General features: G+C 39.4%; 1 protein-coding gene and 1 long non-coding RNA gene across 2 annotated transcripts; one reads left to right on the top strand and one right to left on the bottom strand.

Annotated features, from left to right (window-relative positions):
* Positions 1 to 20,511: 20,511 nt before the first annotated feature.
* On the bottom strand, positions 20,512 to 35,875 carry LOC136395351 (uncharacterized). Its single transcript, XR_010749317.1, has 3 exons — positions 35,738 to 35,875; positions 25,417 to 25,488; positions 20,512 to 20,696 (listed from the first exon to the last, which is right to left on the bottom strand). It is a non-coding gene; the product is annotated as an uncharacterized lncRNA (long non-coding RNA).
* Positions 35,876 to 35,990: 115 nt separating this feature from the next.
* ADAMTS1 (ADAM metallopeptidase with thrombospondin type 1 motif 1) lies at positions 35,991 to 44,786 on the top strand. The gene is made up of 9 exons (XM_066369942.1): positions 35,991 to 37,175; positions 38,886 to 39,232; positions 39,573 to 39,705; positions 40,088 to 40,255; positions 40,654 to 40,940; positions 41,159 to 41,345; positions 41,441 to 41,616; positions 42,538 to 42,713; positions 42,881 to 44,786. The coding sequence occupies exons 1-9, from the start codon at positions 36,503 to 36,505 to the stop codon at positions 43,578 to 43,580; spliced, it is 2,847 nt and encodes a 948-aa protein (XP_066226039.1). The 5' UTR covers positions 35,991 to 36,502; the 3' UTR covers positions 43,581 to 44,786.
* Positions 44,787 to 61,303: the final 16,517 nt, after the last annotated feature.

Here is a 61,303-nt window from a genome sequence, read left to right as displayed (position 1 = left end):
TTTAACAAAGTGAGCATAATATATTTTATCTGCCCAACAGCATCCAAGTAATTTAACCATCTTTGAACCATTAACAAGGACAATGCAGGACTGGTTCTCCAACTGAAATACAATGCAAGCCACATATGTAGTATTAAATATTTTGGTAGTCATATTCATAAAAATGTATAAAGCAATAAGTGAAATTATTATTAACAATATGCTTTATCCCAAAATATCCAAAAAATAGCCATTTTAACATGTGATCAATATAAAAATATTGAGATATTTTTGAGAGTCAGTTCTTTTTAATTTAAAGGAATTAACATTAACTTAAATTTAAAACTCTGTTCCTCTGTCTCATGAGCTACATTTCAGGTACTCAATGGTCACCTCTGACTAACAGCTACTATATTGGACAGTATAATGTTAGAACTAAAAGATAATGACAATGTGAGACCTTCTGAAAGACACTCGGACTTCATGAATATCTACGTCTAAGGCTTACATTCAATGAAGTTCTTACTTCTCTTTCCGAAGGACAAAACTTCAAACAGGACTCCAATCTTGTTTCCCACATTTACATAAACATCCTTCATGGTGATTTGACTCTGTAGCAGCTGGACTGTCTGCACACCAAATGAAACCATGGTTGGCACAAGTATCTCCCTAGCTCTGGAGTGAGATTAGAGATGGAAGGAGTATCAACATCCACTAAGACCGGTGGAAATAAATTTAAACTCTCCCTACCACCAAACAAACAACCACAGCTACATCTTAAAAACCACCATTGGGATGACTGATTCGGGCCCCATAGCCCTGAAGTGGCTTCTTACATATCTCAGTCCTGTAATTAGTGATGGGTGTTCCCTCCAGACATTCAAGAGTTAGAGATTTGGTTTAAATGTTGTTCTAAAGTTTATCTAAATAAGGCTGGATTTTTCTTCTGTGTGTGTTCCTCCTTTTTCTCACATGTTTTCTTCTCCCACCTCACCCCCAGAGTATTCAACTTTCTCCTGTAAAGTCTAATAATACTTCCTTCCAAGCCTAGAATTTCTTATTATGTCTCATTAGTTTAGCACTTGTGTTCTACTTTTTTAAATGCCTATTTTAGTTTCTAGATGCTACATAATAGATTAAATTTTTTTTGTCAGAGAGTAGCCAAAGTGAAGACCAAGTTCCTTTTGTCCAGAAAGTTAATTTCTCATGGTCACACTTCATAGAGCTTCATTTTTTGTTTCTAACCCATTTTTTTTCTAAAAAGTCAACAACAGAAGTAATAATCAGCTTGGACATTTGTAATACTAGGATAACTAGCATCCTTTTTTTTCTTCCTAAAGAACACCACAATTTCCAAATGTTTGAGGAATTACCCCCCTTCCCTACGTGTGGGACTCTAATTAGGACCTCAACCCTGCACTAGCTAGACAGTGGAGATGTTACTCAAGATGAACAATAATTTAGAGCTCCATGGAATCTGAATCTTGAACACAGGAAAAGAACTGATAGCTGTTGTGGTTTACCATTTCTGCAGTGGCTTCCTGACTGACTGCTTCGTGCTTCAGGACACTTCCTGTGGTTCTTGCCTGTTCTCTGAATCTGCTTGTCTTCCTGCCTATTTTCAAGCCTGTTTCTCCAGATTATATGTCATGCCTTAGAACTTTTATTAACATGCCACGATTCTTTTTGGTTCATGTTACTCAGTGTCAGGTTCTGTTGCATGCCATCAAAGAATTGCAATTGGTGTTCAGTTAAAACATGTCAGTTATCCTTAGATGACTGTATGCTGGATTCACTGAGTTGTTTACAATCGACTACAATTCAATGAAGATAACAAACCATGTTTTGTGTGATTAGTACTGTTCTTAGAGCTGGGAAAATAGTATAAGAAATAAGAAAGACACTGACTTACTCTCAGAGGGTTTACTATAGAGTTAAGATTAATCTGCCAGTAACAATTACTGTTCCCAGGCATACAATGAACTAAGAAGGAATGCATTCACCATTCAATGACTTTTCTTGTCACCCACCTAGTTTCCCAAGTCCAAACCTGTAATTCATCCTTGACTTCTTGTTCTTCCTTACCCCACACATCTAATTAGTCACAATTCATTCACTGAGAAAATATTTATTAGCAAACCATGTTGGTTGTGCTTCTTTTAGACCTCTTACTAATTCTCATTACCAAAGCCCCTCCTTTAATTCAGTTCCTCCTGATGTATTTATCAATCAATGAACTATCGCAATTTAGTAACTGGGCGTTTTGACTTTGCCTTTGCTCCTTAACCCTTTGAGGAGCATAAATGTTCCTGCACGTTCTCGTGCTTCCTGACCATCCACAGTATGATTGATTTATTTTAAAAATGTGTAAGACAACATTAAAAAAGGTAAATGTATGTTCTTCTGGTTTCCATAAATTGATTATCAAACAAACATGATTTTAAGTTAATAAAACTGTAACTAGAACTAATTTCATTTAAAAAAAACAAAAACTCACTCCTGAGGGGTCAGCAAGCATGAAAACAACTCACTATTCAAAGGGTTAAGATCCATTGTCCTCTAAGAAGACAGAATTTTCTTCCTAAAGAACAACTCAGATTATGTTGCTCTCCCCGCGAGGCTTGCCAACATCATAGAAGGGCTTCAAATGTCTTAGGATGGTATTCACAGCCCTTCAAGACACTTGAAAACTCTTCTGGAACAAAGTGAGTTGTAACTAAACAAATAAAAAGGCAAGGTCTGGGACGCTTTGGCTCCTATTTGTCTCTCGAGCTCCATCTCTCACCACTCTACACCACCAGCATATTGAACTACTTACAGGTCCTTCCAGCACTGTTATCTCATCTGCTGCCCAGGCACCAGCTGTTCCTTTGCCTGGAATGTCCTTCCTGCCCCCTGATCATGTTACCTGACAGAATTCTACTTTTCTAGCCTCTAGGCCCCAGAGAGCAGTCCCATCTTCAAACAGCACAGTCTGTGCACACCTCCTACACACAATATCTCTACTGCAATGCACACACCACTCTGTATTATGACTTTCTGTTCCCATGTGTGCCTGCCTTTTCAGAAGTCAGACTGCATTCTTTAAGTTTGGAAAGTCTGTCTGATTCTTCTTTTATTCCTCATGCTTTGGAGAGCACCTAGAACATAAAAACAGCCAATAAATGTTTATTGAGCTGAATCAGTACATTTAAAATAGTCTCATAAATAATGCATACAGTATCTTTTCTCTCTCTCTCTCTTTTTTTTTTTTTGTATTTTTCTGAAGCTGGAAACAGGGAGAGACAGTCAAACAGACTCCCGCATGCGCCCGACCGGGATCCACCCGGTCGGGCGCATGCTGCCCACCAGGGGACGATGCTCTACCCCTCCGGGGCGTCGCTCTTCCGTGACCAGAGCCACTCTAGTGCCTGGGGCAGAGGCCAAGGAGCCATACCCATCGCCCGGGCCATCTTTGCTCCAATGGAGCCTTGGCTGCGGGAGGGGAAGAGAGAGACAGAGAGGAAGGATGGGGGAGGGGGTGGAGAAGCAAATGGGCTCTTCTCCTATGTGCCCTGGCCGGGAATCGAACCGGGTCCCCTGCACGCCAGGCCGACGCTTTACCGCTGAGCCAACCGGCCAGGGCCTACAGTATCTTTTCTACTGAAGTGATTACACAGAGGACTTGGATAGAATACATTTTAAGCCTTTTATTTGTAAACATGGGAAACATCTTAAGACCTAGACATTGTGGCCTCAAGACCCTTTAGAGGTGCCAACCTTAAATTTAACAAATTTATTACAACAGACAAGTAAACTTTCTAGATTTATGTAGTTTCTATTGCAGGGGTCGGGAACCTTTTTGGCTGAGAGAGCCATGAACACCACATATTTTAAAACGTAATTCTGTGAGAGCCATACAATGACCCGTGTACATAACGCATTATCCGATAAAAATTTGGGGTTGTTCTGGAGGACAGCTGTGATTGGCTCCAGCCACCCGAAACCATGAACATGAGCTGTAAGAAATGAATGGATTGTAATACATGAGAATGTTTTATATTTTTAATGTTATTTTTTTTTTTATTAAAGATTTGTCTGAGAGCCAGATGTAGCCATCAAAAGAGCCACATCTGGCTCACGAGCCATAGGTTCCGGACACCTGTTCTATTGACTCAATCTATGCAGTCTCACAGAAACATTGGCAAAACTATAGGTGTCCATGAAACTCTGGATTGTGTGGGACAACATTTCACATATTTATGCATCAAGCGCATTTGAAGTAGCAGCCGGCCCAAAGAAATTGGTTTTATAGAAAAACTGGACAAATTAAGCCAGTTTGTTACAGCCAAAGAAGAAATATGCAACAGTTTTGGACAATATTTTCTGAGTAAATGAATTCAGACAAAGACAATGGAAAGCTGCACAAGAAACCAGAGGCTGATTGGGCTATTATGGAAGCCCAATCTCCTAGGGTAGAGTCAATTGGAATAAAAATTTACATGGTTTCATTGACATTTGTAATAAAAAGAGCCAACATGCATATGGTAAAGAGTGTGCTATGCTGGTCATAAAACACATGTGATGCTGTCCCTAAGAATTTGTTTCTTCTGCAATTAACAGATCTCAGTCATCAGCCTTTTGTCCATCTCTCTATATACACTGTCCCTCAGCAAAATGATTCTCTTGCTATAATTACAATCTTAAAATATTAATGACCACTTAGTGTTAATCCCAAATCCATAATTCACATCTGATTAAGTTTTAGTTTTTTATAAACAACTATCCACTTAGCTTGCCCTTAGCTCAAACAAAATGTCTTTAAGAGTAAATCAATCATTTTCAATCTAATATCAGTTCCTCTTATCATCATCTATTTCTGTAGATAGACTGATCTTCCAATATCATGTCATTCTGTTCCTTTTTTTTATTCTTTGCATGTAGTACCTGTATCTTTCTCTTTCTTTTTATCTCTCTCCTCATTCAATGCTCCAAAAAATCAGTTATAAACTATCCACTACATTCCAAATTTTTCTGATACTAGCTACCTAAATAGGATATCACTATCTAGATGGTGTGAGCTCATGGCCTACATCACCTTTTGGACCTATTGCCTACTTCTTCCATCTTTCCACTTCCATGTCCATTTGCCTCAATGACATTATATAGATTATCTGACAGTTTTCTCACTCTAGATTCATCACACCTATAAAAATTCATCTTGGGCCTGACCTGTGGTGGCGCAGTGGATAAAGCGTTGACCTGGGAATGCTGAGGTCGCTGGTTCAAAACCCTGGGCCTGCCTGGTCAAGGCACATATGGGAGTTGAAGCTTCCTGCTCCTCCCCCCCTTCTCTCTCTCTCTCTCTCTCTCAATCTCTCTCAATCTCTCTCTCTCTCCTCTAAAATGAATAAATAAATAAAAATAATTAAAAAAAAATTCATCTTGTAAAATTCTATAACTTAAACTTCCTATCCTATCCAAGCCAGTCTTACTATACAATAAACATTTCCCTTCCCACACCATTGCTCAGAGTCTTGTTTAAAATGCCTTCATAGCTTTCTCAACTTATCCCAAATTTTATCTGCCTTCTAAAAAACGCTGAATCTCACATCTGTGAAGATCTACACAATTCCACCATGAAATCCTCTTTGGTAATATAATAGTTCTTCAGGTAAAACATGCAAACTAACTTGGATTCTTTTATATACAAATTCTCTGGATATTTGTATTAGTCAAGATAAGCTAGTTAAGCTGTACTGACAAAAAAAATCCCTAATTTCAGTGACTTAACAAAAGTTTATTTCACATTCATACTGTAGGTCTCATGTGGGTCACCAGGTAGCTCTGCTGAACAATGATGCCAGTCTTCCAGCAAACAGAGGTTTTACTATTTGGTACTGTATTGGCCTCAGTGTCGAGAAAGAAAGAAGCTAGAAAACTGTGCATGGGATTTTCATTTCCTCTGATCAGAAGTGACATCATTTATTTCAGCTCATGGTCTCCCCTAACTAGAAGTTGGCCTAAATGTAGAGAAACAACAGAATACTTAAGTGAGCTGTCCTGTTTCTATCACAATAAACTTGTTTGTTCACCTCAGCCTAGCTGTGTAAAAAGAGAAAGTTGCAACTCAAGCACCGCAACGTTTCATGTTGGAACATTACTACCTCTAGGAAAAAAGTTGCTCTGACTGACTGTTTCAACAGATTTATTTCTGTCTCCTGCTGTCTGGGACCAGATGAAGAGCAGCATGGACAGAGCATGATCTTAGACTGTTAAGGCCATGGTTCCAGACATATTCAGAGCTCTCTACTCAGCATGGATGAAAGGCTGACATTTATTGATGCTGAGCTAAACTGACCAATGAAAATAAAGATATTTGATGTGATACAGAAAAAACATTGAAAGATATGGGTTAGCAGTTGTCTTTTTTTTTTTTTTTTTTTTGCTGTTTTACTGCTTCAAGGATCTGTGTGTTCTGCATAATCAGAAAGAATTCTATGACAATAGGTATTGCCTAAGATAAACTTTCCCTGTACTCCAGCACTCTATTTTCAGGAAACACTCGGGCTTTTTCAGAGGCGGCGAGAACCTCCTCATTAGAAAGCCACCGTGGATGGTTAGAATACACATCTTAATCCTGGACTTTCTTTCTATGTGAAGAATATTTCACTGTACCACTACCAGCTTGATGCCTCACTTTCTCACTCCTTCCCACACAGCTTATCTAACGAAGGAGTTTGGAAGGAAGGCCTGGGCCAGGGAAGTCAGCATCCTCCTTATCTTTTTTTTCTTAAGAAACAGCTGTACTTGTTTGTGGGTCTGTATTTGTTGCATTAGCCTGTCCAGACTGGCACTCTGGTGACAAGGTGAGTAAGGTGTTCTAAATCTAGGATTCAGCCCCTTGCTCTTGTTCCCAGATACAAAATATGTTCTCTGACTTGTATTTTAACTGTAATAAGGGTTATTATTTTTTTTTGTTCTCCATAGGCTGACAATAATAAGTAGGGTTTTTTCTACCCTTATTATACTACAGCTACTACTTTGGTCTTTAGTGATGCTAATATATTTCTGGTCAGTTATTAGAATGTGCAGCTACTACTAATTTTTTCATAGAAAATTTTATTACCAATTTGAAATAAATGTGTTAACATACATAATCTTAATCTACTTGTACAATGACTTCATATTTACACAGAAGCCAATAAAAAGCAAAAAGTAAATATTAGTATATTTTCTACTAGCATTGTCTATATATAGCCCATAGACATGCAGTAATGTATAAATTTGGATTCAGATAAGATAATTTATTCATTCAAGAATAATGGTACAAATTCATTCAATTTATGGTACAAGCTTGACTCAAAAGAAAAGCAAATTAGCCTAAAAATGCTAATGTCTGTTGATGACATAAAAAGGGCCAGTAGTCTTTTTTTTTCTTTTCATTTTTCCAAAGCTGGAAACGGGGAGGCAGTCAGACAGACTCCCACATGCGCCCGGCCGGGATCCACCCGGCATGCCCACCAGGGGTCGATGCTCTGCCCCTCTGGGGCATCGCTCTGTTGCGTCTAGAGCCATTCTAGCGCCTGAGGCAGAGGCCATAGAGCCATCCCCAACACCCGGGCCATCTTTTGCTCCAATGAAGCCTCGGCTGCGGAAGGGGAAGAGAGAGACAGAGAGGAAGAAGAGGGGGGGGTGGAGAAGCAGATGGGCACTTCTCCTGTGTGCCCTGGCCAGCAATCGAACCCAGGACTCCTGCACGCCAGGCCAACGCTCTACCGCTGAGCCAACCGGCCAGGGCCGGGCCAGTAGTCTTAAAAGCTAAAGTATATTGTAGAAACATACATGGCTGCAATACAAATCGATTCAAATGTGTTAGGTTGGACTGAAATAGAAGTAATTTTTCCATCTCTACTGCTTAATATTTACAAGCTGTCAAGATGACAACTTAGCATTTAAACATAAAAAAGATTAAAGTTTGTGTACCCTCTCTCTCTCTCTCTCTCTCTTGCTTCATTTAATTCATTTAATAATGACTATCTGTTTTTTAGTGCCACCTTTTGGGTGGTCTTGTTATTACATAACATCAAAATTTAAAAACCGAAAGTTAGCCCTGGCCAGTTGGCTCAGTGGTAGAGCGTCAGCCTGGTGTGTAGAAGGCACAGATTCCCGGTCAAGGCACACAGGAGAAACAATCATCTGCTTCTCCACCCCTCCCCCTTTCACTTCTTTCTCTCTTTTATCCTCCTCTTCTGCATCTATGGCTCGATTAGAGTGAGTTGGCCTCAGGTGCTGAGGATGACTCCCTGGCCTCTGCATAAGGCACTAAAAAATGGCTCCAGTTACAACGGAGCAAGAGCCTCAGAAGGGCAGAGCATCGTCCCCTGGCAGACTTGCCAGGTGGATCCCGGTTGGGACACATGCAGGAGTCTGTCTCTGCCTCCTCTCCTCTCACTAAAGAAATTAAAGAATTAAACAAACAAAAACAAAAATACCCTGCAAGTTAATGTGTGTATGGGCATGCACACACACATGTGGTAGACATATGTGTTAATTGAACTCTAGTATATTCCATGTAGGCCTTTAGTTTTTATAGTAACTGTACAGCTTATTAAATAAGAACTGTGTTCACTTATGTTCTATAATAAAGTAGGAGTTTTAAAGTTTGCTTATTAGAGTTTTTTGAATCATGAGATTGATTCCCTGTCTATCCTATCTGTTATGTCCTTACAACCCCAACACAAACCCTAGAACTCACATTTACATAAACTTTGATCTAAATTATGACTACTCTTTCTTCCCTTTTAGGAAACTTAAAATTCAGTGTTCAACTGTGGCCGCTTGGAGGAGCTGTGTCACTGGTCTAGCCAGAGGCCAGAGGCTTTTTTGATGCCTCAACATTTGTGAGTATGGAGTGAAAAATCAAACCTAGGTCTCAATGCTAAGTCCATGAGCTATATTTATTTATGCACTTCGAAGAAAGTACTGGCTCTAACAAATGTCCTCTGATACTTATAGCTTGATACAATGGTTTGAATTCCGGGTGAAATGAGAAATCTGCTGTCAAAATTTCATGACAAACTGATAAGACTTGCCCATTGACATCTGGTTTGTCAAAAATTACAGTTCTAGATTTGAGTTGGAAAGATCTGCTTTAAGTTAGAAATGGAAAACACTGACTGTGGCCCAGCACCTGCATCAACTCATAAAAGTCATTCATTAAAGAGTCTGTTTGGCATATCGCCCACCCATTTATCTTGATTTCCAAAGTCTTATTCCTATACCTAACCAGATCATTAAAAAGCAGAAACCTAAAAAGAATATCTTAACTTAGTTGACATAGAGCCTATCTCACAAATCTATGATATAATTTTCAGTCTTCGGCCCTGGCCAGTTGGCTCAGCGGTAGAGCGTCGGCCTGGTGTGTGGGGGACCCGGGTTCGAATCCCGGCCAGGGCACATAGGAGAAGCGCCCATTTACTTTTCCACCACCCCCCCTCCTTCCTCTCTGTCTCTCTCTTCCCCTCCCGCAGCCAAGGCTCCATTGGAGCAAAGATGGCCCAGGCGCTGGGGGTGGCTCCTTGGCCTCTGCCCCAGGCGCTAGAGTGGCTCTGGTCGCGGCAGAGCGATGCCCGGAGGGGCAGAGCATCGCCCCCTGGTGGGCAGGACATTGCCTCTGGTGGGCGTGCCGGGTGGATCCCGGTCGGGCGCATGCGGGAGTCTGTCTGACTGTCTCTCCCGGTTTCCAGCTTCAGAAAAATACAAAAAAAAAATAAATTTCAGTCTTCACTGAAGCTATTGATAATCACTGCCAGAGGAAAGGTAAAGCAAGAAAGTATGACAGCAAATGCAAGACAGTAGGGGAAGTAAATGCATCAACCATGCTGAGTGAGGTTCTAGGCAAGAAGGCTTACATTCAGGCATAACCAGAGCCAAAGATCGTTCAGAGAAAGTTTTAGGAAAAATCTAATACACTTATTTTTCAGGAGGTATTATAAAATTTATAAAAAAATTAAAAATATCTCTGACTTTAGTAACTTTGAGACCTCTAGTATAGATATTATTTTCATTTGGTTCTCAGTGTTTGTCAACATATACTTAGTTTATTATATAAGCATAAAGTTGTATGGAAATACTGTAATAATAATTTCATACATGCTCTGTAAAAGTGGATTTATATTCCATAGATTTATTATAGTATTGTCTGCACAGTTTATAGAAAAACATGTTGCCATGACTACAAATTTTCTGAGCAATAAAAAAAATCTACTTAAATAAAGACAGTACTATAAAATATCTATAAAAGTGCAGAGAAAAACTTCAACCACACAAGCCTTGGATATATATATCTGAGGAATTGCAGAATAGAGACTTATCTTATTAAGGAATTTTTGGAAATTGAATTTAGAGTCAATATATATGATTCTGCTAACTGATACCATAAAGCATATAGCATACAGGAATTAAGGGGCCTTCAACTCAGTATACTCAAGGATAGTAAACTCCACAGCATTGTACTAGACAAGGTTTCCAAGCCAAAAGATAAGAAAAACTCCAAGGAGACCAGAGAAACAAAGCAAATATGGTTAAATGATTAGAGAACATGATCTTTAAGACAGAATTATTTGCTGTAGAGAAGGAAAGCTAAGCTCAATCTTCAATTCTAAACTTGGCTACTACCCAGAAGATGCAATTGCTAGATATACTAAATGCAAAACAGATGGAATTCATTGTACGATGGAAAGATGTATCTGAAATAAAAATAGGAAATCTTCCTGATTGTGGAAGCTATTTAGCTGTCAGAGGTTCAACCGTGCTTTTGTTTTTAGCAAATAAAGAAAAATATTGTGCAGAACTGCATGTTTATCTTTTCTTTAGATTATCACCACATATGCTGGCATCTTTTAATAATATGTCCACATCTAGATATTTCTAAACTTCATATAAAATAGAATGATACTGCATATACTATATTCCACAATACTCTGGTACTACAAGATATTCTAAGCATATCATATTTTCCCTGCCCAATACAACACTTCACCAGGGCATGCCTGGTTCTGGGGGAGTGGAGGGGCACAAAGAAAACCAGTTAGAAGGTGACGGAAGACAATTGGACTTTGGGTGATGGGAATGCAGCATAATCAAATGTCAAAATAACCTAGAGATGTTTTCTCTGAACATATGTACCCTGATTTATCAATGTCACCCCATTAAAATTAATTTTAAAACAACAACAACAAAAACAACTGAGGACCAGAAGATAGAAAGGTCAAATGAACCTTCAAAAATCTCTTGCTTACTTAATAAAGTGTGTATCAACAACTTAAAAACCAGAATTGTCAAAGTCCAAATCTCTTTACTATTTAAATTTGTCACCATGTAAGATGAATCTCAATATAATTGTCATTTTGCCTAAGGTAATTACACTCATAAGTCATTCAATTCTCTTCATCTTTGTGACTTATTGGTAAACTTAGTAACATGTATAATTCAATATAAGTAATATAGTGTCTCTTGTGATATGTTTTTTTATTTCATCTATTATAAAATAAAAATAAAAGTAATTTTAAAAAAAGAAGCCTGGTTCGTTTTATTGTAGAGTGGTGTTTAGAAATCAAGAACTGGGCTCCAAGTGTGCCTATTGTTACTGGAGTATCATTGCAAAGCTCTCGGGAAAATCACCACCAATCCTTGTTTAACTAAGAATTATTTTTCCTTATCTGGAATATAGTTTTTATATTTAGAACTACCCATCCATATTTCTCTAATGTGTTTCAAACAACTTATTACTTTTAGTTTTATTTAGTTTTGTAATTGGTGTGATGAAGCAATGGTAAGCTTCTACCTTCAGTGTCCTATCAGAATTTCCCATATTAATTTTTGTTACCAGATTAAAGTTTTTAAAGAGGAGTGACTTGTGCCTTCTCTTCTCCCATATAAATTTTAGGATCAGTTTTCCAACACCACTACTAAGGTACTAAAGTGTTTCTTTTAGTTGCATTTCATTTACAGACTGGTTTAAGTATTAATTGCTTTCTTTAACTATGTCTTTCAATTCATGAATACACATATCTCTGCATTTATTCAGATCTACTGTAATGTCTTTTACTAAAGTTTATATCCATAAAAGACGTACATGTCTCTTTGAGATTTATTCCTTTGATTAGTTCAACTATGACTGTTTCCAATATTTCTCTATTGAGTACACTTTTTACTGCAGAATTTTTCTTTTATTTTTATTAATTTTAATTTATTGTGTTAACATGGATTCAAGTGTCCCACTCAGTATAACACTCTTACCCCTAACCACGTGCCCCATTACACCCTTTTTGTCCTCCTCCCACAAACTCCCTCCCCCCTTCCTTCTGGGATTTGCTGTCCTGTTATCTGTATCTATGTGTTATACATATATAATTTCACTAATCCCTTCACCTTCTCTGATCCCATCCCCTTTTCCCCCTTCCATCTGACAGCTGTCCCTCTGCTCCCTATGACCCTGCCTCTTCCTCTCTTCCGTTTCTCAGTTTACTTTGCTCATTAGATTCCACATATAAGTGAGATCATATGATATTTTTCTTTCTCTGCCTGGTTTATTTCACTTACCATAATAACTCCAATCAGTTCAAAATGTACCTTCTTCTATACTTAGTTTCCTAAAAATTTATTTACAATGAATAGATGCTGACCTATTCTATTTCTTTTGATACAACTGTCAAATTTTCTCCATTGATTGTCTTTAATAGGTTTTCTTTTATTAAGCCTGTGTTGCATTTCTAAGTTAAGCCACCTGGCCAAATGGTATTTATTTCTTTTTTATACATTGCTTAGATAAGTTTATTAATATTTGCCTAAACATTTTTGTATCAATGTTATGAGTAAGATGACCTGAAATCTTCTTCCTCATTTACTCTTTCTGGGGGCTTTTGATATCAAACTTACAAATTTCTCATATAATGCACTAGAATGCTCTTTCTTTTTATATAGTGTGGAGTTACATTATCACTGAAGTTATTGACTAGCTAGGAAAAAACCTTCCATTTGCAATGTCCTTCCTTCTGAAGTGCATATTACAGATTTTTCTGAGTGAGAGTCTTTTGTAGAAAAACTCAGGTTTTCTTTATCTTAAAAAGTCATTCTTTTGCTCTCATTCTTGTCATTTTTCTAGTATACAATTCTGCCCTCACAGTTATTTTGTTTCTGTACATTGAATACATCATCCCACTTTCTTCAAGCTTTGTTGTTGCTGTTAAAAAAATCATCCCTCATAATAATTACTGCTGGCTGGAGTTTTAAATCTTTCATTTATCTTTGGTCATCTGAAGTTTTACTGTCATGTTTAGGGCTGAGGACCCTAAGAAAGAAGATATCTACCTAGGACTCCTTGTGACTAACTGTGCACAAATTTTAAAGCAGAGCTTGCATTTAAATCTTTTATCATTTTGAGTGTATTCTTGTGTATTGTGCAAGTTGGTGGTATAGTGTTATCTTTATATATGTACCTGTCCAATTTTCCCAATACCATTTATTGAAGAAACTGTCTTTACTCCATTACATGCTCTTGCTTTCTTTGTCAAATATACTGCTCACAGTAATTAGGGGATATTTCAAAACAAATGTGAAGTGATAAAATATCTCCTAATTTTTGTATTAATCGACCGTAAAGGTGTGGGTTTACTTCTGGGTTCTCTGTTTTGTTCCACTGATCTATGTTTGTTCTTATGGCTGTACCATGCCATTTTAATTACAATAGCTTTGTAATTTGATTGATATCAGGTGTTACTGGTACAGAGTGCAGATATTTTATTGAGCTGTACACTTGAAACTTGGACTTCAATAAACTCAATAAATTAAAAATAAATAAATATAAAGAAATAAAAGCAGAGCCTCACCTTTTCTAAAGGGGTCATTCACACAAACAACACTTCAGGGAGAAGCCTGCACTAAGCTGCCAGCCTGTACTGTGTCCCTGCCATCTGAGCCAGTCCTTATAAAGTCATTCCTAGAATAGTACTTTACCAGTACAACTGAGGCTATATCCCCATTATTTTCTTTACCAGCTGATCAGGCTCCATTCTGACCAATCAGGACAAGACTTTTCAGACAAAACTGTGAAGATTTGAAGTCCTCACCAAGGAGCTCATCTTCCCTTTCCAACAAAGTGTGGAGACTGCATTTCCCTACATGAAACACCAAGGATGTCCAGTAGACCAGATCAGAAAGGAGAAGAAAGAGTGGAGCAGTTATAGCTGTGCTATTTTCACAGTGAAGTTGTCTGTACTGAAAAAATCTTCCTTCTTCACCACACCCCAAACTGGGTATTCCTATTGGTGCTGAACTGATGCCAGTGATCACTGGGTGAAATATTGGAATTGCTCATTTGCCAGTTTACTTTTCCATTTTTTTCTTAACCCCTCTTCTTGAATTTCCACTCTGTGAACTTTGTTACATTCTTAGACATTTCTCCATTATCTCTCTCTAGTTCACAAATTCGCTCTTCATCTTTGTCTAATTTACTAATAAACCCATTTTATTCAGATTTTTCTGCTAGGCCTTTTTTCCCTAGACTCTCACTTTGGAAATTTATTTTCAAACCATTATTTTATCATTTTTTCAGGTTTGATTCTGGGTTTGTTTTTTTCCTGCTGGCTCTCACATAACATGGCTTGCTTGCTTTGTGTTTTTTTTTTTGTTTTTTTTTTGTTTTTTTTTTTGTTTTTTTTTTTACTGTGAGCTCATATTATTAAAGATATTATTGAGCCCTAAGTTCTGGTGCTTTTATGACAGAAGGTTTTTGTACAGTCCTGACAGGTCCTCAGGGTACTACTAGCCATGGACTACTTTACACTGAGTAGTTGTATATTGAGTATTAGGACCACCCAGGAAGTATGAATTCAGTCAGTAAAACTGAAATCACATGGCTTGTGGTTACAGCATCTAAAAAAGAGTTTTTCATTCCCCTCCATATTGTGTTGAAGTCCAACACAGACTAGTTTTCTTGTCTTCTTAAGAGGTGAATGTGTGGGGTGTGGTGAGACAATTCCCTGTGAGCATCCCATCTTGCACAAACCTGAGTATTATATGTGTCCCCTGGTTCCTAAAAACCTCTGAAAACAAACTTTATCTATACAGGAAATTCCCTCAAGGGGAACTGACTTTTGAGTTTTGTTTCCTCTATTGACTTGCTGACCTCCAAGAAGAATTTCTTACTTTCTTATCTGTTCACAGATGAAGATTTTCTCTGTTTTTTTTCAGTTGTTTTTCAACAGGAGGGCCTTAAGTTATCTAGTCCTTAGTACAGCCTGAAACAGAAATACAGTAATACTCATTTGTCAATCCTATATCATGAACTGAAATGCTGTTGTCAAACAGTTGTGAATTAAAGAGTTCGTGTTTATAAAAATTAAATATTGTTGTAAATTATGAAGCATAAAGGAAATCATTAAAAACATGTCTCTAAATAATTCCTTCATCATAAAAAAATGTATTTAAGGAATTATACTCTTTTTCAAATCCCATAATGTGCAGGTATCATTTCTATATGTCTTAAATATTTTTCATTGTAATTGATTTGAAATAAATATTCGTTGATTGAGAATCTAACATTTTTTTTAAATCGTGAGTGAAGATGAAACAACCCCTACCTTAGAGTTTATCCTCCAATGGGAGAATTATATCAGCAACCAAACAATTGCCCAAGATGATAGATATAAAAGGTAATAAAAAGAAAAACTGTGGCCACAACAACAAAAATAGAAGAAAGACACATTACCTTGGCCTGCCTCTTTGTGTGGGGGGAAGGCACCGGCATCACTAAGTATTTTTTTTACCAGGGAGTTGTCATAGGAGTGTGTTGAAAATAAGTTTTTTCAGGTACACAAAAATGTCAAGGCTGTTCTGGGATTCAGGAAGGGACAATACAATAGGTAAAGGCACAGAAATATAAAGCAGTATTAAGAGTGCAGGAAACAACAAATAATTTAGTATGAGGATTTAAATGACAAAAGGCTCTGTGTCATTGAACAGTGCACATATCATGGGCCCTGGGAAGGAGTTTAAATTTATCTTTTAGACAACTAGGAAGCTTTGGTTGAAGCAGCACAGGAGCAAAACAAATTTGTAAAATGGAAATATCATTTTTGAAATTTGTAGATGAAATATGTGGAACATGCATATATTTTTTTTCTTCATTTTTATGGTATTTTCTTATTTTTGACATAGCATTTTTCTAATGGTTTTTCTAGGTATTGATATAAAACATTATTTTAATGAAAACATTATTTTATCACCAAAAAATAATTTGTTTTACTGTGTGCACGTATAAACATATATGATATATATCTTCTTTTATGCATATTTAGTTTTATGAAATATACAATATTTTATATAACCATAATATTTAATTGAAAATATCATAAAATATTTTAGCACCTTTAAGTTTTTCTTTTGTAGCATTTTTATGTTAAATAGCATTAAATCATATACCTCTATTCTAATTTATTTAAAATTCCTTATGTTGGAAATTTTTTATTTTTCTCTATTAATAAAATTAAAAATCACAGAATGCATAATTGTACATGAATGCTTAAGCATATCCTTAAGTATCTCCTTACATTATATTGTTAAAAGAAAAGTGTAAAAATATTGTGGCGTATTTCCAAGTTGGCCTCAAAAAGTTATATTCATTTTTCACTACTCAAAAGAATAAGAGTCAATCCAAACTCTTTTCAACATGGGACTGTAACTTGAGATTTAATTTGAATTTATTTTGTTATTAATAAAGAGGGGTTTTTTTATATTTGTTTAAAGGTCAACTATGTTCCTTTTTTGGTGAATTGTCTGCTTATATTTAAATTTTTTCATTGCAATGCCTAATTTTAATAATTGTAAGTGAGCTTTGTATTCTTAAAACATGAAGCTTTTGCCATACATGTGTAAAAGGAAAAAAAAATACTATTTAAGCCAATAAAATATCGTGTTGGTCAAATAAGTTTTTAAATATGACATACATGTTTGCTTGTTTTGAGTGTGGGAGACAGACTGTAAACTGGCAAAGTCATTATAGCCTAAGGCTTAGTTTTAAAACTATGCTTTTCCCCACACCCTTGACTGTTGCATGATAGGGGGTGGTACAGTCTTATGAGGAATCCTATTTATGCCTCAGATAAGTGACTTTGTATCAGAGACTTCCTTATTTGTATATTGGATTAAAGGTTTTGATTTCTATACTATAAAATGGGGACAGACCGGGGGCTCGGGCTCTCTCAGTTCCTGCTATCACTATTGCAGGGGCCACCCTGATCCCTTGCCCTCCATGGGAAAAGCAAGTTTTCTGCTTTTCCCTTGGCTTCTCTTGTGGCTTGCCTGTCTTGGTGAGACACCAATAAACGGAATGGCCCACCATCCTCCGACTCCGCCATTTCTTTACCCTTTACCATCTGCCTGAATTCAATGAGAACCTGCATCTGAATGGCCATGATGGCAGCCCCTGGCCTTACAGTAAGGCAGACTAAAATTCAAAGGGACCACAGAAATAGGTGTATTGATCATTATCATGGGGTTTTACAGGGGGAGAAAGCAAAAAAGTGGGAATTTACAGCCAAGTATTGGGATGGGGTGTAAGTCAATAGAATGTGTCTATGAAGAAATATTAAGGATAAGATCAGATTCTGGCTAAACTGATGAAACAAGATTCCTGTTGAAAGTAGGTCAGGTGAGCAAACACTACCTTGGGAGGCAATGGAAGATGAGGAATTTGATCAGATATTGGAAGTGATCAGACTAAAGGTGAGGAATTCTGGCTAAAGTGACTTAGCAGGATTCTTGACAAAACTGAACATTGGCCTGACCAGGCAGTGGCGCAGTGCATAGAGCGTTGGACTGGGAGGCGGAGGACCCAGGTTTGAGACCCTGAGGTATCAAGCTTGAGCGCAGGCTTATCTGTTTTGAGTAAAGCTCACCAGCTTGGACCCAAGGTCGCTGGCTCGAGCAAGGGGTTACTCAGTCTGCTGAAGGCCCGTGGTCAAGACACATATGAGAAAGCAATCAATGAACAACTAAGGTGTTGCAACGCGCAATAAAAAACTAATGATTGATGCTTCTCGTCTCTCTGCTCCTGTCCATCTGTCCCTGTCTATCCCTCTCTCTGTCTCTGTAAAACAAACAAACAAACAAACAAGCAAAAAAACCTGAACATTGCAGAGTATTATGAACACATAAACCCAAATATCAAACACTAATGAGAGTTCAGAGGAGCTTGAGTTTAGTCAAGGAGAAAATCTTTGTCTCATGTCACATATTGTCTCAATTTTGACCAATTTTCCCTTTAGTATTTCAGTTTTTAACTTTATTTGTTAAAATTTAACAAGGACTTGTTTGATATACAGGAAGAATTAGAGAACTAATATATTTCTTAGAAATTCAGTCATTTTATATATTTAAGCATAATAGTAATTATTTTTACTTCACTGTATCCAAATAATCATAAGCTGTTCACAGACTTCTGTTTTGTGGCATGTTCACCTATTCAAAAATTACTTATTTTAACAATAGTAATTTGATGACATGCTTTGTCAAAGACTACTTGTCTGTTGTTATCTACTAATTCATATACAAGAACTTCAACATGATTTTGTTACCTTACCAAAGAAACATCATTCAACTTCTTCCAGGTGTCAAAGTTTTTATCCATACAGTTAAAAAATAAATAAATGGGAGCAAAAGGCTGCAGAGTAGAAACACATCTCTCACAAATTCCCCCAAATACTTAATTCTCCTCTGCAGAGACAACCAATATTATTTATCTATTGTGGATCTGTAAGATGCACTTCAGCTTGACCTGTGCTGATGCAGTGAATACAGCATCCACCTGGAACGCTGAGGTCACTGGTTCAAAACCTTGAGCTTGTGGGCTTGCCTGGTCAGGGCACATAATAGAAGCGACTATGAGTTGATGCTTCTGGCTCCTCCTCCCTTTCACTCTCTCTCTCTAAAATAAATAAAATATTTAAGAATAAAGATATATTTTATGCATAACATGAAAATTCTGATCTAGCTGTTTAACTTTTATCACCTAGGAATATTTTCTTCTTCTAAGGGCGTGGTTCTGTTGTGTTCTGGCTTGCATAGATTCTGATAAGAATTCTGCTATAATTTTTATCTTCATTCCTGTCAATATGTTTTTCACTCTGCCTGCAAGATGTTTCCCTTTATCTTTGTTTTTGTTTGTTGGCAGTTTATGTGTCTAGGTATTTATTCTTCATATTATTGTAATTTATCACTCAGAGTTTTATGACTGTCTTAAACCTGTGATTCATTGTCTTTCATTAATTTTGAGAAATTTTTGACCATTAGTTCCTTATATTGGTCTTCTTTTTCATCTTTCTTTCTCTGACTGTGAGTCCAATGATATGTGTATTAAAAATTTATATATTGTCTCACAGATTTTGGATGTTCTGAGGTGGTATTTGTTATTTTTTGTTTGTTTGTTATTTTCAAATATTTTCCTCATATTTAAGTTGAATAATATCTATTGGTCTGTCTTCAAGGATATTGACTTTTTCCTCAGCTATGTCCAGTCTATTGATAAGTCCATTAGATATAAATAGATGCTTTATATCTAAGTGTTTTTATTTCTAGATTCTCAGTCTTTTTAAAATTTTTTATCTCTCTATTAATATTATCTATATTTTCATGCACTATCCATGTTTATTCATAATTATTTTAAAGTCCAAGATAGCTTAAATAACTGTGTCATGTCTGGATCTGGTTCTGCTGATGATTTTTCCTCTTGAGGATGTTTTTTCCCTTGTTGTTGGGATATATTGAAATTTTTCATTAAACAATGGCCATTGAATATGGAAAAGTGGAAACTGAGGGTAACTAGAATTCATTTCTAGAAATGAGCAGACCTCTTCTTTGTCTAGCTCATGACACAGAGTATTGAGGCAAGCTAGTTGGTAGTCAAACTGGATTAGTTTTTGTTGCCTTCAACGCGCACAGATGGCTGTCTTGCGCTCCGTGTGGGACCTGGGTGCCACAGAGTTGTTCTCAGGTTCCTGCTCTATCTTTGAATTTCAGCAGTCTCAACTTATCCCACAGAACGGTGTCCTTCTCTGTGCTCTCATTTCTCCCCAGAAGTATTCTGCTGTTTCCTGTAACTCACCACAGTATTCTGTTGGGTATTCCCATTGCCCTGGTTCAGTCTTTGTCTTAAACAATATTATTAGCCTGGACCTAGAAGATTGAGCTTTCTAGGCTTCTTACCCTTCCCTTCCATGGAGGATCTCTGTGTTGAACCTGTGTGGGCTGTGGCTGCGACAGAGTTCCTTACTTTGCATCTACTAGTAGTTGACATCTATGTATAAGTGCGGGACACTGGGTTCCAGGCAATTTCCTGCACCTTCACTACAGTATTTTCCTACACTTTATCCTCAGTGTCAATCTCTTTTTGCCTGTGACAAGGGGTGGGATGTTTTGTTCTCTTCCCTTTTCAAGCAAGATAGATTTCATTTAATTCCACCCCCAAAATGAGTAGACTGTACTCACTGTACTCGTTTTCCTGTGGCTTCCCACGAGAGATGCCGAGGATTCCGCACCGTGAGTCACCAAGGCGAAGAGCTCCTAGCTTGTGAGTGTGGAGGCCCTTGGTGTTTGGGTTCACAGACAGGTTCATTATACAGGTTTTCTTGAGAGTGATTTTCTTGCAGGTTTACACATTCCACACAAAAGCCAAACTCCTAAGGAAAAGCCAAACACACTTTTGAATTACTTTTACCTATTTTGTTTCTGTATGAATTTTAAAATCACTTCTAGGTTCTCTTTGAAAAAGAATTCTACTAATATTTCTATTGTGATATAATCAAGGAACAAGTTATGAGTAACAGTATTTTATGATGCTGAGTTTTTCAGGGACAAATGATAAGATATGACATATTTGATCAAATCATTTTGCATCTCTCAAAATTTAACATTTTATTTTTTAAAAACTCAAATATATATTTTCTATATTTTATCTTAAATTATTAGCTTTTTATATAGCAAATATTATAACCATCCTGAATTATCTTAAATTGTCATTAGTTTTTACTTAATTTTCTTAAGTAAATAGCAAATTATTGTATGTGAAATGTTACTTTATATTCTCAATTTTTCTTGTGACACTGCTCGTGCCTAATATCATTTGTTAGTACCTCCAGAAAAATGTTAAATAATATTGCAAGTAGTGAAATTCTTTGATTGCTACATCTATTGTTTCTTCATTTTAATAGCCTACCAATAGGTAGGACTGTTACATAATATTTTTAAAATATCCATCTTAACTCTCTCATTAAGAGCCTTTATCATTAATGGATATTATATTTTATCAAATGTTTTCTCTGCATTTAAGGAGTTGGAAGATAGTTTAATACTTGAGGTCTATTAATAATATACCATGTTAATAACTCATAATAAAGCACTGCTCTTAGTTTCCTGGGTTAAAATACACTTGTTCATGACCTTGGTCATAATCCAAGTAAAACTAGTCTAAATAAATTTTTTTTAATGAAAATTTTGTGAACATGCAGTATTAATTTTAGTGCCTTTCCTTCTGTTATAATGCCTTTGGAAAATGTTAAACATTGGGATTACTTGTGTTTTAAGTTTATATGTCTTTTTTACAACAGATAAATAAAATATAGACTTTCTCCTCCTGTCTCACACAGTCTTCTTTCTAATTTTTTTCTTAAGGCATTCGCTAAAATTTCCAAAAGGTTGAATGATAATGCTAATAATAAGTCTCTTTGTTAGTCTTTATTTTATGGAAATAACTCTAGAATTATTCAAATGAATTTGATACAGACTGTGAATCTACGTATTTCTTCTCATATTAAGAGTTTTATTTTGTTTCTAGAGAGTAAAGGATTTAATTTTACTTACATTGAAGAATGGATGGTCAATTATTTTCAAATTAATTTTTAACACACATGAAGATATTTTATGGTTTTTCTTTTTGTTTGTTGTATGTTCAGTTATACTATTAGATATCTATATAATAAATCATTTCTGTGTTTGGAATAAAGATAGCTCTTATTCCTTTAATATATTTCCCAATTTTTTAAGACAAGATATAGCTGGGCATGGAACATTGCATTAAAAAAGAAAAACTCATGACAGACAGATGGTTGGTTAATAAATCTCATACAACCCTGGCGGGACAGCTGGGTTGGTTGCAGCATCTTCCCGAAGAACAGAGGTTTCCGGTTCGATCCCTGGTCAGGACACACACAGGAACAGTTCGATGTTCTTTTCTGTCTCTCTCTCTCTCCCTGCCTTCCTCTAAAATAATAGTAGTTATTTATTCTCTTTTTTCCATAAGAAAAGAATCTTTCCATATTCTCATGTTTTTAGAAAAAGAACCGAAATAGCAATACTATTCACTTACAAGGTATATCTATGAAGTTTCAAAATACTGAAAAGAAGAAAATGAGATAAAACCTCCTCTTTGTGAAACCTTCACTTCTGCTCCCCACCTTGTGCCCTGAGACTAGGGTAATGGCTCCATCTTTATCCCACCCCTTCCACCTGCTCCATATCACCGTGTACCTCTAAGGACTCAAACGCAGCTAGTTGAACACATTTGTATAAGGAACTCAAGATGAATTATTTAAACACTCTCCTACAAGATGGTAAAATTGAGGTGTTTAAGGTAGATATTATTAGTGTCCCATATGGCACCTGACATAAAATAAGTACTAATTAAACATTAAAAAAAAAAAACCCAGAAGGGCCTGACCAGGCGGTGGTGCAGTGAACAGAGCGTCAGACTGAGACGAGGAGGGCCCAGGTTCAGAACCCCAAGGTCGCCAGCTTGAGTGAGGGCTCATCTGGTTTGAGCAAAGCTCACCAGCTTGAGCCCAAGGTCATTGCCTTGAGCAAAGGGTCACGCGATCTGCTGTAGCCCCCCCCCCATTTTTTAACATGGATTTTATGCATACAGCAAACAACTTAAAGCTTTCAAAAGCCACCTACAATAAATAATATTCCTGCAAAATAGCACGATTCTTGTATTTGTTTTAACTAACATACAGTCAAATATAAAATGTTAAGAGAAAAAGAAAATATAGCAGAAATCTCAGGGGGAATTGGCAATCACCTTAAGGGGAGTTTTTCTCATTGTTCACTCATTTTCTTTGTGCAAATTAAGTGAACATAGATATCTGTGATTTGACAGATAGCTGATGGAAAGAAACCTTTCTCTTCCTTTCTTTCTTTATTTTTTTTTTTGTCTATTTGGTTTTCACAATATGACTTTATCATTCTCTCTAAAATAATTAAATCTACTCTTAAATCTCAGGTAAGAATTGCTTTTCATCATGGAACCTGGGCTTAAGATAGGGACTAGGGGCTACCAGTCTCAATTTAATGTCAAAAGCTGCATCTTGAAAACCCTGTATTAAGTTCCCGTCCAGGATCTCTTACCAAAGCCTCAATTAGCCAAGCTGAACATTAGGTGACCCGGCGCCCCGGCAGTTGCCACAACTCTCCATCCCAGCAATCCTGACCGATATCTCACCTCCAGGACCCTCTGACGTGCTACCAGTTAGTCATCTCTCCATCACTTCTTTCAACATTCTGTTCCTTAATCGTTAGTTACCACCTCCTTCATTGTTTAACTGCCACAGGTAACAAGTCTTCGCCCTGTGGTGGGAAATACCACCGAACTCCATCCTATGTAGCATAAGGCTTCTCTTCCTTTCATGTCTGATGCCATTTTGGACTCAGCCCATCTGTTCGCAGATGTATAAATAAATTTCTTATAAAACACATAAGCTCTTATACATCTCTAATTTGGCGACCTAACAACCAGCAACTCAGAAGTTACTTCTGGCTGAGAAGGCTAATTTGTTAAAAACTCTTTTCTCTTAAAAAATATTGTTTTGCTTTTGGATTATTCCATGCAATATCACTAATTTCCTATTGTTTTAATTCCTGATTTTGCAAGAACAGGAAAAACTGCCTTCCTCAAGCCATCTCTCCCCTTACGGCATTTCTCCTCGCTATGTCATATGTGCTCACCCCCTTCAGTTGCCGCACAGGGGCTCCCAGCAGAACTTCCTGTGTGTAACGTGTGTGTATCTGCAGATCTGCTGCCATGTGCCTTTGCGATTCGCCTGCTTCCTTTCCTTTGAGCTCTAATTTCTAAATGAGAGGTATATATAGCTTGCGCAGTTGCCTTGAGTTTGGGAGAATGTCAGCTGCTCAGCAGCTTTGAGCAAATGTCACATTCTTCCAGATAGAAGAGTTTATTTATTCTTAAGTTCACCATGTAGTTATCCTTCTTAGTTGAAACTTTGTCTTATAAATTTAGGAATGGCTTTTTGGCAAAGCTCTGTAATATATGTGAAATGTATCATAGGTCAGTGTCTGCACATAGTAAGTACTCAATAAATGTTAGAGATGAGGAGGGTGATGTTGATGACTTTGAGAAAATATTATATTTATCTACTCAGAGTCCAATTATTTACTTAAATAACAGTTAAAGTCAATAATATTGTAATAACTATGTATGGTGCCAGGTGGGTACTTGAATTATCAGGGGAACACTATGTAAATTATATAATTGTTCAACCACTATGCTGTACACTTGAAACTAGTATAAAATAGCATTCAATGTCAACTTTAATTGAAAAATAAAAAATTTTTTAAAAAGTTAAAAAGTCATAACATTGATGTTGTCATTTTATGTTTCTTTCCTCAGTGATACAGTGTGGAAATTTGGAATCAATTTCTTCATTCTGATATATACACTTGTATATTTATAGAATACGCATATACACATATATGACCTTTTAAGTAATAGTATCTACAAAATGTGGTACCGAACCCCTTTGAAAACTAACCCTCCTTTCACCATCATATTCTCCTGCTGTGCAATGGGCAGAATTACATAAGGACCCTCCTGATATTTTACGTCATTGTTTCCTGGCACTGGCGACAAGAATACCATTAGCCACAGTGGGGTTCCAAGAAACAGAAAATAATATGTCTGATTTTTAAATATGAACAATGTTCTAATTAAAACAAAGTTTTATAGAGGAATAATTACCTCATCAGAATGCAGCATATAAAAAATAAATCATACAACAGAACTATACCATTAAAACAAAGATACAGCAATTTGTACATGAATAGTCAGAATGCTAAATTACATTAACAGTTATAGAAAATTCAAACTATAAAGTTATAGAATATTCAAGCTTAGCTGTCTAACATACTCATTTCATAGACTGAGAAACTAACTCACAGAGGGTTTGTGGCTTGGACCATAAAGTAGGTAGGTGCACCTGTGAAATGAGTTACCCTGACTCCTAACCTAGTCCTGTTTTTTTCTGTACTCTTACCACCCTTAAAATGTTTTAAATATAAGTGTATACATATTGTACTTTTATTACATTAAATGTTAAAAGAAAAGATTACCTGACTCCATGAATTATCAGCTGCGTGCGCTTGGCCAAATTTCTTAACTTCTCTTTGCATCAATTACCTTATCTGTGAAACAGATGTTAACAGCAATAAATCTACACTTGAGGGAAAATTATCACATATATATTATATATACTAGTACATATATACTATATATAAGGTCTACCGGAAAGTTCTGTCCGTTTCTATCACAACAAGTTTCGACACGTAAGCATATGTTTATTTGGCGCATGTGTGCCTCTCTATTTTTATCACTTAATGTATACATACTGACATAGCAAATTAACTAAAACAAAGTTGATTTGCGTTAGTCTTATGTGTGAAGTGATAGTGTACCCATGGCTACTGATAAAGTTCATTTATGCCACTGTAATTTTTACGAAGTTCAACAAGGAAGAAATGCTACAGAAGCATATCTGTCACATCCACCATATTCCTTGGACTTAGCACCCTCCGACTATCACTTGTTTTTGTCCTTACAAAATTTTTTGAAGGGCAAAAAATTAAAAAAGGAAGAAGATATCAAACAAGCACTGGTTCAATTTTTCGCATCAAAAGATAAAACATTTTTCAAAAATGGAATATACAAATTGCCCTCATGCTGGCAAGAAATCATTAATAATAATGGCAATTATATTATTTAATAAAGTTTATTGACGGTAAGAAAAATTTGTATTTTGTTTTATTCCAAAAATGGACAGAATTTTCCGGCAGACCTTATATATTATATACTATATGTATTTATATACTATATATATACTAGTGCATATATTACATACTGTATATATTACATATGATATGTATATATTGTATACTAGATATATTATATACTAGATATACACAAAGTATGCATGGCATATATTAAGTACTAAATAAATATCAGGTATTATTATTGTCATGATAAAACTCTAAAGAAATATGAATTCACACATGTCATTCACTATTGGCTCCCTTCTCCCACCTAGTTCTCTTGAGTGGACAGAGGTTCCTAATTTACCACTGGCATAAAAGGGAAGGCACAGCCTGGCAGGAAAAAGCAGGGCCCCACTGCCCAAAGTACAGGGAATTGGGAATAGAGTATGAGTGACCCCCTTCACACTTGTACCCTCACTATTCTCTAGCCCAGTGGTTCTCAACCTGTGGGTTGCGACCCCGGCGGGGGTTGAACAACCAAAACACAGGGGTTGCCTAAAGCCATCGGAAATATATATTTTATTTAAAAATGTATTGTATAATAAATATGTATTTTCCGATGGCTTTAAGCGACCCCTGTGTTTTGGTTGTTCAACCCCTGCTGGGGTCGCCGCAACCCACAGGTTGAGAACCGCTGTCCTAGCCTAATCTCCTTTGATCAAGTGGGCAAATCAAGACTCCTAGAATAATTTCTGCTAGCCTGGAAACGTCAACTTCCGTAGATGGATTTTTCCATGGGGGATTGTTGTTCCCACTGATCACAATGCTCAGTGGACAACCATCAGCATGTCTCTTAGGGCATTTGAGACTGTTCTAATGTGGCCATCACGTCCAGATCCCCAGAATTTCCTGCTAGCTAACTGAACACACTCCATGTCACACCCTCCACATAAAAATAATGCAGTTCTGCATTTTAACAATGGAGTTTTTGTAAATTATAGAAAAATTTTCACAACACTGTCATAAATTTTTATACTGTTATAAACCTTATGCAAATATTATTTGATAATAATACTATAATTAATACAATGCTCCTAGCTAATATTGCTTCCTTCTTAAATTTTAGAAAATATTTGGGAACCATCAGTTGTATGGCCAGTGTTTCTCTAAAAAATTTCTCCATGAAATTTTGAATTCTGCCCAACAGGTTATCAATAAAGGGGATAGGCAGATGTTGAGGAGGATATGTGTCCTTCTGAGAAGCATTTGCCTCTGCTAAGAACTTTACAGTCTCTTGGCAACGGGAGGCTGCTCTGCTCTAGCGAGGAGGATACCTGCCCCTGACCACCAGAGGGTCCAGGAGACTGGGGGCAGGGAGGGTTGGTCAAGATTCTCAAGCTCGTCCACCCAATGTCTACATCTCATGTCTCAGGGTCACACACTTCTATTAGGACCCTGACTGTGGGCTAAGGTAATTGTAAGATTACGCATGTTCATATTTTTAACACAGTCTGTTCTCTGACTACAGGGAATAAAGGTGACCTTTAGTGGTACACCTTGAAATTAAGAGTTAAAAATACATATAACCTCTTTTTTAAAAAATTTTTTCCAAGGCTTCTGCAGTGTGAGTCAACACTTTCATAAAGGGCCAGATAACACATATTTTGGATTCATAAGCTGTGTGGTATCTTTTGTCATTGCTCAACCTTGCCTGTAGCACACACATAAGCAGTGATAAACAACACGCCAACAAATGATTGTGGCTTTGTTCCCGTAAACTTGACTTACAAGAACAGGTGGGCTGCCCAAAGGTCATGTTTTGCAACCCCTTCTCTGAAGCAACTATCAAAAGCTCTTCAACTGTCCACATTTTAATTGCTCTTTTTCTCATTCTGTTTAAGTGCCACTGTGTCCAGGTACACCTGCACCTGGTCCCACACTCCCAATTCATCCAACTGCAAGAGTCTTTGTTATTATAATGCCACTGCCTGCCTTGGGCTAGCCTTATGGTTGTTGAATCAACCAGCAGTTCCGGCTAAAGCACCCCTTGAAACTCACTGTTTTAGACTCAGTTGAGCCCAGAAAGCAGAACCGGAGAAAAGGGCTGGTGTGGAAGCAGCCGTGAGTGGGGAGGAAGGGCAAGAAGCAGGTAAGCGAGTTTAGGAAAAAGAAGGGACTGGCAAGAATAAGACAGAAAAGGGGGGAGTCAAAGGTATATTATCAAGCTGTTAATTGTTAGGGACAGTGGAGCTTGATTTATCTGGATCCTCTCTAAAGAGACATTTATAATGGGCTTCTACCTTATCCCCTCAAGGGACAGAAGAGAAGCCACTTCCCATTGGCTACCATTCTGGTCAAAGGCTGCCACAGGGCTGTTGATCAATTCTACTGAGTCTCCCAGTGGCATCTGCAAAACTGCTATTTCGAAGATTCAAAGAGCCCCAGGTGAGTGCAGCTGAGATGAATGTCATCAGGTCACACCTGCCCAAAAGCATTTAGCGCAGCACCAGCTGGGGTCTATGAAAGGAGCATGCAAGGTCACAGAAAGGTGTCCATCACAGGGTTCAGGACTGTCTGCCTGGGGTAAATTGATTTATAGACTGATCGGGTTCTAAAAATAATGCACGGCATGGTAAAACGGCAAATATCTACATAAAACCCAGCAACTTTGACCTTGAGGCAATTCCTATCAGACCTCATTAATTGATAGCTTTGGAACTTTGTTTTGCATACCTTTTTCCAGTCTGTTGCCCTGGACTTTTGAAACTATTGTTCTCAGTTCTTCTTTTTCTGCTTTTTATCCTATATCCTCCATGATTTTTGACTTCCCTATATTTTTCTACATTATCACACCACAAATAGCCTTAACACACCAAAAATTCTCTGTTTTTTTGTACCACTTAACCACTAAAATGATCTTTTAAATGGGAAAAACCAACCTGCTTTATTCATTAAAAACAAACAAACAAACAACAAACCAGTGCTTGTCACATGCTCATCTGTGCTATGTTCTATGGCAATGAAACAAAACCTTGTAAGAATTCAGCACCTGCATTCTCCCTGATCCCTTTGACATTCCTTTGCCAGTGTGAGTCAAATAAGTTTGCAAATATGATATTTATGTTTGCTCCCTTATAGTTTGCATTGGGTTTGGGGGACAGGCTGTAAGCAGGCAGGATCCTTATAGCCTAAGGCTTAGTTTTAAAACTAAGCGTTTCCCCACACCCTTGACTGTTGCATGGTGGGGGGTGGTGCACTCTCATGAGGAATCCCATTATGCCTCAGATAAGTGACTTTGTATCAGACTTCCTTGTATGTATATTGGATTAAAGGTTTTGATTTCTATACTATAAAATGGGGCAGAGGAGCCCATGCTGGAGGAGAGCAGAGAAAGGCCACGTGGAGGAGAGGAGATGCAGCCAAGATGGTGGAGTGCTGAAGAAGAAGCTAGTTTGTGCACAGTTTGTGCAGAGAGAAGGAGATGGGAAACAGAGGTGAATAAGGTGAGGTACAAACCTTTGATCCTAGAAAAACTCAGATAAGTCAGTAGCTTTGGGAGCCCTGAATGGAAAGGGAAGAGTTTTCTCACTGTGTGTATTTCTTGCCCACTGGGTGCAAGCTAGGATTAAAGCTAATGGCCCACCAGTTCTTGGCTTCGTTGTTTCATTACCGTCTGTCCAAATCAAATGCAAACCTGCACGGGCCAGGCGACTGTGATGGTGGCCGTGGCTATTGGCTTTACAGCCGCCACTTTCAAAGTCCCCCAAAGTTCCATCCGGCCAATGACAATTCTATGCCAGTCATATCTCTAATACTTGTAACAACTCTTCAAGGCAAGGATTGCTGTTATCTCTTTTTCATACATGAGGAGGCTGAGACTCAGGGACCATCCACCCAGACCCCACAGAGGAAGGTGTGGCCATGTTAGAATGCAGATTTCCAACATGGATTTGCCCCCCAGCTCCAGTCCACTCAGTGCAGGAGAAGGGCTTCCCACACTTGGACATGGTGCTGCTTTTGAAGGACTTCCAACTCTAATGCTCTCAATAGCCTACTGCTTAGACTGCCTAGGTCTCAGCTTCCCAATATGCATGAATAGCCTACCATCACCTGGTTACAGGTGTGCGAGAGCGTGTTCTTCGGTACTCGGGGTGGCCTGGGCACTGCTGGGACCAGGAAGCTCCTTAGGTGAGTGTTTCCAGCAGCATCTTTAACTGCTGACCCCAGTAGGCTGAGCAAGTAGTTTCCATGGGTATAACAGAGGAGGAAAGGGGAAAAATGTCTGGAAACCAAACTAAGAAGTAAGGCTGTTCAGATGTCTGGAAAAGAACGTGTGTGAAGCAGAGGAGAGTAAATCTCTTAAGAAGTCCAAAGATGAGCAGAAAGAGTTATGCTAGGGAATGTGGAAATGAATGGGGTCACATCTGAGTGTGTCTGTCAACATGAAATTTGAAGGACAAATGGAATGGGATAAAATAGGGCTGTAAAGGAGAGACTGAATGAAAGGAGGTTTCAAATGTTAGTTAGATATGAGAAAGTGGAAGAGCTTAGGAAAGAGAAAAACTGCTCGTTGAGATACCTGAAGTTGCTGTTAGGAAGAACAGCCCACCACTTTGAAGAGACTCAAATGCCAGTGACTCTGAGCTAGTCATTCTAATTGCCCTAGTGGATTGCCAATGAACAGCAAAATTTCCTAATTCAGTCACCGGTTAAAAATAAGATGCACAGTCCTAAATCCCTGTAGGGAGAAAGCTAAAAATCATAAAATATTGCTCCTTATCATTGTCAATAGTCTCTTCCAAAGTATCTACACAACTGACTTCCAGCCTCTGTTCAAACAGTTATGTTGAGGGTGAAGGAGACAACTTCTATCTCAATTACAGAACTGATAAATTGCAAGCTGGGTGCTGGGGAGAAAAATCTTGTTTAAAATGTCTTATTCTGCAGTATCATGCGCCCCCTGCTGACTAAAATTATCTGCTTCCACACTTCTAATTCCAGAATTTATTGAGCTAGGGATAATGTTAATATTGTCTCATTTTAAGAAATAAAACTTCCCCAGAAGATGATTTTAAATTCACTTGACATTTGGAGTTCACTTGTATTAGGAGCAGCCTAACATTTATATAAGTTACTTGCTCTTATGAGTAATTTTAAATTTTATCTTTTGTCACCACCTGGTGGTAGAACATTTTCTTTTTTTTCTTCTTTTTTTTTTTTTTGCACCTCTTTTTTGTTTGGGAAATCTCTAAACAAAAAAATGAGTTAACTTTAGCACTGATAGTCAAGCACTGATGTGCACTAAGCAAACAGTAGGCATTTAAAGATCAGTTTAACAAAGGAGGTTTTAATTTGATTTAGTGGATTGCAAAGTCTACTATCTTTTTATTTGAATTGCAAAAAGTTCTCAAATAAGACTAATGAAAGTGATACACATTATCTTATCAGAATTATTTTTCTTCTTTTAATTTTAACTGATTTTTTGCTTTAAGCCAGCAAAACTACATGATTAAAAAGTAGCAGCATTTTATTTTAAGACTGTAAATACACTTAGAGTTATGATATTTAAAAGATATTTTCTGTGACACAATCAAGTGAGAGGAAGTTTGATACAATTTTGGTAAATACGATTGAAAAAGTACAACCACCTTTGCCAATTCCTGACTTGGACCGTTGTAGACCACCATTTGTTGTAGACCGTCGCCACCTGGTGGACGGGAAAAAAAGGTACAAAAGGCTGTGAATCTCTTAAGGTGGAATTGTTATTGCCAGAAAGTTCCTGTTTAGAATTTAAATTAAGTGTAATCAATGGAAACAACACTGACAACATGCTTAACCTACCAAACAATTTGATATTTAAAATGCCAAAGAGGCATTGGATTAAAAATGATGATTTAGAATCATTTCGAAGCCCCCAATGTGGCTTCATTTAAGGAAAGCCCTCTTTGAGGCACAATCCACCATCTGTCAAACAAGGGAAGTAGATTGCACAGTTACAATTTTCTTCCTTCTTGCAAATGTGTGATTTTGGGTCATTCCAATTTGTAGTCCAAATGCAATTTACATTAATTTTTCTGTTTTCAATATTTGTTCTTTTTCTGGGTATATAACCTGCTTAAAATGAATGTTTTGTATCTATTTTCTCATTTGTGACCAAATGAAATATCCACTTGTTCAATCTTACGTTTAGACCATATGTTCCCCAAAGGAGCACTAAACAGCTTTCTCATTTCTAACTGGTAAATCCTATGGTACAGAAATATGAATAAATAACATTAGATGTTTATCAAATATGTATATTAATCATTTCTGTAGATAGTATTTTCACTGAAACAATGCTAATAGCTCATGAATATTACCAGATTCTCTCATTTCATGGCTACTTTTTGAATACTTAATTTGGTGTAAACTTCTTAAGAAATATGAATAGAGTATTGTGTCTGTAAATATAAGTGAAACATATACAAACATAGATAAAATTAATACTTTCTTGTTTTTTATACTTTAAAATACTCAAAACATTCTCATTTCTCTGTTAACAGAGGACAAAAATACTTTTAAAAGATCAAACTGTTCGTTTTAAGAATATTATTGTCAAATGCATATTTTAACTTTGGTTAGCTCTTCTCTACAAATAATGAAACTAGTTAAGGTCTATAAACTAGAACACATCAAAATTCATGTTTGTATAAGCATATGTGTATTCTGCACAAAGAAAGCCAGAACTACGGCAGGGCTCCTGACACCCTGGGATCTTTTGGATGCCCGTTCAAATCAAAGAGCAAACATTTTATAAGGGGGACAGTGTGAGACTTACTAAGAAGGACTCGATATTACATGTCTTTTTTACTAGTGCCATGTACACACTCTACTTCTGTTGGTCTTGTTTTCACAGTAAAATATACAAGTTATGTGCATATATTTACGTAATATCACAAATGCCCAAAGAGCACTGGCCTTTAAAAATATACAGTATATTTAATGTTCTTTGAGTATGGAGCTTTTCAAGCTTAGTAATTGGCAATTCTTACATCCATGCTTCTGCTGAAGCGATTAGAAAAGAATCATTTCCCAGAACTACAGGTGCACGACAGATTGGAGTCATTATGCAAAAGAACAGAAATCTGGATGGAAACCCAGTGAATAAAAAAGTCATGTTCCTGGCCATCCTTTTGCCTTTAGCTCTCTGGGGTTTGTTTTTTTTCTTCCCTCAGCTCTATTTGGATATGCAACATAAATATGCAAAAACTATAATGGATTTAAAATAAGCCATTAAAGATTAGAAATCTCTGCCTGAGTTAAACAAATTTCCAATATTGGAAAAGCTGCTGAGCTTTCTCTTAGGGACTTAACGGTGGAAAGGCTCAGATGTTCTCGCTCTTATAAGACCAAGAAAAGAATGCATTAGGGGCAGGAATTGAATAAAAGTCAAGTTTGCACTTATATACAATATATTTAAAACCTAAAGTTTATGTAGGGGAGGTGACAGTTTGGAATATATTACATGAGTTTTTAGAAAATGACACATTTTCTTGCTGGTCTTCTGAATTTCCCACTGTACCACAATTCAAGGGACTCACATTTATCTTAGTCCTCTGTTAAGTCTCTCAGCCCCTGGGTCATCTCAAGTATCTAAAATCTCCATTTCAAATCCATTCTGAGGCCCCAACTGCTGGTCCCCTTATATTGTTTGCAGAACTCTCCTCTAAGTAAGAGGTTTGAAGATTTATTGATGACTTCGCCACCTTGCTTTTGTAATTCTTATACATGTAATGACTTTTCCTCAAAGTTCTCCCGAGTATCTAACCTTTCTTCTAGCTAGAAAGAACAAATGAAATAAAATCATTTTTTAAAAATGGAATATTTAAAAACTTCTGTAACAAAGGGGGAAATGTAAAACAATCCCTGGAAACAAAACCGACAAATGGGGACTTCGGGAAATGACTCTTGCGCAGCAAAGAGGAGTAAAAATCTCATCCGTCAAAGAACAGTTAGGCAGCCGCTAGACCATGGGAAAATCCTGGGGCGGCTCATGGGTGTGTGTCAATATCAGGTTCAATGGAAAGGGGTGAGAGAGGGCTGTAAGAGACTGGGTAAAGGAGGTAGGCAGAAAGTGTCACAACGCTAGGTGGTGTGAGAAAGGAAGACCAAGAAAAGAAAAAGTAACTGAGATACCGTGAGCTGCTGTAAAAATATATGTAATTTCTGGGTTGATCATTAAGCACTTATGAGCACCTTAGTGAAAAAGAAAATTACATTTAAGAAAGCATGCATTCCTTAATGTGTAGGGACGAGTGGTGGTTGTTAAAAGCTTTCTAAAGTGAAGCGTTTGTTTTGCTTCTCTGTGCCATTCTTTCTCATTTGAACTTTTCTAAACAGTGTATTGGGATGGTGGTGGGGGGCGGAAATTGGGTTTTATTGTTCAAGTAGACAATGTAGAACTCTCAGAGAAAAAGGCTAAGTTGGAAAGTATTCTGAAAGCAAAAACTGGAAGAGGGGCGTATTGGAGCACTGCAGGGACGCCTCTAGCTGGGACAGAACAAAGTTGGAAAGACCAGCGTAGGCGTGAGGAAAGGGCCGAGAAGAAATTTTGTGGAAATGGGGGAAGGGGGCGGTGGACCAGAGACCCGCGAAGGCCAGGAAGTGGCGTGCGCGAGTGCGAGGGACTCGGGTCTTCCCCGGGATACGGCGGCCATTCTAACCATTGTCCCCGTGGTTTTCCGTCTGTGAAAGCATTATGAAACATTTCCTTCCTCTGCGTCACTGGGCCCCTCCCTCTTTTTCGATGGAAAAGCTGCTGAGCTTTCTCTTAGGGACTTAACGGTGGAAAGGCTCAGATGTTCTCGCTCTTATAACAAGGACGCAGCCTTGGCCAATCCTGATGGGCGGGGGAGGGGGGAGGTTCCAGAAAGGAAACCGATTTGCTCATGTCCCCACTGCACACTTTCTAGCCCCAGCGATCCCTCTGGCCCCTGAGTGGAAAAGCGGGGTTCTCTGACGTTTCGGCCAGCCTGGCCCACGTCCTGCAGCCGCTATGGGGTTGAAGAATGCAAGGGGGGCTGGGCGGGAGCTGATCACTTCTTGGATGCAGAAGAGAGAGCGTAATTCTCTATCTAGGCTCTAGGGAACTGAACCGCTTTCCCCATCGCCTATTCTGGAAGTGTGAACCTGGGTTCCCACAGAGAAGACTCAAAGGTGGCGGAAGGGGGAGATGATGTTGGAAGGGGTATGGGTGAAGGTCAATACACACGCATTTTAAAGTCCAGAGCCTGGGAAATGTCTCCCGGCCATCTCTCCTAGCATGCTTTCTAGGGGAGGCGCTGGGCCAATCAAGCTTTCCCCGAGAAATGTTGAAGCGAAGAGAGAGCACGCTGCAGCAGGCCGGCCCGTAGCAGGCTAGGGAAATGGAGAGAAGGGATGAGATATCTTTCTAGAGAAGGCTGGAGAGTAAGGAGGTCCGAAGTCAGGGGTGGTGAGAGAAGGAGGTGGTGCAGGACCAGTTCCTGGACAGGGAAATCCTGGACAGGGAAATCCTGGAGATAAAACTTAGCTTTCCTCCCCGATCGTCCCTTCTGGGAACTGCAGCCTAACACGCGAACTGCGCTCCTGCACTAGAAGGGTAGCGGGAAGGGAGGATAGTCCGGAAAGCTGGCAAGGGGGAAGGTGCGGTGGGTGTGAGTACCTTTGCCCAAAGCGGCCCAGAGGTACAAAGTGCTGGTCACAGCGCTCCTTGTGCGTCTTCCGCCCCCAAACTGACGAGTCCGTGGCGCCGAGCCAGCACAGAGGTTCTCCTCCCCCGCCCGGAGGCCGCGGCGCTGGGGGCGGTGTCTTCAGGGTGGAAAGGCGGCCAAGAGGGAGGAGAAAGGGGGGAGGGGGCTAGAAGACAGATTCTGGCTAGCTATAAAAGCGCGGTCCTGAGTGCCCTGTTCTTGCACTCGCTGGAAAGCCGCTCCAAGCTATGGGCAGTTTCTAAGCCAGGTCGCGCAGAAGGGCCGAGAGGACAGAGCCCTGCGTAAAGCGAGCAGCACCCAGGTCAAAGCGGAGGCCGAAGAGGGGCTCTAGGCACCGATCTTAGAGCGGCCCGGTGTCCCTTGCCCTGGAAGCCTCCGGGCGCTTCTTGTCCCCGCAGCAGCCACCCGGCCAGCTCCTGTTGCGCGGTGCCTCTAGCTCCGTGCTCGGAAGAGAAACTTCCCGTTCGCAGGCAGAACTGCAGCGCCTTCTCCCATGTGACTTCACGAGCCCTGTCTGAGGCCGGCTCTACGCGAACTTTCAAAGAATAATAGTAACTGTTAACTTGAACCAACCAGAGCGAGGTCAGCGAGGCTCTGCGCTCCCGAACCAAACAATAGCTTCCTCGCTCGGTGCGCTGTGAGGCGCCGTGCCTCCAGGGGCTCGGGTGCAGCTAGCTGTCCCCGCGTGGTTCCGAAGGCACACCGCAGGCGGCGACATGGGGAAGGCGGAGCTGGCGCGGCGGTCTTGGAGCCCGCAACAGGCATGCCCGCTATTGCTGCTTGCGGCGGCCGCAGCGCTGCTGGTCACGCCGGGCGCGCACGGGCGCCCCGCGGAGGAGGACGAGGAGCTGGTGCTGCCGGCGGTGGAGAACGTCCCGGGACACAGAAACACATACCTCCGCCTGGACGCCTTCGGCGGGCAGCTGAGCCTGGAGTTGCAACCGGACCGCGGCTTCCTGGCGCCCAGCTTCACGCTCCAGACCGTGGGGCGCAGACCGGAGTCCGACGCTCGGAATTCCGACCCCGTCGGCGACCTGGCGCACTGCTTTTATTCTGGCACGGTGAACGGCGACCCCGGCTCCGCCGCGGCACTCAGCCTCTGCGAGGGCGTGCGCGGAGCCTTCTATCTCCAGGACACTGAGTACTTCATCCAACCAGCGCCTGCCGCCGCCACGGTGCGCCTCACCCCCGCTGCGGTCGGGGAGGAGCAGCCGGCGCGGCCCCAGTTCCATCTCCTGCGGCGGAGGCGGCGGGGGGGAGACGGCGCCAAGTGCGGGGTTATGGACGACCAGACTCAGTTCGCGAGGGGCGCGGGGCCAGAGAGCGAGGACACCCAGACACTGGGACAGCGGAGGGACCCAGTGCCGCAGCGCGCGGGGCAGCCAACAGGTATCAGTCCCAGAAGAATTACACTTTTCTCTCTATTCATCTCCTTTTCTCCACTTCCGCTGTGCGATGCGACTTAAGAGTAAGACTCCTGTTTGCAGATAGGACGGAGACCTGGTGTGGAGGATGTGGCGTTAAGTCCTGCTAGAATAATGAATGATCAAAAAAGAACAGACAAATCAATGATTTTCTGCTGACCAAGGCGAAGCGTTTGGACTAGGAAGGGAAAGTTGGTAATCCAACTCATTCCACTTTAGTCGATATGTGAACGTGTGCAACTTCTTTCATTCTTTTAATTTTGTTTTACGATCATGCATGTGTTCTTTGGTTACGTTGCAACTTTGCTGTAGTTTTGTAACCGCTGCCTGTGCGCGCACCGTGTGCGCAAAGGAGGGCGGATGGAGAGCAGATGAGCAATGCTGACCTCGGAATGTGCAGCCCGCGAGATTGCACGGCTGTGCTACGATCTCTCGTCAATTGGCCCCTGTTCCCTTCTCCATTTAGAAGGCCGACCCCGACCGGGTCGGGGCAGCGAGGGCTTTCAGCAGAAACTGCTTGGGAGGTCTTTGCCCAGCTTGCCCCGCCTCCCCGCGCCTCCCACCCGGCCTTCCAGTTTGCGCTCCCTCTCGCGGCCATAACTCTGCTTTCTGTGTTAGTCACCACTGACCCCACTACGACTTCCCCTGACTCTGTGTGTGCAATACTTACTGTCCAGTTCTTTTCATTCTCTCACTTTAGTGTCTTTATTCCTCTTTAATTTGTTCACGTACTTTGTTTTAGAATTCTCCACTTTCTCCTGTACTTTCTGTCGAAACAGTTACGTAGTTACAGCCCAGTTCCCTGGGGGCTGAACCTCAGAAGTCCAAGGGCTTTTTTCTAAATAATCAAATGCGGTACGTGGTCCGAGGCGGGAGTTTATTTCCCTGGGGCAGTGGCGTGGGGCAATAGGCTGCACGGCAGAGTGGGTGGTCTTTGTGCCTGGATTTGGCAGCAGCAGTGTACCCCAGGGAGCCCTGGAATGAGATTTCAGAGCAGTGCAGACTGAGATTCCTTGAGGCCCAGCCCCTTGGCTGAGGCCCCAGCCCTGCCCTGAGCCTTCCACGTGGAGCCTGATGATCTCATTCAGGATTTGAGTCCTGGCCTGTGAAAGAGTGACTCAGGGCCTCTCTGCCTGCTGCCCTTGCTCCAAATTTTACTACAGCTGGGCAGAATGATGTGCATAATGCTCTGTTCTTTTTTCTTTTTCTTTTTTTAAATTTATTTATTTATTTATTTATTTAGACAGTTAAATTTAGCAGGGTGACATTGGTCAATCAGAGTACGTAGATTTAGAGAAAACATCTCCATCCACATCATTAGACAGTCGATTATGCTGTATACCCATCACCCAATATAATGCCTGTTTTAATGGTAGGGTTTCAAAAAGGGACAGAAAACGTCCTGCTCACCAAAAGAATTACTAAGTAAATAAAAAATAAAACATTTTTAAAAGCTTGACCTCTCAGAGGAACACATGGCCCTTTTATTTAAAGGAGAAAACTTTAAAATAACATTTTCAGAGAAAGAAGATGCAAATATGTTTGTTATTGTTGTTCCGGGTGTATTTTTGTTTTATTTGATTTGACTGGTTAGGCTTTCCTTATATACTTTGTGAAGGTGACTATTCTTGGCTAGCCTGTTCCTGAGCAAACTATCTTTCTTGTTTCTTTACAGGAAGTGGAAGCATAAGAAAGAAGCGATTTGTGTCCAGCCCCCGTTATGTGGAAACCATGCTTGTGGCCGACCAGTCAATGGCAGAGTTCCACGGCAGTGGCCTGAAGAATTACCTTCTCACCTTGTTCTCAGTGGCAGCCAGATTGTACAAACACCCCAGCATTCGGAATTCGGTTAGCCTGGTGGTTGTGAAGATCCTGGTCATCTATGAGGAACAGAAAGGGCCAGAAGTGACTTCCAACGCTGCCCTCACTCTCCGTAACTTCTGCAACTGGCAGAAGCAGCACAACCCACCCAGTGACCGAGATACCGAGCACTATGACACAGCAATTCTTTTCACCAGACAGGTGAGAGAAAGACAGTCCCAATCACATAGGAGCCTCTTGGGAGTCTGATTTGTAATAAATATCTGTAAGGCACTTCACCAGTTTTGGCACTTACATTTTTTAAATTGGCTAGTATGGTCAATCTTCTTTAATATCTCAAGGTTCACAGTCCTGTTTTAATAGCATTAGGACAGATCTTGATTGACGTCACACAAAGTACAGTACTCCTAAAAGAACAACTCAACAATACTGAATGTACATGCTCTAAAACATATGTGATGATAACTGCCTGCCCACAAGGATCCCAGAATGCATACTATGTTCCTAGTAATAAGGATATACTTACCTTTGCTCTTTATAGGACCTGTGTGGGACCCAGACCTGTGATACTCTTGGGATGGCCGATGTTGGAACTATATGTGATCCCAGCAGGAGCTGCTCCGTCATAGAAGATGATGGCTTACAAGCTGCCTTCACCACAGCCCATGAATTAGGTAACTCTGTCCTAGAGTAAGAGTTAAGCCCAATTTGTGAATTCAGATAGTTCAACAATATATTAATTTGAGAGAGAGTGTCTCCAAGTTCTGTTGTTCTTTTAGGTGCCAGGGCTTCTTCGAAATTGCAGAAAATATTTTTTCAACTACTCTAAACAAGATCATCTTTATTAAAATACAAATAAAATAGCTGGAGCTGTGGAAGTTTGGAACTTTTACCTGTTTGTTTATACTCTGTGAAAAGTAGACATTGTTTCCAAAATACATGGTCTTCAAAAAAATTTTTTTTTCTCCTTTAAAAGTATCATTTTGAGAAAAATCCCCATTAGGGAATAAAATGCTACAAATTGACCTATCTGTTAATGTGGGTTTCTTCTTTAAGGCCACGTGTTTAACATGCCACATGATGATGCCAAGCAGTGTGCCAGCTTGAATGGTGTCAACCAGGATTCCCACATGATGGCATCAATGCTTTCCAACTTGGACCGCAGCCAGCCCTGGTCTGCCTGCAGTGCCTGCATGATTACCTCATTTCTGGATAACGGTCATGGTGAGACACGCCAGCTGCTCTCTAGATGGATGCCAGCCTTCCATATGGAGAGTGCTAATTAAACGAGTTCCTTTCCTTTTCTTTTCTTTATATTTTCCCTCCTTCCAAATTACTTTCCCTGCCAAGAGTGTACAGTTCTTAGATCTTCATTCCAACCAAAGATAGTGCTTCTGGCCAAGTCACTCACGATATACATTAATTTGAATATTGAGCAGAACAATAATTTCCTGTTATTGTTAATGCAGAAATAACCCATGGGGAATATCTTAATTTAAATCTCTCTGGCATCTTCCCCCAAAGTGTGACAGCTTTCCAATCACATTATTACAAATTATCTCTTATAATAAATATTTTTCTTTTACTAGATATGTAATACTGGTCGGTCTTTTTCTTTGCAGGAGAATGTTTGACGGACAAGCCCCAGAGCCCCATACAGCTCCCTTCTGATCTTCCTGGAACTTTGTATGATGCCAACCGGCAGTGCCAGTTTACGTTTGGAGAGGAGTCCAAACACTGCCCAGATGCTGCCAGCACATGCACAACCCTCTGGTGCACGGGCACCTCTGGCGGGTTGCTGGTGTGCCAAACCAAACACTTCCCTTGGGCAGACGGAACCAGCTGTGGAGAAGGGAAATGGTGTGTCAATGGCAAGTGTGTGAACAAGACCGACAAGAAGCACTTTGATGTGAGTTTTCTACTCATGCATGCACGCCTTTATAATTCAGAATTGAACACAGTGATGCCCAAAATGTCTGACATCATATTAAACACCCTTATTTCTGTTCTCAGGCAGGGCACAGATAGACTATTTTTATCATTGATTCTTTGTCTCATATTATTCTCTTTTATTTCCTAAGGTCTCTGTAGAGAAATCTAATGGTGATGACTTGTGTTCTCATTTAGAGTCCTGTCCATGGAAGCTGGGGGCCATGGGGGCCCTGGGGAGACTGCTCAAGAACTTGTGGTGGAGGCGTTCAGTATACAATGAGGGAATGCGACAACCCGGTTCCAAAGAATGGAGGGAAGTACTGTGAAGGCAAGCGCGTGCGATACAGATCCTGTAACATCGAGGACTGTCCAGATAATAACGGTGAGGAGCAGTGAGTGGAAAAGATGTCTCTGTACCTGCCAAGAGGCCGTTAAGGGCTGGAAGCAGATAATGTCATCATATCCTTCTCCTTCCAGGAAAAACCTTTAGAGAGGAACAATGTGAGGCACACAACGAGTTCTCCAAAGCTTCTTTCGGGAGTGGGCCCGCAGTGGAGTGGATACCCAAGTATGCTGGAGTGTCCCCAAAGGACAGGTGCAAGCTCATCTGCCAGGCCAAAGGCATTGGCTACTTCTTTGTCCTGCAGCCCAAGGTAGTAACTTTGCCACTTAATTCTTGTCTAACACCCAGGGTCTTGGCTTGTCACTTTTCATGCAACTTACGATATGCCTTTTTTTAATTTGTATATTAACACGTTCAATGCAAAATTAGAATTCATTTCCTCTGGATAGCTCAGCAGCTTCCAGATTTAAGTTTGGTGTTGTTTTCAGTTGTGAATGAAGCCTGAATCCAGCACTTAATGATTCTTGCACTTAAACGATTCTTACTACTCTTAAAAACCAGAGCCCTGTACTACTGGTTAGATAAATTATGTATTAACATGGCATCTACCTAGTGCTTTTGAAAAAAAGCTTAGGCAGGGTCCAAAGTACCTGTTACTGGGTGAATAGCAGTGGCATGTGTAAACAGACTTATTAAAATGGAAGTCTGAGCTTTGATACCTTTTGTGTGTAAGGACGTATATTGAACTAGAAGAAGCATCGTTTCGTTGTTTGACTGAGGGGATAAACCTGGTCGAGTTAGAAACTAGCATTGAATTTGGTTGAGTTTTCCAATCTGTCATTATCACTATAGGCTGTAAAAATATTCCCCAGTTATAGATTGAGCATTTAGCAAGTGATTTATTCAACACCTACAATTGCCCGGTATTTTTCTGGGCACTGAGGATACAGCAGTAAAATAATTAACAGTGACTTCTGCTTTCATTGACCTTAGCGAGAAGTGAAAGAGATCAATAAACAAATAAAAAAATGTGTAACTTTTTTGCATATCTATATGCATTGCGGGGGAAAAAAAGACAGGGAAGGCTAGTATATGACACGTATAGAGTACTGTCTTATCACAATGGTCAGGGAACCAGAGGTGTAACGTTGACGGGAAGACTTTTATAGTTATAGCTTCATGTCTTCCCTGGTTACTGTGTGACACCAGGTTTGTGTTCCTCCTTTCTCAGGTGGTTGATGGTACTCCATGTAGCCCAGATTCCACCTCTGTCTGCGTGCAAGGACAGTGTGTAAAAGCTGGTTGTGATCGCATTATAGACTCCAAAAAGAAATTTGATAAATGTGGTATTTGTGGAGGAAATGGATCTACGTGCAAGAAAGTCTCGGGATCTGTTGCCAGTTCAAAGTAAGTTTTAAAATGCCATCCTCCCAAAGAGCGCGTCATTTAGATGTAACTTCTTATAGGTTTGGTAAAAATTTTACCCTTACGTAATTCCCGTGATTTCCATTAAGCTGTATAATTAGCTAGTGAATAAGCAATCTAATCTTTACCTCTGTTTCTCTTGCCTGTAGACCTGGATATCATGATATTATCACAATTCCAACTGGAGCCACCAACATTGAAGTGAAACATCGGAATCAGAGGGGATCCAGAAATACTGGAAGCTTTCTTGCCATTAAAGCTGCCGACGGCACGTACATCCTGAATGGTGACTTCACTTTGTCCACGTTAGAGCAAGACATTACATACAAGGGTACTGCCCTGAGGTACAGTGGCTCCTCCGCGGCGCTGGAGAGAATTCGCAGCTTCAGCCCTCTCAAAGAGCCCCTGACTATCCAGGTCCTGACGGTGGGCAATGCCCTAAGGCCTAAAATCAAATACACCTATTTCGTGAAGAAGAAGAAGGAACCTTTCAATGCCATTCCTACATTCTCAGAGTGGGTCATTGAAGAGTGGGGCGAATGTTCCAAGTCCTGTGGGCTGGGTTGGCAGAGAAGACTGGTGGAGTGTCGAGACCTCGACGGGCAGCCTGCTTCCGAGTGTGCCAAGGAAGTGAAGCCAGCCAGCACCAGACCTTGTGCAGACCTGCCCTGTCCCCACTGGCAGCTGGGGGATTGGTCGCCGTGCTCCAAGACTTGTGGGAAGGGTTACAAAAAGAGAACCTTGCAGTGTCTGTCCCACGATGGGGGGGTGCTGGCTCATGAGAGCTGTGACCCTTTGAAGAAACCTAAACATTTCATAGACTTTTGCACGATGGCAGAATGCAGTTAGGCAGGGTTAGTGTGGAGGGAAGGATGAAGTGAGGAAGAGCTGAGGCACTGAAATCAAGAAGGCAGAAAGGATCCAGGACACCCTGCTGGTGATGTTACAGTCCCTGTTCCCTGGTACCGATTCAACACTTTGTATCGTGAGGGTTGGGAAATACAAAGCAGGAGAAACGAGATTCTTAGTTTAAGGTGTGGCTCACTTTAAAACCTCATTGACAGTGGAGGGAGAATGGAATACAAAAGGAGCTTTGACCAGCACGGTTTAGGGTTGTGATGGTTTCAGAGAATGTTTATGTCACCTTCTCTACCGAAGGTTGAGAATTCAAGAGTGGCCACCATGGAGAAAAATATATATTTAGTGGTGTCCAGTGACTCCCAACATTACCTTTCTGTGCCATTCCTGTGTCTTCTTGAATTTGTTTGGACAAAGAAACCATTCCACGTGTTTGTAAAAATGCCTTAAGTCTCCAAGGGGAAAACAGCAGCAGTGTTCTGGGTGCTGGTAACAACTAGAGGAGACGCCCGAGCTCTGTACCTCCTACCTTTCTTCCTTGTGTGGGCCTGTGTTAGGAATGCCGATGTGAGAAACAGTAGGGAGTCTGAAGAAAGTTAGCAAGATCACACGAAGATGCTGTAATGCTAGAGCAAGAATAGGGTGAGCAGAATCAGATCCCCAGTGTTTGGGGACACTGAGATCATTTGTCTCGTGGTGGGGAGGCTACTGAGGGGTCGCAGGTCCATCCCCAGCAGCTGATCCAACAGTCATATCCTGGTGAATGTCTGTTCAGCTCTTCTACTATGAAAGAGAATGACTTTTTCCATATGTATATAGTAAAATCTGTTACTATGAATTGTATGTACTTTATAAGTATTGGTTTGTGTGTTCCTTCTAAGAAGGACTGTAGTATGTAATAAATGCCTATAATAACATATTTATTTTTATACATTTCTTTTTAATGATAAAACTCTTTTAAGTTATATCGTGATTATAAAAGGGCATATAAAAATAGAGTATTTATACAATATATGTTACTAGAAATAATAAAAGAACACTTTTTCGAATATGTGTGTATATTTTTTTAAGTGGGAATTTATTTCTAGGAAGGAAATCTGAGACACAAATACTGCATTTGAAGAACAAATATTTTCTTAAATTCTTTGGCAATAAGATTTCATCCTAAAGAAATGTATTTTATGTATCCTGGATTATGTGATTGTTACAAAGAAAAGGAGTTATGGTATCTTTGGTGATAGATAGGTTTGTTACTAATGTAAAATATTTACAAGTGGTTGACAGACTTTTTCTGTAAAGAGACAGATAACAAATATGTTCAGCTTTGTGGCTCATACCATCTCTGTTACAACTACTCAAATGTGCTGTTGTAGCATAAAAACAGCCATCAGCAATACATAAATGAATGGGCATGGTAGTGTTCTAATAAAACTATTTACAAAAACAGATAGTGGGCCAGATTTGTTCTTTGGATGTAGTTTGCTGACCTGATGTATACCACAGGTGGGATTCTCAAAATATTTGAAATTTGTCTTTCTCAACTATATCACATAAAAATTATATGGAAGTATTTAAACTACTGAATAGAAAACAATGCCTTAAATTACACTTCAAATAGATATGCATGGTGAGCCAAGCCCACCATATGTTTCACTTTCTCTTCAGGAATATCTAAACCCTGGAACACCAGTGCCACTCTGGGTAGCCTTTTGTGAATCACTATATTATAAATACTAAGTAGTATAGCAATGATTTTAAAAGCACACATTGCTCCTAAAGCACCTACCTTTCTCTCAGGAAATAGTTGATTTACTAGAAGACTTGCTTTACGTGGTTAACCAGACATTTACAACTTCACACTTTCATCCATTTTTTTTTCACCCTCCAGATAGTTTCCTCAAATAGTTTTATATAACATGCTTATTTCAAATTTGCCCCTCAGAATTACTCAAAGTGTTTTTCCACCTGAGCAATTGAATGTAAGATTCTCAGAAGCCAGGTAAGTAGGTCAGACAGTGGGTTAAGGAGGGAAGAGTCATGTTAGTCTTTGGTTAACTTTTTTACTAAATACTGGGCCACTGGACTAAAAAATAAAAATCAAATCTTTACACTGGGAGCTAGTTCTGGTCCCTTAAAACCCAGTTAAACATTGAATGTGGCCATGTAATTCAGTGGCTCATTGTGCTGTCTGTACCAATAATGTACTACATTTATTTGCTTACATTACTATGGTACACAGTAAGCAATGTGGAGGGTTATTGTCATGTTCTTCCTCTGGGTCTGTTTTGTTCACTATTATTTTCCCAGATCCTAGAACTGTGTTACATATTATTTTTATTAAATAAATAACCCTCAATTACCAAACATTTGATAAAATGAGATAAATGTACCTAAAATGATAACCCATAATATAGAGAAGTCATTTTCAGATCTTGCCTAATTCACTGACAACATTTTTTACATTGATTTGACATAGTAAGCAAGAGAAATAATAGTCAAAGATGTTCCACTCCACTGTATTCTCAATGCCACACAGCTTTCCAAGTTGCCACATTATGTTTTTCAGCCCTCTGCTGGTGAGATTTTCCTCTTATCAATAAACTGAACAGTTGAAAAATACTCAGAACAACAAAGAGAATTTAATTCAAAATATATTCTTTCTGTGAGCTTGATCAGGAACCTGCTTGAAAGAAGGAAAGATTATATGGTCACTTATGGAACATACAGGTATAAATGATGAGCTGACATAATATTGAATATTAATTAAAATGTCTAACTTGCAAAGCACTAACTGCATATTTTCTCTAACATTTCAATATCCACCACGCGAGCGTAATTTGTGAATCAGAGCTTTCCTGCAGACATTGAAAAAATTGTTCCCCGTTTTTGCTCATTGTTTAATCAGTCTTTTAAAAGAAGGCACTACAGGTCTTTATGTGACTTCAGAACAATAAACAACGGACACAATTTGCTATTCTCATTGGTTTTGCAAATGAAAGAAGAAAGTTATTTATATAAAGGTTGGGAGTGCTAGATCTATTGAGAAAAATGACAATCAGAAAGAACTCACAAAGCTCAGCAACAAACAAACAAACAAACAATCCAATTAAAAAATGGGGAGAGGACCTGAACAGACACTTCACCAAGAGGACATACAAATGGCCAGCAGATATATGAAATGATACTCATCTTTACTAGATGTTCATGAAATGCAAATCAAAACTACAATGAGCCCTGGCCGGTTTGCTCAGTGGTAGAGCTTCGGCCTGGTGTGCAGAAGTCCCGGGTTCGATTCCCGGCCAAGGCACACAGGAGAGGCGCCCATCTGCTTCTCCACTCCTCCCCCTTTCCTTCCTCTCTGTCTCTCTCTTCCCCTCCCGCAGCCGAGGCTCCATTGGAGCAAAAGATGGCCCAGGCACTGGGGATGGCTCCTTGGCCTCTGCCCCAGGTGCTAGAGTGGCTCTGGTCTCGACAGAGCAATGCCCGGGATGGGCAGAGCATCGCCCCCTGGTGGGCTTGCCGGGTGGATCCCAGTTGGGCGCATGCGGGAATCTGTCTGCCTCCCCATTTCCAGCTTCAGAAAAATACAAAAAAAAAAAAAAAAAACTACAATGAGATACCACCTCACACCTGTTAGATTGGCTGTAATCAATAAGACAGGGAATAACAAGTGTTGGAGAGCCTGTGAAAAAAAAGAAACCCTTATTCACTGCTGTAGGGAATACAAATTAGTACAACTATTATTGAAGAAAGTATGGTGGTTTCTCAAAAACTTAAAAATAGGTCTGACCAGGCAGTGGCGCAGTGGATAGAGCATCGGACTGGGATACGAAGGACCCAGGTTCGAGACCCCGAGGTCGCCAGCTTGAGTGTGGACTCATTTGGCTTGAGCAAAGCTTACCAGCTTGGACCCAAGGTTGCTGACTTGAGCAAGGGGTTACTCGGTCTGCTGTAGCCCCCTGGTCAAGGCACAAATGAGAAAGCAATCAATGAACAACTAAGGTGTCAAAACAAAAAACTGATGATTGATGCTTTTCATCTCTCTCCATTCCTGTCTGTTTGTCCCTATCTAGCCCTCTCTCTGACTCTATCTCTGTCCCTGTATAAAAAAAAATTAAGAATAGAAGTACCATATGACCCAGCAATCCCTTTACTATGTATCTACCCCCAAAACTAAAAAACATTGGTACATAAAGACACAGGCACCGCCATGTTCACTGCAGCATTGTTCACAGTGGCCAAGACATGGAAACTGCCATAGTGTTTCTTAATAAAAGATTGGGTAAAGAAGATGTGGTGCATATATACTATGGAATACTACTCAGCCATAAGAAATGATAACATAGTGCCATCTACGACAACATGGATGGACCTTGAGAACATTATACTGAGTGAAATAAGGAAATCAGAAAAAGCTAAGAACTGTATAATTTCACACATAGGTGGAATATAAAACTGAGACTCATGGACATAGAGAAAAGTGAAATAGTTACCAGGGGGAGAGGGATGTAGGGGAGAAAGAACTGAGGGAGGGGTGAAGGGAAGGGTGTAAAGAGGGACAAATATAAGGTGATGGAAAATGATTTGACTTTGGGTGATGAGTAGACAACATAATCAACAGTTCAAATGCTATAGAAATGTTTACTTGAAATCTATGTACTTTTATAGATCAATGTCACCCTGTTAAATTTCATTTTCTAAATATATTTTTTTAAAAACTGGCAAAAGTTACCTCAGTATAAAGTGTAGTCTCTTTGGCCATACACAGACTTCTGTGACATTAATGAGCTCATATGACATTGGCAGAAATGGAAACAGTAAAATATCAAAGATGCTTTGGTTTATCAAGAAGTTTTTCCAGCTAATAAATGTTTTGTGCCTCTTTCTAACAGCAGTGGAATATAAAACACACTGACTTATGCACATGGCCAGTCAGAGGAACACAGCAGTTCAGAAGCCTACACACCCCACTTGTCTCTGTTTGGTGTCAGTCTTGAAAGTTCTTAATATGGGCTTTGTTCAATAAACACAAAAGACAACCAAACTTGCTTCAGACCTTCCCCACAGGCTGTTTCACCCCAGAATACCAAAATGTCCACCCAATCACCACTAATCATCCTTTAGCTCTCACACTACACATCCCTTTTCCAGGGAAACCCTTCCTAAACACTCGGGCTACATTACACCCTCAAGCACTCTGCACTGTTCCTCCTTGCCACTTCTCACAAAAATCATGTTCTTCTTTCTCTGGGTCTGTTTTGTTCACTATTATTTTCCCAGATTCTAGAATTGTGTTTGTGACATATTATTTGTATTAAATAAATAACCCTCAAAAACAGTCAAACTATTAGATCTAGATATTTCTACTCCTAAAAAAAATATCTCTAGATTCTTAGATCAGCAAAAGGATGACAGTTGTTTAGGCTAAGTGATGGACAGATAGATAGAGACCCATATTTTTTTCTATACTTTTGTACAATTAATTTTTTCTATTTTAAAATGTAAAGAAAAAAAACTAAAAATAAATTAAAGAGAAGTTATATTTCTTTTGTATAATTTACAAATCAATGCCAGCATTTGAAGCCATTTAAATATGACAGATATGATATACATTTGTGTCATTTTCTACTCTTTTACTTGTTTTTTGAAAATACATGTATTTAAAATTCACATACTTAAAAACACGGAAACACTCTCTAAAACAGCTTGGTACAGAGTGCAAGGGAAAATCATGTGATAATATAAGAAAGAGAAATACAAGGATAGAAAAGGAGAAAAACATGAGTTATTTACAAATAATTTACTTCTTTTTACAAATATATTTTAGTGCTGCAGCACTAAAATATGAAGTAATTAAATAAGTTCTCTGATGTAATAAGCTATGAATATATTTTTCCTACAGTGGCTTGATTTAAATAATTTCCTGTTTTATGTTATAAACTTCTAGAACTTTATTTTCCACAAAGAAGAAAAAATTAGGTACAGAGAATAAAAATAGAAATGTCATGTTTTGCTTTCATGTATTCAAAAATTCAATTTAAGGATTAAAAAAAGACAAACCTTCTTATGGCTACATAAAATATATACCAAGGGATGACACATAGGTAGGTAGGTAGGTCGGTCGGTCGGTAGCTATAAAATAGATAGATAGCTACACATGTTATATTTGTGAAAGAAAATCTGAGTGAAGACAGTTGGAGGGATTCTCAAATCCCAAAGCTGAGGGAGGCAGGACTGCTGGTGAAGCAAGAACACAGTGCCAGGACCAGGTAGAGGCCACATTTGACAACCTTGAAGTTAAGAATGAGGGAGTTCCACTGAAAGATGAAATAAATGGGTCCGGATCAAAGATCTCTGATTTCTATCTGAAGCTCTTCCCCAGATAGATTCAATTAGTTGTGTGCAGAGTTTCTGTCCTTTTTCCTTGCTTAAAGTGGGCTAAGAATTCCCCAGGTTTTGGTAGCATAGTCCATAAAAGCAGAGAAGTGCTCCAATTAAAAAAGTCAGCAGCTGGGCAATTGTCTGCTGAAAGAGACATTATAACATTGTTTTGGCTTTTCATTTATTTCAAGTATGTTTTCTCAACTATGAATGTTTCAGAACCTTCCACCTTCAAAATTTTTATCCAAGTTGTTAACAAGAGTAGAAGGGACAGCCTTGGCTTTCATTTCGACTCCTCTCAGAGCAACCAGAGGTGAGGATAAAACGAGATTCATTCCAAAGGATACTCGAGGAGAAAGGGAAGAATAACAGGGGCACACATCATCCGTCAACCTGATAAACAAATTCTGAATAAATGGAAGTTGGCCAGAGGCTTTCATTTTGTACAACAAAGATGCACAATCTCAAATGCTAGATCTCCTAATCTTTGGGAAAGGTCCTATACTCTTAAACATTTATCAAGATGATAACTAGTTATCAAAGTACAAGATATTCTGGAGTGTTCTTTATAACATTAGGACAATCTCTTTTATAAGTGAGATATTCATTAAATCTTGTATTTGTTCCAATTAAAATTGTTGGCAGAAGTGATGATAGAATTTCTTTAAAGACCTTCAACATGACTTTCAGTTGGAGATCCAAATTTAAGACTCAACTATACAAAATTGCTGAAGAAATACAGAATATTTTGTTTAATTTTGGCCTAGGCTCTCCCATTTTTCTTTCTTAAAACAAAAACCATTGACCAAAAGCCATAAGAGCATTGCATATTTTTTCTCTAACATCAAGAGTGTGTGAAACATTTAAATGATTAAAATGTAAACAGGCCCTGGCTGGCTGGCTCAGTGGTAGAGCATCAGCCCAGCATGTAGAAGTCCCTGGTTTGATTTCGACCAAGGCACACAGAAGAAGCATCCATCTGCTTCTCTACCCTTCCCTCTCTCCTTTCATTCTATCTCTCTCTTCTCCTCCCACAGCCAAGTCTCCATTAGAGCAAAGTGGGTTGGGCACTGAGGATGGCTCCATGGCCTCCACCTCAGGCGCTGGAATGGCTCCTGTTGCAACAGAGCAACACCCCAGACGGGCAGAGCATCGCCCTCTGATGGGCCTGCCAGGTAGATCCCAGTCAGGCACATGCCGGAGTCTGTCTCTTTGTCTCTCTGCTTCTCACTTCAGAAAAATACAAAGAAAAAGTAAACAAATGCAACACCTGGAAAAGTTTTTGATGCCATAGTCGTAAACACATCCACAAACTCACTTTGGACTATACAAAGTCACAGGCACAGCTGAAACATAGTCATATTCAATTCTTAGCCAACTGGAAGAAGGCAAAATGTATGATTTCACAAAAGAACAAAAACAGCGTTATAAACAATCCAAAATTAGAAAACCGAATATTTATTTTTCTGAGAGAGTTTGCCAGCCACCAATTGTGGGACTTTTGGGGGGGGGAAATACCATGCCATTAATTCTTTCTAACATATCTGACTTAAATTATCATAACCACAAAAATGACACCATCTAAAATGTAAGGTTTTGTTAATTACAAAGCATCAATAATAATGAAATTCTTTGTCTTTAGATTAGTAGATATTACACTTATATACAATATGTTCAGACTCCAAAGGAGAGAAGACATGAACACTGTTAAAACAAATGCTTACTTTTAAGTAATGCTTTGACAGAGATTGCTGAAGAATCAAATTGTCATCCGCAAAGGTTTTTTGTAACAAGAGTCCCTTACATTTTAAGAACATTTTTTTAAACAAGCAAGAGAGAAAAAGACAGACAGAAGGACAGAAAGGGAAAGAAATGAGAAGCATCAACTCGTTATTGCGGCACCTTAGTTGTTCATTGATTGTTTTCTCATATGTGCTTTGACCAGGGGGCTCCAGCTGAACCAGTGACCTCTTGCTTAAGCCAGCAACCTTGGCCTCAAACCAGTGACATTGGGTTTCAAACCAGTTACCTTGGATTCGAGCCAGCGACCATGGGGTCATGTCTATGATTCCATGATCAAGCCAGTGATCTGTGTTCAGATGAGCCCGTGCTCAAGTCGAGAACTTTGGGGTTTCTAACTTGGGTCCTCCGTGTCCCAGGTTGACATTCTATCCTCCTGGTCAGGCTTAAGAACATATCTTTAAGTAAAACATCACTTTTTAAGAAAACAGAATCAATTCTTGGCAATATATTTGGCCTTAATCACTTTGAATAAACAATAAGAATGTTTCATTCAGCCACCCATTCCCTTAACTATAATTACTCATCTTTTTTTTTTTTCTTTGTATTTTTCTGAAGCTGGAAACAGGGAGAGACAGTCAGACAGACTCCTGCATGCGCCCGACCAGGATCCACCTGGCACGCCCACCAGGGGCGACGCTCTGCCCACCAGGGGGCGATGCTCTGCCGCGACCAGAGCCACTCTAGCGCCTGGGGCAGAGGCCAAGGAGCCATCACCAGTGCCTGGGCCATCTTTGCTCCAATGGAGCCTCGGCTGCAGGAGGGGGAGAGAGAGACAGAGAGGAAGGAGAGGGAGAGGCGGGGGTGGAGAAGCAAATGGGCGCTTCTCCTATGTGCCCTGGCCGGGATTTGAACCCGGGTCCCCCGCATGCCAGGCCGACGCTCTACCGCTGAGCCAACCGGCCAGGGCCTCTAATTACTCATCTTTAAGAAATAAATGGGAGTGACGTCATGGAAATGGCGCCGTGAGCAGCGCGTCCGACAGCTCTCCCCTAAATCACAACAAATTTATCAACTAGAAACAGAAAAATCTATCCTCGGAGCATTCCGGAATTCCACACAAACTGATAGCAAAAGGACTGTTATCACTTGAATCTGAGAGACGAGGGTGTGGAGGAAGCTACCGCAGGGACGTTCATTCAAGCCGCGAGGAGGTGCGCCTGGGGTGAGTTGGCCCACACTCGGGAGCCGCGAGCCGCCGCGAGCCGCCGCGAGCCGCCGCGAGCCGCCGCGAGCCGCCGCGAGCCGCCGCGAGCCGCGGGGCACGCCCGGTCCGGTTGCAGAGTGAGCACCGCTTGCGTTCCCAGTGGCCCGCGCACTACGAGTGAGAGTCGCCAGCCACCGGTGCCCGGAGCACCCCATTCGCGAGCGTGCCCTGGGCACTCCACGCGTCCAGAGCGCCCTACTGGCCCGCACACCCAGGGGGCCCCATTGTCCTGCGCCTGGTGCGATCCAGCCGCCGGCGGCAGGGCGAGCGGGAGAGGCTTGGGAGATTCTCTCCGTGGGCGGGGCACCTCACCCAGCCATTCAAGCTAACAATCAAGCGTTGGGGGAGGGGCGCGCGCAGGCAGCCTAAAATACCTTCGGGAGCACAGCTGCGACCCAATCACTGAAATTAGCTTAACCCATGAAATCTGCGCACCTTCGGTTCTAATTGATAAGATCTCTCTCAGTTCAGCGATCCAAGACAAGAGGCGTGATATTTTTTAGTGCCTCTCGCTAAAGGGGCGGGGGCAACTTCTGATTGATAGAGCCTCCATATTCAGGGATAAACGCTAACAAGAAGGACTTGGCAGATAATAAGATCTATACTACACTAGTCGCAAGCAGAGACTAGTGCCTCTTCTTCCCAGCAAAAGCAGGCTACAAAGTGTGGAAAGCCTGGGTTGAGAGGTCCAACTGAATGCTAGGCGCTGAACAGTCACCTTGACAACAATTGACTCCAACCCTCGCCTGATTACACTGGAGGCCCTGACTGCCAAAGCCTTTCCCAAAGCTTTGCACTGAGTGGGGATAGAGTGGGGATTTCCCAGCTCTTTGAGCCTCTTACTCCCCAGGCAGAAGCAGTGGCAGCCTTATAGCTGGATCGCCAGGCTGCTAATTCAGAAAGGGGGGACTAGGAGAGAGAATCCAGGAAAGCAAACTCTCTCATCATTGGACCCTGCAAACGCCAACAAGCCTTGACTACCAGCAAGACTAAAGCCAATTATATGACATTGCCATAGAATCCCATCAACTGCAAATCCCTACCTAAATGTGACACAGGGGCAGAGCCTGGGGTACAGAGTCACCGACCAGGAAGAGGGAGAGAAAAGATAAAGGAAGAAGTTAACCTCTCAAAATCAAGAAAAATCCACAGACTTTACAACTTGTTCCACTAATTCTTTTTTTGTCGTTGTTGTTTGTTTCTTCTATCTTATTGCCTTTATTTCCTCCACCTCGGTCCTTCTATTCTCTGCCCATCTTATGCTTCCCTTTTCTTGAACTACACTACCCATGATTGTTACATTTTATTTCTCTTCTTCATCCTCACCCTCCTTTAAGGTTATACTCCAAAACACTTAACTCTCACTCTCTCCTCTTTTATTTATTTTTTGTCTTGCTTTGTTTTTTTTCTCTTCCTATTTTATTTCTTCCTTCGTTTTTCTCTTTTTCTTATTTTTTTCTTTCTATTCGTTTTTTCTTTTCTCATTTTACTTTCCTCCCATTTAATCCTCAATCACAAACAAATTAGTTAATTTGGGACTCAAGGCATTTTTTGGCTTTATTTTTCTTTTTTGCTTTTGTTTTTATTTTTTTTCTTGTTTGTTTATTTTTGAGGCATTTTGGGTCCTCCCAACCCAAGGTCTCCATTGTATTTAGTCTTCGCTCCACTTAATACAACAGATTTTTACTTATTATTTTTATTTTTTTCTTCTTTCTTATTCTTTTTTGGTCCTTTTTTCTGGTTCCCTCTTATCCCTCTCATTATATCTCTTAGTTGACCATCACTTACAAGCAAATCATCTTATGCTTGTCTAAGATTTTCTTCCTTTTTTTTTCTTTTTTTTTTTTTTTTTTTTGCATTTAGTAGGCCCCTACTCCCTTTTTTTGCCCCTTGAACTCTTCACCCCAAATCAGGCCCTCCATTATAGGCACGATATTTCCCTGAGGAGGGGAGAGGAGGGAAAGAGAAGAAAGAAAAAAGGGGGAAATAATAAATTATTACTGTTTATTTTTTGTGGGGTGTTTTACCTTTTTTTATTTTTTTTATTTTTTTTTATTTTTACTTTTTACTCTTTATTAATTCTAATTAGTGCTATAAACAAGACCACCCTCAGATGCCGATAAGAAAGAGGAAATCGAATATTATGGATACAAAAGAAAGAGAGGTAACACAAATAGATGTGGAAAAATCTATGGAGAAAAGATTTAACATATTGGAAGCCTTGGAGCTAAATGACAGAGAATTTAAAATAGAAATCTTAAAAATACTCAGAGATATACAAGAAAACACAGAAAGGCAATATAGGGAGATCAGAAAACAACTCAATGAACACAAAGAATATATTACCAAGGAAATTGAAACTATAAAAACAAATCAAACAGAAATGAAAAACTCAATTCACGAGCTGAAAAACGAGGTAACAAGCTTAGCTAACAGAACAGCCCAGATTGAAGATAGGATTAGTGAAATAGAAGACAAACAACTTGAGGCACAACAGAGAGAAGAAGAAAGAGACTCAAAAATAATAAAAAACGAGAAAGCCCTACAGGAATTGTCTGACTCCATCAGAAAGAATAACATAAGAATAATAGGTATATCAGAGGGAGAAGAGAAAGAAAATGGAATGGAGAATATACTCAAACAAATAATAGACGAGAATTTCCCAAGCCTGTGGAAAGAACTAAAGCCTCAAATTCAAGAAGCAAACAGAACACCAAGTTTTCTTAACCCCAACAAACCCACTCCAAGGCACATCATAATAAAGATGACACAAACCAATGACAAAGAAAAAATTCTCAAGGCAGCCAGGGAAAAGAAGAGTACAACATATAAAGGAAGGCCTATTAGATTATCATCAGATTTCTCAGCAGAAACTCTACAAGCTAGAAGAGAGTGGACCCCAATATTTAAAGCCCTGAAAGAGAGAAACTTTCAGCCAAGAATACTATACCCATCAAAGCTATCCTTCAAGTATGAAGGAGATATAAAAACGTTCACAAATACAGAAAAGATGAGAGAATTTATCAGCAGAAAGCCCCCACTCCAGGAAATACTAAAGGGGGTTTTCCAACCAGATTCAAAGAACAAAAGAAAACAACGCCACAAGTAACAGCTCCACCAAGAAAACAATAAAACCAAACTTAAACTGTGACAACAAAGGAAAAAAAGGGGGGAGAGGATGGAGATTAACAGTAGCAAAGGACGATGAAGTGCAGAAATACTCATAAGATAGGGTACTACTATGAATATGGTAGGTACCCTTTTCATTATTTAATGGTAACCACCCTTGAAAAAACCACCACAAAAACACTTGACTTAAAAAAGGTAGCAACAGAGGAAAGAAGTATGGAACACAAACAAACAAAAACAAATGATAGAAAAACAAAAGAGAAGAATCAAACAAGATACAAAACTAACAGAAAGCAATTGATAAAATGGCAGTAGGGAACCCACAAGTGTCAATAATTACACTAAATGTAAATGGATTAAACTTACCAATAAAAAGACACAGAGTAGCAGAATGGATTAAAAAAGAAAATCCAACTATATGCTGCCTACAAGAAACACATCTAACCAACAAGGATAAAAACAAATTCAAAGTGAAAGGCTGGAAAACAATACTCCAAGCAAACAACACCCAAAACAAAGCAGGTGTAGCAATACTCATATCTAATAATGCTGACTACAAGACAGAAAAAGTACTCAGAGACAAAAATGGTCATTTCATAATGATTAAGGGGAAGTTGAATCAAGAAGACATAACAATCTTTAATATATATGCACCAAACCAAGGAGCACCAAAATATATAAGACAGCTACTTATTGACCTTAAAACAAAAACTAACAGAAATACAATCATACTTGGAGACCTCAATACACCGCTGACGGCTCTAGATCGGTCATCCAAACAGAGAATCAAAAAAGTCATAGTGGCCTTAAACGAAATACTAGAACACCTGGATATGATAGACATCTACAGGACACTTCATCCCAAAGCGACAGAGTATACATTTTTCTCTAGTGTACATGGAACATTCTCAAGAATTGAACATATGTTGGGCCACAAAGACAATATCGGCAAATTTAGAAAAATTGAAATTGTACCAAGCATATTTTCTGATCATAAAGCCTTGAAACTAGAATTCAACTGCAATAAAGAGGGGGAAAAACCCACAAAAATGTGGAAACTAAACAACATACTTCTAAAAAATGAATGGGTCAAAGAAGAAATAAGCGCAGAGATCAAAAGATATATACAGACAAATGAAAATGACAATACGACATATCAGAATCTCTGGGATGCAGCAAAAGCAGTAATAAGAGGAAAGTTCATATCACTTCAGGCCTATATGAACAAACAAGAGAGAGCCGAAGTAAACCACTTAACTTCACACCTTAAGGAACTAGAAAAAGAAGAACAAAGACAACCCAAAACCAGCCGAAGAAAGGAGATAATAAAAATCAGAGCAGAAATAAATGAAATAGAGAACAGAAAAACTATAGAAAAAATCAATAAAACAAGGAGCTGGTTCTTTGAAAAGATCAACAAAATTGACAAACCCTTGGCAAGACTCACCAAGGAAAAAAGGCACAGGACTCAAATAAATAAAATCCAAAATGAAAGAGGAGAGATCACCACAGACATCATAGATATACAAAGAATTATTGTAGAATACTATGAAAAATTACATGCCACCAAATACAACAATCTAGAAGAAATGGATAAATTCCTAGAACAATACAACCTTCCTAGACTGAGTCATGAAGAAGCAGAAAGCCTAAACAGACCAATCAGCAGGGAGGAAATAGAAAAAACTATTAAAAACCTCCCCAAAAATAAAAGTCCAGGCCCAGACGGTTATACTAGTGAATTCTATCAAACATTCAAAGAAGACTTGGTTCCTATTCTACTCAAAGTCTTCCAAAAAATTGAAGAAGAAGCAATACTTCCAAACACATTTTATGAGGCCAACATAACCCTCATACCAAAACCTGGCAAGGATGGCACAAAGAAAGAAAACTACAGATCAATATCTCTAATGAATACAGATGCTAAAATTCTAAACAAAATACTGGCAAACCGAATACAACAACATATTAAAAAAATAATACATCATGATCAAGTGGGATTCATCCCAGAATCTCAAGGATGGTTCAACATACGCAAAACGGTTAACGTAATACACCATATCAACAAAACAAAGAAGAAAAACCACATGATCTTATCAATAGATGCAGAAAAGGCTTTTGATAAAATACAACACAATTTTATGTTTAAGACTCTCAACAAAATGGGTATAGAAGGAAAATATCTCAACATGATAAAGGCCATATATGATAAACCATCAGCCAACATCCTATTAAACGGCATAAAACTGAGAACTTTCTACCTTAAATCAGGAACAAGACAGGGTTGTCCACTCTCTCCACTCTTATTTAACATAGTGCTAGAAGTTCTAGCCAGAGCAATCAGATAAGACAAAGAAATAAAAGGCATCCATATCGGAAAAGAAGAAGTAAAGGTATCACTTTTTGCTGATGATATGATCCTATACATCGAAAACCCGAAGGACTCCACAAAAAGATTATTAGAAACAATAAACCAATACAGTAAGGTCGCAGGATACAAAATTAACATACAAAAGTCCATAGCCTTTCTATATGCCAACAATGAAATATTAGAAAACGAACTCAAAAAAATAATCCCCTTCACGATTGCAACAAAAAAAATAAAATACCTAGGAATAAACATAACAAAGAACGTAAAGGACCTATATAATGAAAATTACAAAGCATTGTTAAGAGAAATCGAAAAAGATACAATGAGATAGAAAAATATTCCTTGTTCTTGGATAGGAAGAATAAATATAATCAAAATGGCCATATTACCCAAAGCAATATACAAATTTAATGCAATTCCCATCAAAATCCCTATGAGATTTTTTAAAGAAATGGAACAAAAAATCATCAGATTTATATGGAACTATAAAAAAACCCGAATAGCCAAAACAATCCTAAGGAAAAAGAATGAAGCTGGGGGCATTACAAGACCTGACTTTAAACTATATTATAGGGCCAAGACAATCAAAACAGCATGGTATTGGCATAAAAATAGACACTCAGACCAATGGAACAGAATAGAAAGCCCAGAAATAAAACCACATATATATGGTCAAATAATCTTTGATAAAGGGGCCAACAACACACAATGGAGAAAAGAAAGCCTCTTCAACAAATGGTGTTGGGAAAACTGGAAAGCCACATGCAAAAGAATGAAACTTGACTACAGCCTGTCCCCGTGTACTAAAATTAATTCAAAATGGATCAAAGACCTAAATATAAGACCTGAAACAATAAAGTACATAGAAGAAGACATAGGTACTAAAATCATGGACCTGGGTTTTAAAGAACATTTTATGAACTTGACTCCAATGGCAAGAGAAGTGAAGGCAAAGATAAATGAATGGGACTACATCAGAATAAAAAGTTTCTGCTCAGCAAGAGAAACTGATATCAAAATAAACAGACAGCCAACTAAATGGGAAATGATATTTTCAAACAACAGCTCAGATAAGGGCCTAATATCCAAAATTTACAAAGAACTCATAAAACTCAACAACAAACAAACAAACAATCCAATAAAAAAATGGGAAGAGGACATGAACAGACACTTCTCCCAGGAAGAGATACAAATGGCCAACAGATATATGAAAAGATGCTCAGCTTCATTAGTTATTAGAGAAATACAAATCAAAACTACAATGAGATACCACCTCACTCCTGTTAGATTAGCTATTATCAACAAGACGGGTAATAGCAAATGTTGGAGAGGCTGTGGAGAAAAAGGAACCCTCATTCACTGTTGGTGGGAATGTAAAGTAGTACAACCATTATGGAGGAAAGTATGGTGGTTCCTCAAAAAACTGAAAATAGAACTACCTTATGACCCAGCAATCCCTCTACTGGGTATATACCCCAAAACCTCAGAAACATTGATACGTGAAGACACATGTAGCCCCATGTTCATTGCAGCACTGTTCACAGTGGCCAAGACATGGAAACAACCAAAAAGCCCTTCAATAGAAGACTGGATAAAGAAGATGTGGCACATATACACTATGGAATACTACTCAGCCATAAGAAATGATGACATCAGATCATTTACAGCAAAATGGTGGGATCTTGATAACATTATAAGGAGTGAAATAAGTAAATCAGAAAAAAACAGGAACTGCATGGTTCCATACATTGGTGGAACATAAAAATGAGACTAAGAGACATGGATAAGAGTGTGGTGGTTACCAAGGGTGGGGGGAGGGAGGACATGGGAAGGAGGGAGGGAGAGAGTTTGGGGGAGGGGGAGGGGCACAGAGAACTATATAGAGGGTGGCGGAGGACAGTCTGACTTTGGGCGAGGGGTTTGCAACATAATTTAATGACAAAATAACCTAGACATGTTTTCTTTGAATATATGTACCCTGATTTATTAATGTCATCCCATTACCATTAATAAAAATTTATTAAAAAAAAAAAAAAGAAATAAATGTTCAAGGGCCTGACCTGTGGTGGTGCAGTGGATAAAGCGTCAACCTGGAAATGCTGAGGTTGCCGGTTCGAAACCCTGGGCTTGCCTCGTCAAGGCACATATGGGAGTTGATGCTTCCAGCTCCTCCCCCCTTCTCTCTCTCTGTCTCTCTCTCCTCTGTCTCTCTCCTCTCTAAAAAAATGAATAAATAAAATAAAAAAAATAAAAAGAAGTCAATACATTATAAAAAAAAAAGGAATGCTCAAGAGAGAAGAAAAAAAAACCTTGTGTAATATTTTCTTAAGAAAACTATGGTGGGGAAGATAAATCTGCAAGTTACACAAATAAATCAGTATTCTGCTGATGGTATAAATATGGGTAAGAATCAGTAAGTATCACTGAGCCTCTGTTTTGTACAAAGCACTGTCCTAGAAACTCAGAAGGGACCCACAAGAATGGCAAAGAAGAAAAATAAATAAAAGAATGGAAGAGAGGGAAAAAACAGGAAAGAAGTAGAAAGAAACGTTGCCTTCAGTCTTAGACAATAGCAGGAGAGAAAAGGTGTGCACATGGAAAGTTAATTAATAGTACAAGGAAGTCAGTCCAATGAGTTGCATGCATACATAATGTAAGGTCAAAATTATGGAAAGGAGATATCACTGCAGGTCAAAGGGTGAAGGAAAATTTCAGGGAAAGAGTGGAGACAGAACGCACGACACTGGGTTAGATGAAAATACGTCATTAGTGTAGGCTGCTATAACAAAGTACCAGAGACTGGCTGACTTATAAATGGCAGAAATT

Source organism: Saccopteryx leptura, chromosome 2, assembly GCF_036850995.1.
Source record: "Saccopteryx leptura isolate mSacLep1 chromosome 2, mSacLep1_pri_phased_curated, whole genome shotgun sequence".
In the NCBI taxonomy this organism is placed as follows: Eukaryota; Metazoa; Chordata; class Mammalia; order Chiroptera; family Emballonuridae; genus Saccopteryx; species Saccopteryx leptura.
The sequence above is the reverse complement of the archived record's forward strand: the minus strand, read 5'-3'. Positions and strand labels throughout refer to the sequence as shown.

What these genes read in the sequence shown, in the direction of transcription:
- ADAMTS1 (XM_066369942.1), top strand. Translation starts at nt 36,503, where the DNA reads ATGGGGAAGGCGGAGCTGGCGCGGCGGTCTTGGAGCCCGCAACAGGCA. An exon ending in ATTTCTGGATAACGGTCATG is followed by an intron (nt 40,256 to 40,653) that starts GTGAGACACGCC and finishes TTTTCTTTGCAG; the next exon opens with GAGAATGTTTGACGGACAAG. An exon ending in TCTTTGTCCTGCAGCCCAAG is followed by an intron (nt 41,617 to 42,537) that starts GTAGTAACTTTG and finishes CTCCTTTCTCAG; the next exon opens with GTGGTTGATGGTACTCCATG.